At 52.3% G+C, this 70775-nt stretch overlaps 2 protein-coding genes across 2 annotated transcripts in view; both read right to left on the reverse strand.

The window, feature by feature from the left end:
• The window catches only part of KCNA2 (potassium voltage-gated channel subfamily A member 2), a 4522-nt gene extending 566 nt beyond the window's left edge, over positions 1-3956 (reverse strand). Inside the window, exon 1 of the mRNA XM_054181589.1 lies at positions 1-3956. This exon is cut by the window's left edge and continues 566 nt beyond it. Coding sequence (XP_054037564.1) covers positions 2012-3511 — 1500 coding nt within the window. The 5' untranslated portion in view covers positions 3512-3956 and the 3' untranslated portion in view covers positions 1-2011.
• A 19397-nt stretch (positions 3957-23353) lies between these two features.
• On the reverse strand, positions 23354-36260 carry KCNA3 (potassium voltage-gated channel subfamily A member 3). The gene is made up of 2 exons (XM_054181431.1): positions 32758-36260; positions 23354-23757 (listed from the first exon to the last, which is right to left on the reverse strand). Exon 1 carries the CDS (start codon positions 36166-36168, stop codon positions 34417-34419), a length of 1752 nt encoding a protein of 583 aa, XP_054037406.1. The 5' UTR covers positions 36169-36260; the 3' UTR covers positions 23354-23757; positions 32758-34416.
• Positions 36261-70775: the final 34515 nt, after the last annotated feature.

Consider the following 70775-nt stretch of genomic DNA (forward strand, 5'->3'; position numbering starts at 1 on the left):
CCTCCTTGTGCCCACACTTCACCGCAGCGGTACAGCACTGCCCATGCCCCGATTCAGCCCAAATTCACCCCAACTCAACAGGCTGCTAAACCCCAACCCACAGCCCGGGGAGGTTTTGCTCGACTGCGACCTCAGAAGAGGTTTGCATCCCTCTATTCCCCGGCTGGGCGGAGGAACGGGGCGCCCATCCCCGGGGACTGGCAGCAATGGGGGGAAAACGCAAGGAAACCCTGACGGGGATGGGGAAAGCAGGTGAGATCCCCCCTGGCCCGACAGCTCCCGCCTATCCCCAGATAACGCCGGGGATGAAGAAGAAGAAGAAGAAGAGACCACCCCAGGGTCTCTGCGCCTCGACTCACCCCTCCTAAAACCCTGGGAGGGGGCAAAGCCAAGGCTCAGAGGTGCCAGCTCGGGTCCAGCCCGCCCTCCGCACGCGCCGTCTCCACCTCAAAGGAACAAACCACCAGCCCTGAGGCTCTGCATGGTTGAAAAGGTGTTTTCCAGCCCAAAACGCACCCTGCCCTGGTGATCCCACGGGCGCCCCGGGGCAGGGCATCCTGCTCCAGCCCATGTCCCACCATCCCGGCACCCCTGAGCCGGGAAGTCCCTGATGCTCCAAGTGCTCACGTTTGCTGAGGATTCGGCCCTATAGTCGCTCTCTAAATATCTATATACACACACACACGATAATTGTACAGGAAAGAGCTGAAAATTGCTGAACAAACAAGTCAGGAGAGCTGGTACCTGCTCTTCCACCTGCTCCTCGCGCCCTCTCCGATCCGCCATGGGTTCTGCTCCTGACACCAAGATTAATGACTAATTACTCGCCCTATAATGAGTGCAGGTGTTTAACTTTCAGCTCACCTTCCCTCGCTCGCGTTAGTCGGCTCTCGCGTCTGGATGCTCGGACACTCAGGCTTTGCCTTGTTATCTATCAAACTGTTGTCAGCACATGCCTTCCCCATCCAGTTTTTAAAGATAATGGTGATTTTTTTAACTTCCATGAATCTCCTTCGAGCCACCGGAGAATCTATAAACACTATAAACATGAATACTGTATAGTCTACTAAGAAAATATATATTTGTGTGTGTATTAAATATTCAGATTCATGCAACAAATACCCATGCAGCTGTACTGTATTACTGGTTAAATTTCACTGCAGTATAAATATATTGTAGGCCACAGCATAGTTGCTCCAGTTTTATATATAGATATAAAAAAAGATGCTTTTTCCAACTCATTTTCAATGTGTCTTTGTGGAGGTGTCTTTGGTGATCCTGGAAATATTGGTGATGGAAGTGTCATCTAAATAAATAAATCAAATCCAAGCGCTTGATTTATTTACTCGTCCCTCCCGATGCCTAGCATAGAAAATTTAAGACTTAATAAATAATGTGCCGTCATACTAATTATCCCTCCCCTGGGCCTCACACTGGCATACTGCAGTGGCTGAAACTATTGCAGCATGCAGCATTTTCAGTTATGAAACACGAGCCTGGGCGATGCGTTCGCACTTGGCATTCCCGGGGCGGAAACCTGAGCCTTCAAGCAATTCGGCCACACGACTGCATCTTCCCTTCGTTAAGCTCTGCCTGACCTTTCCCAGCCTGGAAACTGGCCGTCACCCAGCTCCGCGGGACAAGGGACCGGCCTTCCTGGTACCCCGGGATGGTCCGGAGCTGCCCCCCAACATCCCCATCCCATCGCTCGAAACGCCCGACCGCTTCAGATCTTTGGAAACCCACAAGCCTGGGATGGGAGAAGGGAAACGAAATGGTTTGGGTTTGTTTTGTGGTTGTTGTTTTTTGTTTTTTTGTGTTTTTTTTTTCTCGCACGAACGCTTAGTCGGTGTGGAAATCAAAGGTTAAAAGTCACTTACACAGCTATTGCTTCCCATGCAGAACCAAATATACACCGTAGAAAATACTGTTATTAACTACAATGCAGAGCAGCACTCAATATCTGCAATTGTTCCACTTCAGCTTTAAATACGTTACTAGATTTTAGCGACTAGACATCGGTTAGCATTTTGGTGATATTCACATAGTTTGTGTTAGCTAGGGTGCAATTGGCTGTCTTCAAGTTCTCCTCCCTAAAATCCTCATTGCTATTGTTTACGCCTTCCTGAATCTCCATATAATCAGACTTACTAATAGTAGAGGCACTTCTGCTTTTCTTTAGGTCAGGGGAAGAGGGGATCTTTGGGCAGCTGGTTACTTGCAAATATTGAGCCTGCTCCTCTCCCTCCGTCTCCCGGTGGTAGAAGTAATTGAAGTTAGACACTATGACGGGCACTGGTAAGGCAATCGTTAATACGCCAGCGATGGCACACAAGGAACCCACTATTTTCCCCCCGATGGTCGTGGGGACCATGTCTCCGTAGCCAACAGTCGTCATGGAAACCACGGCCCACCAGAAGGCATCGGGGATGCTCGGGAACTGGGATTCACTCTCGTCGGCCTCGGCAAAGTAGACGGCGCTGGAGAAGAGGATGACGCCGATGAAGAGGAAAAATATCAAGAGGCCCAGCTCCCGCATGCTGGCCTTGAGAGTCTGGCCCAGGATCTGCAGCCCCTTGGAGTGCCGGGAGAGTTTGAAGATCCTGAAGACCCGCACCAAGCGGATGACTCGAAGGATGGCCAAGGACATGGCTTGCTGGCCTTGTTGACCATCCTCCGGCTTCTCGGCCAGCTCCGTCCCTAAGGTGATGAAATAGGGAATGATGGCTACGATGTCTATAATGTTCATGATGTTGGTAAAAAACCCAGCCTTGCTGGGGCAGGCGAAAAACCTCACCAAGAACTCGAAGGAGAACCAGATGATGCAAAGTGTCTCCACGATGAAGAAGGGGTCTGTGAAAGAGGTGGACTGCTGGTACCCCATGCTGCTGTTGGAGTAGGGGGGATGGCTCAGCCCGCTGCCGTGCATGTCTTCGTTCTCATCCCGAAAAATGGGCAACGTTTCCAGGCAAAAGCTGACGATGGAGATTAAAATCACCATGACGGAGACAATAGCTATAATCCTGGCAGGTCCCGAGCTCTCGGGGTACTCGAAGAGCAACCACACTTGTCTCTGAAACTCGTTCTCAGGCAACGGCCTTTCCTCTTCTTTGATGTAGCCTTCATCCTCCCGAAACATCTCCATCGCTTCTTCCCCCAGTTCATAGAAACGAATCTCTTCCGAGAAGATATCTAAGGGCACGTTAACCGGCCTCCGCAACCTCCCACCAGACTGGTAATAGTACAAAATCGCATCGAAGCTGGGTCTGTTCCGGTCAAAGAAATACTCGTTCCGGAGTGGGTCGAAATATCTCATTCTCTTTTTAGGATCCCCCAGTAAGGTCTCTGGAAACTGGGCGAGCGTCTTGAGCTGCGTCTCAAAGCGCAGCCCCGAAATATTAATGACCACCCTCTCGCAGCATTCATGGTCGGTCTCAGGGTTATACGTGTCCTGCGGGTGACCGGGAAGAGCTGCAGCTTCATCTGCAGGATCTCCGGTAGCAACTGTCATATTGGGGTTTAAAAGAAATCCTTATGCTAAACTCTTCCCAGGGCCCGGTGGTGGGATCGGATTCAGGGCAGGGCTACTATCCTGCAGAAGGACAGGTACGTAGGTTTGGAAGTGTCTCATGAAAAGGCGAAGGGATGATTAAAAGAAAAAGAAAGAGAAAATAAATGAAATTAAACTAAAAACAAACAAACAAAAAAAAAAAAAAAAAAAACAAAAAAAAAAAAAAAAGGAAAGAAAATTGCCCCTGCTGAGAAAGAGAGAGATGAAGTAAAGTTGGGGGGAGGAGAGCAGCTCCCTTCGCTACCGTGCCTATGCCCTTCCTCGGGGGGGGTTAATTTGCCTTCTTTGGGACAGAGTTCAGAAACTCCCGCCTAAACCCGTTAGGTGGAAGAGAGAAAACACCTGAGGAACCGTCACCTATTCCAAAACCAGGCTGGCAAAACTGACGTTGGCCAACCACAACTTTTTTTTTTTTTGGCTAAAAATTAAAAATTCCAATTAAAAAAGAAAAAAAAAAAAAAAAAAAAGGCGGGGGGCAGGGGGCGGGGGGTGGGGGGGAGGAGAGGGGAAGGGAGGAGAAAGGAAAGAAGAAAAATAACCCCCTCCGGCCCTAAGGTGGGGAGGGGACCCCGCGGGGTGCCGGGGGGAGGCAGGCCGGGCTGAGCTCACTCCCCCGCATGCAGCTAAGGGTTAAGGTTTAACCGTGCAATGGCAGGCGATCTACCCTCCTCTCCTCGCCGGGTTTTTAAGTCGGACACCTTCCCCATCCTCTTGCCCTGGCCATCGAGCGGGGAAGGCGACATGCTGCCCTCCCTGCCTTGCCCCCAACCGGGCGAGCGCTGCGGCTAGCCGCCGATGGAAGCTGCCCCGCGGACCACTGCAGTTCCCCCTCCTCGACCGCTGGTGTCCCGGCTCCTGTCATTCTCTGCAAACCACCATGGCACACAGAAAACAAATCACATTACCTGGAGAAGCCAAATCTTAGTGTCCCTTAGTAACACCGATTATCTGACCCTGGGGAAATCCTAGAGAGAAATACAGGCTTCCAAGATCCCCATAATTTCCTCTCTCTTCAAAGTTAAAAATAATGGTGAGTCATCGTAGAAAAAGGAGAAGGGACATAAAAGGGGTTAGATTCCCAGATGGTGGAAGTCAGGTCTTGTAATGGTTTGGACTGGAGAGAGAGAGAAAGAGAGACAGAGAGACAGAGAGACAGAGTCTTCTCGGTAGCTGTTGCAGATCCGCACTTCAGGGCAGACGAGCGTCTGTCTGATGCCTTCGGTCCGACGCTGAAAAGATGCTAAGCTCAGCAAACCCCGATGTCCCCAGTGTCCTCGGGAGGTGTGGCATCGCCTGGAAAAAAACACCCAGAAGGTAGCAAGCTGCTGGGGGGGGGGGGCTTCAAAGGAGCATCTGCAAAGCCCTGGCTCCTCCAGGCACCCCCTTTTTTTTTTTTTTATTATTTTTTTTTCTCCCCCCCCCCCCCCGCCCCCGGCTCCCCACCAGCCGTGTGCCCGCTGCCCGGCCAACCTGCACTGCAACACGAGAGGAGGGCGAGAGCGCGCTAGCGAAAGGCGGAAAAAACCAGAGCCCCATCTCCCTCCGCTCTCGCCCAACGCCCCGGCGTGCAGCAGGGCCCGGCTGCCCGTGGGAGACGGTGCCAGGCGAAAGGAATTGGGGGGTTTTGGGGGGGGGGGGGGAGAAACGACGCAGCCCCCCCCCCTTCCCCAGCCCTGAGAGCGGCTGAGGCTCTGCAAAGCCACGATGGGTTCCCACCACCGCCGAGGAGACGGGGGTCCGTGGTACCCACCGGGCGCAGCGCCCACGCCATCGCGTCGCGTTCCCAGGTGGTTCAGGATGCTCCGGCTTCATCCGCGATACAGAACCCACCCCACACCGGGCCCTCTCTATCCTCCCCGCTCCAAGGCCACCTTCCCCCCCCCGATGGCTCCGAGAAGCCCCGAGCATCGTGGTCCCGACTGTGGGACCCAGGCGACCTGCATCCATCCTCCGAAAAGCCAAACCCCGCCGGCCGACCTCCCCCCCACCCCCCCCCCCGTGGGAATTCGACTCCCGTGGGGCGGAATTTCTCACGGGGATGTTGAGGGTCTGGTCCCCGGTCGGTGCGGGGTCATCAGCATCCCTTCTCCTAAGGAGCGCTCCTTTAGATCATCCTGCACTGCCTCCCTCCATGGAGATGCTCAGCCCAGAGAGGTCCAACCGACCTCTCATTTTTTCTTTCTTTTTTTTTTTTTTTCCCCTCCCAAAAGAGAAAAAAAAAAAAAACCCACCCCAAACCCCTCTAACCTCCCTTCTTCAGCTCCAACTCGACTTGTCTACTTTGAGCCAGGATTACAGAACCGGGTAGGGGAGGCAGGTGGAAAATAACCCCGCGGTCCCGATCTCCTCGGCAAAGATTTCAGCCGTCTCCGGGCCATTTATGCCTGTTGGTTCCTCTCCTCATCACCCCAGGTGCAGATATTGCCGCAGATCCCTCTTTTCTTGGAAATTTCCCTTTTCCGTGCGACCCTCCTCTCCCTTCTCCTTATGCACTAGAAAAAATAGTACAACCCTGACAAGGCTTGCAGCATTCAACCGCTTCGCTTAACCCTTTTCTGCCAGGCCCGGAGGAGAGGAGGCTGCATCTGTCCCAGTTTTTCTCCTTTTCCTGCATTTTCTCCCCACCGCTTGCTCCCCAGCGACTCGCTCAGGAGTTCGGCTGGATTTGACCTTCCCTGGCTCCTCCGAGCATCGTGCAAAAACACCGCAAACACCATCTTTCTGCCGCTGCAAAAAAAAAATAAAATAAAATATCCGGCAGCCGCAGACCCCCATTTCACCAAAAATCAACCAACCTTGAGTATTATTTTTTTTTTTCTAAATACAGTTTTTCTCCTGCCTGTAAACTCCCTCCTCCCCTTTCTGCCTTCCCAAAACACCCCCGGTCTGTTTAACAGCACAAAGATTTACTTATTAATGTTTTTTTAACGTGTTGATTTTTATTTGGCACGAGGTCTAGGCTTCTTCCTCCGAGTCCAAACCCAAGCCGTGATGCCTGGTGCTTATCGGAGACGGTTACGGCATCATCTGAGTTGCCATCACACATCCCAACACTCAGTTTCTCCGACTTTCTCCCCATCGCACGCTTTCCTAGCAAACACACACACCACCACCACCCCCCCCACCACCTTCCCCCTTTCAAGCATCTTTGGGGTTAATTCATGCAAATCTGGTGGTTGGGACCACGGAGGAGGCGAAGATTTGCCCAAAGACCCTCAGTTTTCTCCCCGCTTGCGGAGATGACTGCGGGCAGGAGCCATGCCGGTATTTCGGCGGGGTGAGATGTCGAGGACAAGGTCGCCTTTGCGCCTGAAACACAAATCCCTCCATTTGCAGAGTTTATGGGCAGGCTGTATTTAAGCAGGGCAGGGCGGGAGGGGGGGTGGTGGTGGGGGGGAAGGATGCAAAGGGATGGGGAGCGGGGTGGGGGTGGGGGGGGAAGAGAAAAAGGCACCAACTTACAATTGGCTCTGCAGTCAGGCATGCGGCGAATGCACAAGCAGCCGCCGGGCTCCGCGCCGCCGCCGGCACCTCTCACCTACGGCCCCCCAAACTCCTACCCTGGGAGTCAACCTCCCAAGGCAGCAGAGCTTCTCCATGAATATTCATAAGATTAATATGAGCATCTTTCCCCCCACCCCCCTTCCCCCTTCCCGCCTCCCTCCTCCCAAGCAAGAGACCTAGATTTCAACCACTGGGAAATAATCATATCCCTGGATACGTGATGCTGCTTCGCCGCGCGGCTCCGATCCATACCATATTCTTGGTAATAGCCTGGATCTGCCTGGGGAGATCTGGGCGGGGGGGTGGGGGGAACCATTGGAGAACCAACCACCAGCTCCGCACAGGTTTGGGGAAGGAGATGAGGCAGGATCGGACTCGTAGGGACCACGCTGTCCTGCTCGTGGCTGGGGTGAGGGTGTAAAACCCGATAATTTGATATCACTTTGACTTACAAGCTCCCAAGGAGGCATCTCCCATCCCCAAAGGAAGGAGATGGCCAAGCTCCTGCAAACTTGGCTTTAAGACCTATGGATGAAACCCTGCCACAGGGCACGAGGGAGATGCTGCTGCTTGGACCACTCTGCCATCACCCCACGGCCCCAAGGAGAGCATCGGGGCAGCAACAAGTCCCACGAGGCGCCTGCCACCCGGCAAACGTGGGCACTGGAGGAGGCGATGGAAATATTTCTGTTCCCATGTGCAGCGGTCAAATTGGCAAGGGGCCACCCGGGCCGGCGGCGATCGCCCCAGGGACAACAGCCCGCGGTGGGAAGGGATGGCATGGACCACCCTCACTACCCAAGGAAACCAGTGCTCAGTGTGATGCCCAGCCAGGGGATGTTGGGGACACGGTAGGGCTAAACCATATTATTTTAGGTCCCCGAGGTGCCATGGGCAGCGGGTGGCGCAGAGCCAGGGACTGGGGGCAGCACCGGGGAGGGCGAGGGGGACCCCGTCGCCCACCGCTCCTCCCAACACCCTGCTCCACCTTGAAACAAAAGCGTGTTTCCCCACCCCCCGCCGGATTCCGACATTGAAAATTAATTTCTAACCCTACGGCAAAGTTGGGATTCGCTCCCTGCCGCAAACAGCCCTTGGGCGTACGGGCTTTCCTACTGCACGTATCCAAGTGGACAGGAGGCTACTCTGGATGAGGGGTTTTTTTAATGTTTTCTACATCATTTTAGCCTTTTCCGAAGGCAGATCTGCCGTAGCAGGGTAGGCTGAATCCAGAAACTGATTTGCCCGAGGCTAATCCTTATGCAATATGCAGAAACTGAGGCCGGGCAGGGAACAATTCCAGCGATGCTGAATTTCTAACTTGTTATTCCTGCTGCCGCCTTGCGAAGGTTTTGTGAAACCAGGGTGGGTTTTGTTTTGTTTTTTTTTTTATATAAACAGCACCCAGCTCTGTACGAAGAGCCAAAATCCCGTCTCTAGCAAATCGGGGGAATTTCTCTGAATTGAGTGACGCTCTCCTGATTTACTATCCTAATTGTGGAGCTATTATTACAGCCTGTGTGTCTGCGCCCGCCTCCCTCCGCCACGCTGACAGCTCCCGGCGTAACCCAGCCGTTCAGAGAACTCGACGAGCTGATGCGCGGCACCCACTTGTCTGTTTTACAGGGATTTAACCAGCCGATGCCTTCACATCGATATTATCATTAAAAAATAAGCCCCTTCTGGAATGTTTCTCTTATCCAAATGGATTTTATAGTCATCCAAACCAGAAACCTTACCCCATCGGTGTGTTTGGCCCTGGGAAAATCACTTGGCGTGAGAATGTCCTGGGGACCAGGAGATCTGGCGCCCAGGCCCCACCAGGAAGCGGATGAGCTCCCCTTTCCTTCCTGCATTTGTTCCCCGGGAAGCCCCCAAAGGCTGCTCAGACCTTGTATTCATGGGCTTGCTGCCAGCCCACACCTTATAAACAAAAAGCAAAAATGTGCTTTTTCCCTTTTTCCCCCGCCCCCGGCCCCGGTATCCTGCTGGCGGTGGGTCTGGAGGATGCTCCGTGACGTGGTGCTGTGGGGGCATGGATGAAACCCCCAGGGCAGGGTGTCCCCAGGACTGGCCTCATCCAGAACAGCAAAACTCAAGTCCCAGTGTCACACTGCAAAGCACCACCCACCCCCAGCCCCATGCCACGTCGCCGTCCCGGGCAGCCAAGTCTCCCTCTGCGGCCCTGAGCCCAGCTGCTCCCTCGCTCCCTCCCAGGGAGGGGTGGAAGAAGCTCTCCAGAGAGGACAGACCCTGTCCCACCACCTTCATGCGTCCTGCACAGCCTCCGATGGTGGCATCTCCCCGTGGTGTCCCTCCTGGGGACCCCATGCCACCTCCTGCAAAGCCAGGGGGACTTTGAGGGTTGGAGTGGACACCAGCAGCCATGCCAGGAGGAAGAGCCGAGCTGGACCGAAGCTTGACCATGGTGCTGAGCAGAGCGGGCATGGCCGAGGCAGGGTGCCGAGTCCCCATCTCCACCCAAGCCCCGGCATTCCAGGCGAAGGGGTTGACATAACTGGGCCCCGTGTCGTTTTAGGAGCTGTGAAAGCTGTAAGCGAGTTTCCCGGGGCTGTGAGTCACCCTCCGGGGAAAGCATCCGACCTCCCACCACTGCCTACGTCAGAGGACTGAGCTCCCGGCACCCAGCACCCCAGCACCCGCACCTCGGTGGGTGGTGGCAAGAGGAGGAGACACCGAGAGACGTCGGTGGCCCCGATGCGGTGGCACGGCATCTAAAAATGAAGGCAGACAGGGAACAAGGTGACACGGACCCGCGGAGCCGACTTTGCTCCGCCATAGGAGGTGCTGCTGGTGGATCCCAAAATATCGTGGTGAGATGGGTCAGGGCGGCTCCTCCTGTCTGGGGAGACGGGGGAGGTTCAGGGGTTTGCCCAAGGTTGCGCAGGAAAGGAGCAGCAGGGCGAGAAGCGATGCTGGGCTCTGCAGGACCTGGGAGGATCTCCTGGTCCCTGGGAGAATCTCCTGGTCCCTGGGAGGATCTCCTGGACCCTTGGAGAATCTCCTGGTCCATGGGAAAATCTCCTGGTCCCTGGGAGGGTCTCCTGGTCCATGGGAGAATCTCCTGGTCCCTGGGAGGATCTCCTGGTCCTGTGGAGAATCTCCTGGTCCATGGGAGGATCTCCTGGTCCCTGGGAGGGTCTCCTGGTCCATGGGAAGGCACACCACAACCCAAAGGAAACCAGCAAATATCACCCATCTGCAAAGTTAATGTTAAACACAATCTCCCTCTGTATTTCTCCAAGGTGGTTTTCATAATAAAACATCTGATTGTTTTAAAAATAACTCCTTTGGGTACAGCTCTGAATTCTCGTTTGGTCAAGATCGCCGAGTTGCAACATCTTTGCCTCCAAAGATGCTCCAACAGCCTGAACGGCCGGTCTGGAGAGGAGCCGGGCACCGTTCATTGAAAATAAAAGTCATTTAGCTCAACTGAAACACGGTAAAGAACTTTAGTTCTTGAGGGCTTTGGAGCTCGCCGAGATGATTGTGAATATTTCATGCCAGGCTGCCGCTCGCTCCAGGAGAGCTAATGGACCCGCTGCCGGGCTGGCGCAGGGTGAGCATCGGTCCTGGGTGGGTGCCTCCCGCTCGGGCTGCTCCAGCCACTCCGGTTAAAAGGCTCTCAAAGCCGCTTTATTTCACTTGCACAAACAAAAAGGCCAGGACAAGCCAAATTAGCGAACGGAAAAGAAATCAATCGCCTCCTTCCAGCCAGGGGCGAGTGCTTTCAGCTCTGGGAAGAAAGCTTGCTGGCTCACGAGCCTGCGCGTCGCCCGTGGATAAAGTTCCCCCATCCCTCCCTGGGGCTGGGGGTTTATTTATGGTGTCAGCTGAGCCCTGGTGTCCCCTCAGGCTGGCTGTGGGCCACCGCCTCCGCGCTGAGAGGACCCAGCCATGCGCCTCCGTCCTTCCAGTCCCACTCCAAAGGCACCAAGGAAATGGAGTCACTTCAGGGTTCCAAAAGCGCCTTTATCCGAGACACCAAACGCCCGCTCTGCCCAGCCAGGGCGGCTCGTGTGACCCCGAGACAGAGGACGGATGATAAACATCTCGTTGTCTCTCCGATGATTCTTTTTCCCCAGGTCTGAGCCAGCCCATGCCCATCTGCCGGACGGAGCATCCCTCCTCTTCCAGCTCCGGGGGGGTGATGCTCACCAAGAAGCAGGGAAATAGGGCCAAACGTTGAAGCTTTCTGGTTGTTGAGCTTAGGGAGGAGAAGGCTAAGGGGAGATGGGAGAAACCTCCAATGGAGATGGCCAGCAGCTGTCGGCAGACTGCCTTTGCCTTGAGGGAGCGGTTAGGTGACCTCAAGGTCCTCTCTGCACTGCCATGATGGGGCACAACCCCTTTCAGCCATCAGTTCCGGGACTGGTTCCCCATGCTGGTGACCAGGGTGACAGCATCTCCCATCGCAGCACAAATGGGACAAGCAGCCCCACAGAGGCTATTTTTGGACCCCTGGGGTCTCAGCCCAAGTCTCTGCTGGTGCAGGGTGGGGGCCAAGAGCTGCTGAAGCAGCTGACCGGAGCCATGGAGTGGGGTGAGATGTTCCCCCGGACATTCATCCCTCCCCGGGGAGCAGCGGGACAGCAAACTGGGAGGAAAAGTGGCTTGAGAGGATGATTTGCCTCTTCTCTTCCTCCCCCATGGAGATGCTTCAGGGAGGAGACACAGGCGATGGGGATGTTTAGGCTGGGGAGCGTCTTCCCCACAGTTTGGTGGCATAGGCACGATGGCAACCTGGGCACGATGACACCGTGGACACGACACTGTGGTAGCTTCAGCCAGGAGATGGCACTGCGTGGCACAGCTCAAAGCACCCAGCCCACCGGGCCAAATCCTGGGCTGGGCCAAATGATGGGCCATGCCAGCCCCATGGCCGTGCCAGATGGTGAGCCGTGCCAAACCATGGGCCATGCCAAACTGTGGGCCACACCAGGTCATGAGCTTTGCCAAATTGTGGATCGTGCCAGACTGGGAGCCAAACCAAGTCATGCGCCCCGCCATCCCCCTCCAGCTCGGCCCCCAACCTCACCATAACCCCCCGCTGCCCTCACCCTTCAGGCAAGACCCCATGTCTCTGGTGCCCAATGCAGCTCCCTTCCCCTGCAGGTCCCTCCTTGAAATGGCCGTGCCATGGTGGAAATTTCCTAGTAGAAAAAAACCCATGATTTTGTCCATTTTCTGAAAGGGTTTGGAGGAAATTCATTATTTTATCGCCGCTGCCCAGCTGCTGGGAGTGGCTGGAGATGCCCCATCGCAGTGACCCTGACCTGGCCCTGCAAGGATCTCCCCAGGAGCTCTGGACTCGCTGTTCTTACCGGTGACTCAGGCAAGCGACAGCCACCGGGCCGCAGGTGACACGGGGAGGACATGAAGTGACATGCCCAGGGCTACACAGACAGGCAGTGTCACAGCCCCCTCTGCCCCCCCAGGATCCGGGTGTGCTTGGACCCCGCAGTCCCTCCCCTCCATCCTTGGGGAATGCCACCGACTCGCAGCATCCTCTTCCCTGTCATTTCTCTGCCGTATTTACTATTTCTTCATCTCCCACCCCCTCTTTTGGGAAGAGACAGACTTCCCCGTTGCCATGGAAACCCTCCCCCTCTCCCCTCACTTCTTCAAAGAGGTTTTCATCCGTTTCTTTCAAAAATAGCTATTTTTAGCCCCGGCTTCCCCTTCTCCCCCTCCCCACCTTTCACTCTCAGCTCACGCTTTCCCAGACGAGCAGCACCCACCGGGGCTGCCGTCGCGCCGAGCACCCATGGGAGTCGCAGAACCACCCGTGTGGCTGGTGACTCGGCTGGAGAAAGAGCAGCTCCTGTCCCTGCTCGGATGCGTGGTCCAGACCCTGCCAGTTCCCTTAGTTTGTGCGTAATTCCCCTGGGATGCAGAAATGCTGGGCTATAAAGAAAACGCTTCTGTTCTGCAGGAAGGTCCTGGGAGCATCCGAAATCCCCACCACTCTCGGGTCGGGTCCTTGGGAACAACCATCCTTGCAGCACCCTCTGTGATTCCATGACCCCATGAAGCCAGGGGAATATTTCCTTTCTTGCGGTCACAGAGGGGACAGAGCCCCAGGTAGCCCCAGGTAGCCCCAGGTAGCCCTGACCTGAAGCTCAGGAGCTCTGTGCACACCAGCTCCTGTTGGGCCCCACACTGGGATGAAGGCAGGTTGCCCAAAGCCGCACGTGGTGGAGGTCACCACCTGGAACAGAGAAGGAGAGCGCGGTCACCTCTGTCCTGCCCCCCTTTGCAAAGCCAAGCATCTGCCACCTCCGTAACAACGTTCGTTGGTTGGTGTCTTCATCCCATCTCTGCTCGTTGGCTCATGTCTCATTCATGCCGACGGATAAATCAAGAGGCGACTCGCATGCTAATGCCTGGAAGAGCAGGAGGCAGAGTCTGCTTCCACCCTTCACAAACCCTGGCAGGGCAAAACGCTGCCTAAACCCTCGGTATCGGTGCTGCCCGCGGTGGAGCACAGTCAGGTCCTAAAACTGAAGCTCTGGTAGAAGAAATTCAAGAGCATATCAATAAAATGAGTAGGAACAAATGGGCAGAACCAGGTGGTGTTAAGGAAAGGAGATTTCCATGAGGGAAATTATAATCTTAGTTTATAATATAATTTTATAAGCCCATGGGGATATACGACGGCAGAGGGATGGCCATCACATGCAGAAGGATGTCACTGGTTGGAATAGACAGGAAGATCTTTTCAAGTACCAAAATCTATTGGAAAGATAGGAAGCAAAGTGTCTAATATGAGCCCTCCTTAGCAGGGCACGGGCTGGGGAGAGAGGAAATATCCAGCAGGAGCCTGACTCCAACCTGGACCATCCTGGAAAAGTCACAGTTGGAAGACCTGGATGCTCTGGCTTGGAAAGAGGGATGCGACACAGGTCATTAAAACCCTGCGTGGCGGTGAGACGGTGAGCAGGGAATGACGAATCGATAATTCTTCATAACGCAAGAAGGAAATGGCACCCAGGGAAATTTCCAAGCAGCAAATTTCAAGGCAGCGAGTGAAGGATTTATGGCTCACGTCACGCTGGCGTGCGGAGCCGTGCTGCTGCAGAATGCCCGCAGCCACGCAGTCCCCACGGGGGGATGCTCGGGTACGGAGGTGAGCAAAACATCAGCCAAAAGGACAGCAGAAACCAGCCCTTCAGCAGCCCAGCTGCTCCAGACCCTTATTTTAAGATGAATTTCTAGATCACAAACTCAGGCAGCTCCAGTGCTTGCTCCGTGTGCGGCTCCAAACCCTCTCCGCTGCGCTACTGCCACGGTGGCATTTACCCGCTGACGTTTATAACCTCTGGAGATGAAGCATGAGACATCCCGCCTGTTGTCACCCTGTGCCACCCCCGGCCTGACCCACATCCCACAGCCTCTGCGCTCCTCTCGGCTTCTCCCTCCAAAAGCCAACAAGTTGGTAAATAAAATGCGACTCGGGGGAGATGAGCTGTCGGCACCGACCACGTCCAGTCCCTCTGCAGCCCTTCGGTGCAGTGTCTTCTCCATGCATTTATCACCCTGGCTATGAGCTGGAAACCCTGCAAAACCCACGGGTGTGTGCCTCAAATCAAGGTTCCCCCTGGGTCCCAGTGATGGGTTGGGTATGGGAACATCACCCTCCACTCCTCAGTGGTGCCGTGGAAGGTGTCTCCTGCCGCTCTTCAAGCAAACCCAGGTGACATGTGCCAGACACAGCCCCTGCGCCCGCCCTTCCTCCAGGGCTGGTTTTGGCTGATGGTATTCATGCCACCGTCTGCCTCTCAGACTTTGCAACATCCTGTTTTTCACGGATGCTTACGCACCCCCGCGTTAACCACACGTCAACCGAAACTTACAGCTGGAGGCACCACAACCCTGGGGGAAGCTGATACGGAGATCAAGGACACGGCAAAGAGAGAAGCACCAAGAGCTGCTAAAATCCACAGCTCCGGGTCTGAGCACCCTTGAACCAGAGGCTCCTTCCTCCCAACCTTGAACCTGCCCCTGCCACCAACACTGGATAGGATCGAATTTGGTCCCATCCAGTCCAGCCACTCCGAGATAATTTGGAAATAACTGCTGAGGCTGATCATCCACCACCCAGCTCATCACGGGTCGTCCACCACCCAGCTCATCCTCCCCAGGAGACCCGATGCTCCCAGCAAACCTAGAGAGCAAAGAGAGACGAAACCACACAAACCAGCCCCAGCACCCAACGCTGATTTTCTAGGAACTTGTTTGACCCTATCAGACTTCTTGAGGCCAACAGGGTCAAACAAGATGCTTTGTGGCATTCAAGAATTTGAGATTCTCCATCACTGCGGAATTCCGCTGGTTTGATCCTGCTCAGAGTGGCTACAGGCACGCTTGGCTACTGCTCTGGATCATAGGATAGTTTGGGTTGGAAGGGACCTTTAAAGGTCATCTAGCCCAATGTCCCCTGCAGTGAGAAGGGACATCTTCAACTAGATCAGGTTGCTCAGAGCCCCGTCCAACCTGGCCTTGAACCCCTCCAGGGATGGGGCAGCCACAGCTTCTCTGGGCAACCTGGGCCAGGGGCTCACCACCCTCACAGCAAAGAATTTCTTCCCCAGATCTCATCTCAATCTCCCCTCTTTCAGTGTAAAACCCTTCCCCCTTGTCCTATGGCTCCCCTCCCTGCTCCAGAGTCCCTCCCCAGCTTTCCTGGAGCCCCTTTAGGGACTGGAAGGGGCTGGAAGGTCTCCCCGGAGCCTTCTCTTCTCCAGGCTGAACCCCCCCAGCTCTCTCAGCCTGTCCCCACAGCAGAGGGGCTCCAGCCCTCCCAGCAGCTCCGGGGCCTCCTCTGGCCCCGCTCCAACAGCTCCGTGTCCTTCTGCTGTTGGTGCCCCAGCGCTGCAGGGGGGTCTCACAGAGCGCAGCAGAGGGGCAGAATCCCCCCCTCGCCCTGCTGCCCACGCTGCTGGGGATGCAGCCCAGGCTGCGGGGGGTTTCTGGGCTGCCAGCGCATGTTGCCGTGGCGTGTGGAGCTTCTCACCCACCAGCACCCCCAAGTCCTTCTCCTCAGGGCTGCTCTCCATCCCTTCATCCCGCAGCCTGGGGTTTTGCTTGGGATTGCCCCGACCCACGTGCAGGACCCTGCGCTTGGCCTGGTTGAACCTCATGAAGTTCACACAAACCCCCTCCTCCAGCCCGTCCTCTGCTCCCAGCCCTGACCCCCCAGCTCAGCAGCAGGAGCCTCCTATGGGATTTCTCCCTGGATTTCAGTCCTAGGAATGAGATTTGCAAAAACACCCGCTCGCTTCACCATCTTCAGCTGCTTTCCCCAAGCCAGGAACATGCATCTTGCTTTTTAAAGGAAATCTGCGAATACCAAAAACAGGTGATTTAGAAGCAAAAGGAACAAGCAAAAGCCTCCAGTTTTCAGCCGCTCTTGGAAATCCTCTCGTCAGGGGCTGTGGGAGTGCAGGGGTCAGACCGCCCACAGCTGCTGCCCATCAAACGTGGCTTGTAAAATCCTAACTTTTTTTTCCATTCTCGCTATTCAATATTTTTTAAGACAACCAGTAACCTAAAAAAAACGCTCTGACATGATTTGGCCACGTTCGCTCCTTCAGCTCCGGAGCCGGCGCCTCCGCTTTGCCAAAGCATTGCCAGTGACATCCCTTCTTGTGACACTTATAATTAAAATTTCAAGGGTTTGCCTCGAGCATCTTCAGTCTATAAAGAGCGCACAGCTCTCCAGGCGGCTGGTTGGGACGCTGGAAATGTGCAGATTTTACCCCAAGATTTTATTTCTCTAATGGAGTAAATTTTCCTCCTGAGAATGGCGTTAAATTGCAGCTTATTTCATCCCGAAAAACGAGTTCACCCAGGGGCTGCACCTCAACCCTCAGCCTTGCACCGTCCTTCCCATCCCCAGCATCTCCCCTCCGTCCCATTTCGGTTCCAAACGCCACCTGCTGCGTGTTTCAGCCATTTTATTGAACTTTGCGTATGAAATAACAGTTTTGAGTTCTAATGAAAAAAAAAAAACCCAAAAAAAAACAAATTAAAAAAATAAATTCAACATCAGGTAAAAAAATCACGCAACCAAAAAAACCCCCCCAAAAATCACTTTTTTTTACTGGTAAGTGAACACAAGGCCCACACCGCGGTGGAGGTCACCAGGACGACGGGATGCGGCAGCTTGTTTTAGCATCAGACTGGTATCAAAAGAACAAGTTTAAACAATTGCAACACAGCTCACCGGCAAAAACCAGAGTTTAAAACGAACTCCGAGTAACAAGACTGCGCTTTACATCTCCAGGCCAAAACTGCATCGTTTCTGCGGCACCGAATTAGTCCGGATTCATTTCAGCCTTCGTGTAGGGAAGGCTTTAGTTTTTCAGTCTGATACGCTGAATGTCGCAAGGCAATATTTCGCTGTTCGAACGTACCCGACGCCCATTCCAGGTGAGACAGTCATGGGAACATCTCAGCGTTACCCGGTACCCGGCTGCGCAGGCGGAGGAGGGAAAGCAAAGTCAAAATTATATCCAGCCATCTCCGTCCCAGGAAGATACCGTGAAAATCAGTTGCATAGTAAAGGATGGGAAATTGAGAAACACGAGCTGTTCCCGTGCCTGGAGGGTGATGGTCGATGCAACATCCCCCATTTGCAATGTTTTGGGACATCAGGCGATGAATTAAGAGCCCGTTCTCCTTGAAAGATGCTAAATTCAGCCGTGGGAATATCTGACCTTCAGCAATGAAGGTGATTTTCCTGCAAGACCTGAGCCTACAAGAAAGCTGGGGAGGGACTTCTTACAAGGGCATGTGGTGACAGGATAAGGGGGAATGGCTTCAAACTGCAAGAGGGGAGATTGAGATGAGATCTGAGGAAGAAATTGTTTGCTGTGAGGGCGGTGAGCCCCTGGCCCAGGTTGCCCAGAGAAGCTGTGGCTGCCCCATCCCTGGAGGGGTTCAAGGCCAGGTTGGACGGGGCTTGGAGCAACCTGGGCTGGTGGGAGGTGTCCCTGCCCAGGGCAGGGGGTGGCACTGGCTGGGCTTTAAAGGACCCTTCCAACCCAAACCGTTCCATGATTCTATGATAATTTGAATAACCAAGTCCCATATCCAATATACTTGTCCTGGCTTGAGGCCACTGGCCAATCCGGCCCAAACCATGACAATACTAATGGCGGCACAAGGGACATGGCAGCAAACACATCATTTTGCATTAAAACTGCCCTATTTCAGGCACTGGCTTACACTTTCCTGGCTACGTTTCCCCTTAACACCATTCCAGATGCAAGTCCAGCTCTATCAATGACTTGTGTATTGCCAGATAAATTGTCCTGCTCCAAAATCATCCTTAGGAACAGGAGAGACGCCTTTAAAATGCATCGGTGGCCTGGCCTTGCAACAGTCAGAGAGCTGATGTGTTACGGGAAACACCCGTCGGTGACAGCGGTATCTCAGAGCATCCGTTTTAAAGATGCACGGATGATGTTATCTTGGAGAAGGCAGAAAAACTGTGAAAAAGAAACATAATTGACCTGTACGAGGGGCTGGGGGACGAAAATAGGGGGATTACAGAGCTGGGTGATTTAATTCACCCAGGGCTGCTCCTTGGCTTTAGCCTCAGCTCAAGGGAGAACATTCCAGCTGACTCCGCAATGGAAAGAAAAGCCAGAGAGCGGGGAGCGCACCGGCCCCCAAAGCTTTTTAGGGGAGAAAAATGCTATCCCACACATTCCTTAATTTTAAAAGGATTCAGGAGCAATAAGAGCATTTGAACATCTGTCTCAGAAAGCTTCCAAGTGTGTGCGTAATTAAAGCCTCCGGGGAGCTGGAAGGCTGGTTTCTGAGATGTTCATATTGCAGGGCTTTCGCCAGCACCTGTGGAAAGAGGCTGGAGGCCAGGACGGGACCGCAGGAATCCTGATTTTTTTTTCCCCAAATCTAGCAGGGCAAGCCGAGCAGCCTGCTGTACGCCGTCTCTGAAAGCTTCCTCCAGCCACGCCGCGAAGCCCCGTCCCATCTGCTCTCCCCACCGAGCCTTCCTTAGTGCCCTTAACCCCTTTTCGAGGTATTTTGCTTTCAAATTTTGCTGCCTTCTTAAAACATCTTAAAACTCTTTCTTAAAACAGGTGGTTTTACGCGACCCTATACCAGCCCAGCTCCCCACATCTGATTTTCCTCCTTATCCACCAGGACAGACCCAACGGCAGACCTCTCATCCCTTTAATTGCAGCCTAAAATTAAAAAGGGGAAGGGATGGGGCACAGCGTTTGCCGGGGACGGCAGCTGGGCCGGGCGCAGAGGAGCAACGTCTACGTGTTCAGCGTCTAAAGAGCACGTCTAACGCACGGCATCTCCGAGATGCTCTCGGCATCTCCGAGCACGGCTTTGAAGGGCTATGAATAAAGATGAGCAGCCTGCGTTCGCGTGATTACGGGAATCAATGCACGCTATTTTTTGGATCTTCTCTTGATGTCAGCCGTCATTAAATCGCTGCCTTTTTTGTTTTTTTAATCGACTGGATACATTTTTAATTTGTCTTCCCTTGCCAAATCCAGTCCTCCGCTCCACATGACATCTTGACACGGCTGTCCCGATACGATGGTTATCTTTAAAATGCACGAGGCTAGAGTCAGAGTCGTGGCAACACAGATTAATATACCGGACCGACAGTTAAAGACTATCAAACTGTCAATTATTTTGAAAAAGCACATTAACAATTAGCTGGCTCAGCGACCAAGCGAAAGAAACCCAACAGCACGGAGCAACGTCGTCAACGCCGGTTATGTACAATACCGAGAAGAGGTTGAAATTTGGCAAGATTGTCATCGGTGCGAGATGTCCGTGGGGTGGGTTCGGTGCTGGCCGGGGGGAGCGGAGCGGCCACAGGCTGAGCACTGCTCCGGGAACCGGCATTTCTGCTGCCGGAGGCGGCACCGTTGGGACCCACCAGCCCCGACGGGCGAAGGGATCTGGTTTTTCCCATCCCTTTGCTTGTCAAAATACACCTTTTGAACCGTAACAGAGAGACGCTTTAACAAAGTGGCTATTGAAAACAGACGAGGTATAATTATGTTACATACACACGTGCCATAAAAAAGCTCTCCTGTAACACTGGTGAAAAATAAAAATAACTTTAGTGCTGATACATTCTATCCCCCATTTTAAGGGCTACTAGATCATGTTCCAAAAGAAACTAAATTTAACACCTTTGGGACCAGGGCTTCCCAAGATCCAGGTCTGTGGCAATCCAGAAAATTGATTCTCCTCCTGTTAATGTGCCGCTAGCCCCGCGGGCAACCCGGGGCTGTCTGCGGGGCTGCGGGGGGATGCTGGATCTGACCTTCAGCAGGTGCTTTGGCCGTTTGCACCCCAAAACCACCAGCACGGTAGAAAAATGCTTTCTGGGTCAGTCCCTCCCAATTTCAGAGTTGCTAAAGCTTTTGTTCAATCTCTTTCGCAGCCTCAAGAGCACGCTACGAACCCGTCACACTGCAGGGAAGGCTGAAAACAAATGTATTTTGCAGCTCCTTAGTGGTTTTGGAGGCGAAATCTCCCCAAAAAAGCCCAGCCCCATCTCCCCCAGCCTGCTGGTATCTCCATCCATGGCAATGGGGAAGGACCCATGGCTTGGTTATTTGGGGTTTCCAGTGGTGACAACAGGCTCAGCCTTCACTTCCCAAACAGTGGGGACTTTTAATTGTCTTTTTTAAGGGGTCTTTTTAAGGTCTCAGGCTTTTTATGGTCTGAGCATTAATTAATTTTGGCACTGGGGAGCTGCAGGATGAGACAGCCCCGGGGGATAGAGGCGGGGGGGGCACAGCTCCCCTCAGCAGGAGATGGGATGGATGCCTGGGAGGTGGGTTTTGGCTGTGCCACGTTAAGACCCAGCTGGCCATGACTCAAAAAAGCTCTGCCAGCCCATCCTCAGACCGCTCCAGCTGGGGCGGTGCCACAATTACTGCCAGATCCCCAGGGATTTGCCGGCAGAGCAATTTGCTGGAGGATCCCACACAGGAGCAACCTCTCCCTACCCCACCACGGGCTGGCCTTGGGGCAGGGCATGGCCAAAGGAGAAGTTAATGAGAGCCACCACTCCAATTAGCTTTAATTTATGCAGATGGCTTTCACAGCGGATTGATTTCACACCATGGGGTGCTTCACCTCCGCGATTCCCCAGCATCCCTCTGTCCAGCCCTGGGCACCCTCAGCTCATCCCCATGGGCTTGGGGACCTGCTCCTCGAGCTCTTCCAGCAGTCCTAGTCCCCATCTCACCTCCCTCTGCGCCTCGTCCTGCAAAAACCGTGATAAACTCACTCATTTCTCAGCAGCTCCATGGCCACAGGGTTTCTACCATGCTGGGAATAAATGCAAACAAGCCCAAGGAGCAATGTCCTACTAAGGGTCATATCCACGCTTGCTCTTCATTCCCCAAGGCGAGCAATAAAGCTTTGACTAAAACTGCTGGTTTTTTCACTTGTGTTTCTTTTCTCGCCGTCTCAGCCCATTCTCCCCAGCCCACACCTATGCAGAGCCCCAGAGACTTCTCTCTTTGGGAGCCCAAAGTCCTACTCCCATGAACAAGGTGTCCATCACCAATGATGCCACGACAGGAGGAGGAATTCAAGCTAAGAAATTATCAGTATTTAAAAACCAAACAAAATAAGTGCAACCTCACCAAAGTCGATGCATTCCTTTAAGAACCACATCGTTGCCCCGCAGTTAAGGGAATTTCTCAATCCTAATTTCAGCTGAAGTTTGCATGTGGGGCTTAGGCTTCTTCTGCTGACCTCCAGACAGGTCCGGAGTGATCCCAGCCCTGAACGATGGCTCAGAAATCCACTTGGGTTTCACCCGTCTTCAAAGCTCTTCGGCAAGGAGAGATGCGTGGTACAGGCAGCCAGTTGCTTTGCCACCGATATTCCCCTGAGCTTTCCCATTTCAGAGCCTTTCTTCCAGGTCGGGTGTTTATTTTTAAATGCATCCTCACTTGGGTCGTACCTCAAAGCATCCCACACCTGTCTCCTCTGGATATTCCCCATGTCCTGCCCGGGATCTTGTTTGAAATGCAGGTAAATAGCTCTGCTCGGTGAAGGATCCCGGTTTTGGTGCTGCCCTCCAGGCTGAGTGGTCCTGGCTCCCCTTTCCAGGTACCAGGGGACTTCCAGACTTGTTCTTGGACACGGACACAAAGCAATCGGCAGCATGAATTCAAGAGTCTGCTTCACACGCCTAATGATTTTGTCTCCCGTTACCTCCCCTTGAGCATCCTCCGCTTCGGATCGAGCTCCAGCTCTCTTCGCTTGGACCAGTCCAAATTACCATTCTCCAAACCATCCCCGGTGAATTATTGCAATGCGGACGCAGAGGTTCCCGCGCTCACCGAGTCCCGCTGACTTTATTTTCGCTCGTTGCAAGTATCACCTTGGTCTCCCAACGGAGTACGTGCCGGGCGGGTTTTAGTCTCAAAGCTGGGACGGAGCGAGCGTGCCGAGGTGGATGAGGCTGGGGCAAGACGGGGAAGCCAGAAGCAAGAGAGACCATCCACCCCTTTGCCGTTTGCTTTTGTGCTTTTGCAGACCATTTGTACCTTTGCAGACCATTTATCCCTTCACGGACGATTTATCCCATTGCACTGGGCTGGTATTTACCCATTCGGTCCCAGGAAATGCAGGGAGGTTATAGATTCACAGCTCCACAGCCCATTGCGGGCAGCCCACAGCTCTTAACCTGCCAAAAAAAAATCGAAAGCAGCCTGCAAAACGCAACAGCGACAGGCAAAGGAGCGATGGACTCCCCGTTTATTACAGTATCAGCAACGCAACACTATAATATCCCCTCGGGGTTCAAGTGCTGTGGAACAGCAGAGAAGGGCGCGCGGGCTCTCGTGAAATGAAGCAGGGGCACGACCCACCAGGACCGGGTTTTATACCTTTTCCACCCCTGGAAATTCCATTTTTCCTTAGTTTTTCACGGCGTGATCCTGAAAGCAAGGCACAACATGTTGAGTGTTTGACACTGTGTTCCTCAGCATCGGCGGCGACGTTACTTTCTTAATAAGAGCTTAAAATAAATCACAGCCTTTGGTGCAGCACATACCTACTCATAAAGAGCATTTACAGGAAAATCAGAAAAATGGAACAGAAATTATTTGTATCCCAGCGCCAAAAACAGCCCATGGTTCGACAGGGAACCATGAGAGCAACCGAATTTCCCCCATCTCCCTCCCACCCCAAGCAAAACACTTGGACTGCTTATTAGCAGCTCTGGTTAACATTTCCTTTCTGGTTGCTTAATCTTTCAAGAGATATTTAAAAAAAAAAAAAAAAGAAAACATATCGGAATAATGTCCAAATGATTTCCACCTCCCCTCCTCCTTTTTCCTGGCTTTGTTCAGCCTGGTTATATTGCACATGATTCGGAGATAAACTTCCAGTTGCAAAGATGTTGCCTCCTACATAATGCACTTGTTAGAAAACACAGATAACGTGGCAAATATTTCATCGATATATATATGAAATATGAAATGGGTTTAACTGGGGAGGACAGAGCCTCCGTGGGGTCGGGTCCACAGCAGCATCAGTCACCCGGGTCCGTGATGTTTGCCATTTCCTTGGAGACGTTTTATTTCTCAACACAGTCCTGAAGGTCTTAATTTTGAAACTTCTTCTGTTATCTGTTGGGCAGAGCAAAGAACGGCTTTTATGCACAGCCTGGTTTGGAAAACAAGCAACAGGTTATTATTATTTTTTTAACGAGGCACAGTAGAATAAATGCTGCACGTTGGTCCCCTCAGACAACTTCACATCCCCCTTCCCCACCAACAAAAAAAGTGAAAATTTGCTCATTAAGATTGTTTAATGGATTAAATGCAACGCAGTCTAAAGCGAGCTAAAGATAGAAAAAAGATTCATTAAATATATTCCGGTTATTAACTATTACCTCACATTAATGGCAAGTTCCAAATCCAGAATAATTAGCGCAAAGTTGGTTTTCCTCATCATGTTTTTATCTTAATCAAGCCGGGTTTGTTCCGACCCGATATAATTCACATGATATTAAGCAATTGCTTGATCTTATAAATCCAAGACAGGGGACGGCAGGAGCCGGGGCTGATCCCACATCCAGCGCTTGGACCACGGAGTCGCTCCGGAGAGCTCAAACCCGAGACCCCGTTTTGATGCAGGGATGGAGGTGTCTAGAAAAGGCAAAAAGAAATCCCCCAACCTCTGGGGTGCCGGAGCTGCCGAGCCTCTGGAGGGCACGAACCCGGTATTGCAACAAGTCGGCTTGAAGCACGGACTCATCCTGACTCCTATTTTAATACAGTGAGATGCTCTGCTCTGTCTTTAAGACACCGAAATTCTTAGAAACTTCACGCATCTGCTTACATCCCTCTCGTTTTCAGAGATGACACACTCTGCCTTTAGTTCGGAGCATCCCACCTCCCACCGCGCCGCGTCCCAGGCTCTGCACCCGCCTGCGGATGGGGCACGGCCAAATTTCCCCAAGGGTTTAAGCCTCGCGCAAATCAGCGGGATTTCCCCCCCTCCCCCAAATTCTGGCCCTTTTCGCGGTGATTTTTCAAGTGGGAATTAGTAAAGCTTCCTATAGCGAGGTTCATTAACTATATTAAAACCAGTGTGTGGTGCACACTAATAAGATGAGCACTACCACCAAATCAGATTACGTGAGCCGGATGCTTCATTAGCAGCCGGTGATGAGACAAGGGTAGGAAGGATCTGTATTCACGGTTCAGAGCCCAGCCTAATGCACCAGGACCTGCTGGGTCCCAGCTCACCCCCCCACATGAGCCTGTTTTCCCCAGAGGGAGAGTCAGGATGGAGATAAGTAAGACGGGATAGGATCCATGCAGCCAGGAAGGGAAGGGCTCTTGTTTTTTTTGCAAAGTAATGGTCAAACTGCCGGCATCCTCGAGCATCGCTGGAGTATTACGCAAATAAAACCCAAATAGCAGGGTAAGACCTGCTCTCTGGATGTTGCAGGGAGGTTGTGGAAGGGCGGATGTTGCAGGGTTGCTGTGGCAGGGATGCTGTTGCAGGGAGGCTGTTGCAGGGAGATTGTGGCAGGGCTGACGTTGCAGGGATGCTGTTGGAGGGATGCTGTGGCAGGGAGGCTGTTGCAGGGAGGCTGTTGCAGGGATGTTGCAGGGATGCTGTGGCAGGGATGCTGTGGCGGGGCTGATGTTGCAAGGAGGCTGTTGCAGGGAGGCTGTTACAGGGCTGATGTTGCAGGGATGCTGTTGCAGGGAGGCTGTTGCAGGGAGGCTGTTGAAGGGAGGCTGTGGTAGGGCTGATGTTGCAGGGATGCTGTTGGAGGGATGCAGTGGCAGGGAGGCTGTTGCAGGGAGGCTGTTGCAGTGATGTTGCAGGGATGCTGTGGCAGGGATGCTGTGGCAGGGCTGATGTTGCAGGGATGCTGTTATAGGGCTGATGTTGCAGGGAGGCTGTTACAAGGCTGATGTTGCAGGGATGCTGCTGCAGGGCTGATGCTGTAGGTCTGATGTTGCAGGGAGGCTGTTGCAGGGAGGCTGTTGCAGGGGTGTTGCAGGGATGCTGTGGCAGGGAGGCTGTGGCAGGGAGGCTGTTGTTGTTGCAGGGAGGCTGTCACAGGCATGCCAAAGCAGGCAGAGAAAGGAGCGAGGGGAGGATTTCCCACAAGAAGCAAAGATCCCCTTGCAAGGCAGCGCGACACTCAGAGGAAAATAAGCTACCAGAGGGGCTTAGTGCTCCTTGCAAGGGTCTCAGACCAGCTGGTTATTCAAGCGCCAGTTTATCTTGAAGTGCCAGGAGGACTAGTCATGGGCTTAAAGCTAACTGGGGTTTATGCTTTATTGGACTGGGCTTGCTGGGGGGGATTACACCCCCCTCCCACCTGCCAGCAGGGAAGGGCTCCTGCTTTTTTTGCAAAGCAATGGTCAAACTGCCGGCATCCTCAAGCATCGCTGGAGTATTACACAAATAAAACCCAAATAGCACCTTCAGCCCGGCACGGCCCAGGAAATACCGTTGGTTTGGCTGAGAAGGGGACGGCAGAGTTGGGGTTCTGCAGATTAAGTGGTAAATAGTAATTTTCTCAAACCTGGCAAATAATCCAGTGCTTTGGGGTACCCTGGGGCCTTTTCAGGCTGTATCTTTGCCCTTGCAGAAAGAAACCCCAAATCCTCAGCCTAACGATGACGTTATTTCACCGAATTCAGCAAGAACAGCAGTGGGAGTGAGGATCAGGAGCATTCAGGAGATATCGCTGCTCCGGCTCCTGAAGGGATCCAGATGTATTCCCATCATATGGGGGTGATGAAATCCTCTCCACTCCAAGAGAAACAGAGGATATTACACAGCAGCCACAAAAATTAGATGTTTTTAAATCCGCCGAGCCAAATAACTTGAATCCAGGCATTCGGAGCTGGCGAGGCAGCTCGTGAGACTGCAAGTCTTGACTATCTCTTGAGCCTGGTGGAAATCCAGAGGACTGGAAAATAGCTCCTGTTGGGCCAATTTTTTAAGGGATAAACAAAGCGACCTGCAAAATGATGGGTCTGGCCATCTGTCGCTGATCCCAAACAATATGCTGGAATGGCTGAGAGTCTTAATACAGAATTAAAGAGGAAGATATAATTGATGCCAATCAACGCAGGGTTAGGGAAAACAGATCTTACCACGTTAACTTGATATCTCTTCTTACCTAGTTCCACATTTGGCTGATAAAGGTAAATGCTTGTGTAATTCTCTCCTCTAAGGGAGCTGCGTGACGGCTTGGTTAAGAAAATGGAGCAATAAAGCCAATTCCCAGGAGATATCACAAGCCAGAAAACCAGCTGAACCCAGGTCCCGTTCACTGGTTCGCGTCTCCTTGCGCATTGCTTTGCTTTCTCAGAGCGTTTTGCAACAAGGATGGGAGAGATCTGGCTGAAAGGTTTCCAGCCCCGGGAGAGAACAGCCCAGGCTTGTTTCAGATGCAGCAGAAAGATTTCCACCTTTAATTTGGAGATTTCTGAACCGCCAAACACGATTCAGGCACCCGAAGGGTAAAGCACGAGCGCTGGTTGCCAGCATCCACCGATGCCCATGCAGAGATGTAGGAAACCCCTCTGCCCTGCAATGCTACACCCGGCTCACAGCAAACTCCCTTCCATCCCTCCTGCGAGCTCAAATTTGCAGCAGGCAGGTTCAGTTTAAGCCCGAACTTCTTACATCTCATTTTTGACCTGCTGCGACAGCCTGAGGTTCGAATCCGTACCGAGCTGCGGTGGCAGCTCCAAGCAGAGACCGGCGAGGAGGGAGGAGAGGGATTTCGACTATAAATGCACGGAGATTTCAGGAGAAAGGATGGAAAAGCAACGGTAAAGCTGCAGAGTGAAGAAACCGGAGGGGAGGAGGATGGTTATGGGAAGGGGAGCCGTAGGGCAGAGCTGGCATCCCTGGGAAAGCGGGTGAAACCCTGGGCTTCCCCCCGGCTGGGGGAAATAACTGCAAGTAATGGGGTATCAGGGGCAGGGTCTGCAGGTCTGCAAGCTTCAAGAAAGCTGAACTCCATAAAGCCTTTGGAGGATTCTTTCCTTCCTGCTCTGTGTTTCAAAACTGCCTCTTCCTCCCGCAGCGTGTTTCATCGCTGCATTTCCAAGCACTTACTGAAGCTGCTCAGCGTCATTTACAGATGGGGAAACTGAGGCCCGGAGGAGGTGACCTGCCCAAAGCCGCCCAGCAGGGCAACAGCGAGCACCCAGCACACACCATCGTGCTCCCATCCTCCTGGCCAGGGATGCAGGGATGCGCATTGTCATGGACCAACTCCATGCCAAAATCCCCCCTGGGCCGCCCAGCATCCCCCCCGCCCCGACCCCGCATGGCACTCAGCTAATTCATCACAACCGAGTTCAACAGCAAACACATCTCTCCGCAAATGCCAAGAGCCCTTTGCAAAGCATGTGTTCATCCTGTCCATGCTCCGTTGCAATTTTAGCTTCCCGGGACAGCAAGACCCCGAGCACGGACCCCGCTGCCCCCGCAGAGGCGGAGCCTCCGGCGCTTCCACCATGACACAACCCCAAAGGATTTTCCGTTATCTATCCATGACGGTGCTTCGGAGGAAGCGAAGCAAAGCAGCTGGTGCTGGTCAGCATCAAAATAAAACCGCCTGCACTCGGCATCCTTGCCAGCGAGAGCAGAGATAGCCACTCGCTAATCCAGTCGTGCGAGCCACGCATCCGAACCAAGTCTTCCCACCCAGCGTGTGTTAAAGATGCTAAAAATGAAGCGCGACGACGGTAGAAAAGCAACAGACACGACAGAGCTCAACCACGCTCAGAAAAACATCTGAATTACAAGTCTTAAGGAAATGAATCATTCCTAAACCAACCCAGCAGTGCGTGCTGCCGTCGGAATCGCTGAGCCAGGGGTCTTAATATTAGTGTGCAGCGCGGTCAGGTAACGACTATTCCCGTTATGACTAAGGGAAAACCAGGGATCATAAGTATTTTAGCTACTCCTAACTCGAATGACAAGCTGAATGAGATAGGAGACAGGTTTTAATTTACTTGAGCGTGTCCTGGTTCATAAGAAGGAGAAAACTGACGGTGCCCTGCGGGGAGGTTCATGCGTGAAGGTTTCCCTGCCCTGCTGCAGAGCATCCTCAGCGCCGAAAACTCAGGCTCGGGGTGGTGATGAGCCCCAGATGGACCCGGAAACTTGGGGGTCTCATAAAGCAGCGTCTTGTTCGTGGAAGTAAAAGCGCACGGGGGCTCGCGGGGGATTTTCTCAGAGCGTTTGTGGCTGTTTTGCCGGCAGCGGGGATAAAAGGGCTCCAGCTACAAGGGCAGCGTGGGACCCCGCGCACATCCATCTTCCACAAGGAGTACGGTCCTCATGAGCTAAAATTGGGATTCGCCGGGTGAGAAAGAGCAGGAGCCCTGATGCCTTCCCAGCCCAGAGCAGCAAACACGTGTCCCACCAGGTGGGATGAATATTGCTTTGACGAAGACACCATTACTCATTTTCCTGTTTGGGAAGCCAAGTACAGGAGTAAAAAGGTCTCGACTGTGTCCAGGGCTCGACCACAGCGGAGCCAGGAGAGCTTCGGCCGGGGCAAGAGCCAGATGCTGTGGAGACAGGGCTGGGGCTGCTCTGTGGGGGTCCCCCCAGCAGTGAAGGTGCCCCCCACCGTGGGAAGGCTCTGCCCCCTCCTCATCCCATTCCTGTATGTGCCCTAAGAAAACCCTCTATCACCCTCCCCCCAAAATGAAGCCAAAACCCTCCCACTGCCGGAGAAACGATTCCTGGCAGGGATGAGGCATCTCGGGACCCCCGCCCCGAAACATCCCCAAAATGTCCCTGTCAGAGCAGTGACATTTCCCGGAGAAGCGCATCGCTCCAGGCCTCCATGTTCAAACCCTGAAACCCACGCCTGGCACGGGAACCCGGCACCCGCAGCACAGCGTTAGTGCAGCCTCTGCCACGAAAACAGCACCCAGGGAAACAGGGAAAGGCAGCAGCATCCCGTCCTTAACACACCCCCCAAAAGTCAAGCCAGGCACCCCATTCACACTATGGGTGCAGAAGCACAGTTCCAGCTCCGTAGCAGCAAAGGAGACAATTTATAGGACATTGCCCTGCCCACGGCATCCTATAATGTCCAGAAAGTCCCTATTGCCCCGCGCCCATCGCCCATACGACTGCCTTTGCACGAGGATGCCAGTGCTCTGAGCTCTCCTTCCCGGTACACGCAGCGATTGAGGCCGAAGGGCAAAATGAGTCGCATTTAAATCTTATTTGTCTTGTTTGCGCTCGCAGGTTTGCAGCCTGCCCAGAGATCTCTTGTTCAAGCATTTAAAAATGGGGAAAAAAAGGCCCTGCCTTCCATCAGGCTGCGACGGGAGCCTCCATGTGCTCTCACCAAGATATGCATATTTTAAAAGCTTGGCAGGAAGAGGGCTCCAAACTACACAATTAAACAGATTTCATGCAGAATGCTCTACCAACCCCTGCAGGAGACCCTCTCCCTGCACTACGGCTCGGCCAGGAGACCCCTCCGCAGCCCACGGGCTCTGGGTGGCTCCTTCCCTTCTGCTGGGGAAGCCGCTTGCCTGCCCTTTGCCTCCTCTTAACTGTCCATAAACTGGGGCTTAAAAACAAAAACCCGGCTTCTTTTGTCAAGTAAGGGAGCAGGAACAATTGCTCGGAAAGAAATTTAACCCTCCTGGAGGAAAGAGATATCCCCAGCCCTTGTTTGTGTCCACACATGGGGTGGGATGGATACTGCTCTGCTCCTCTGGCCACCCCAAGCACCCGAAGGGCATCTATTGTGCTGGAGAACAACAGAACCTTTTTAGAAGAGTTCAGGCCTGAAAACACACACAAAACAGGGCAAATAAGCAGGAGAAAAAGGTGACGGTGTCAAAGTACCGAGCACAGGAGCCAGGGCTGGGGTGGCTGCCTGGCCCCTGCATCCCCCTGTACCACGGATGTGTTTCGAGGTGGCATCCAGGGATGAAACGGAAAAGGAACAGGTCCTAAAAGCAGAGGGAAAGCGAAAGGACCCTAGGAAAGAGGCAGGAGGCCATACAGGGCTCCATATCACTCAGTGCCCCCACATAAACCGAATACATGAAGCATCTGGGGAGACAGCTATGGCCTCTCAGGTCTGCGTCCCCTGGGCAGGAGCTGCCTGCTCCCGTCCTTGCTCCCGTCCTTGGATGTCAGCAATGTCACTTTGTCTCCCAGATGACAGGTAGGAAGGAGAGGGGAGGAGGAGGGCATTTCAGAGAGCATCACTGCCACGCCACACATGCAGGCGACAAGCCGGAGAGTCCATGCCGGGGACTACCTGGGGACGCAGCCTTTCTTTCCCCTCCTTGCTTTCTGTGGGATCTTAAATGTCAGCCGGCAGCTTTCGGTAATGCACTTTTCCTCCATTTAATGCAATAAGCTGAGTCTAGGCAAGCCTTTCGCCTTGCCTTGGGAAGGCTTCGCAGCAGGCTGCCAGACAGCAGCCGCTAACGCTAATCTCCTAATGCTGCCCGCTCTAAGCACATTAGAAACAGTCGAGTCCAACACACTGCAAAGGCTGAGGCTCATCTTTAACTCCCCAGTGACTGCTAAAACAGCCCTAAGTCCTAATAGGAGGCACACTGCAAGAGAGCAAAGTAAGTTAAATAAGCAGCTGGCTGCAAAGAGAGCAATCTTTCAGCGATTTGTCTCTCCAGTTCCTGGCACAAGGCACGCGGCAGCCAGTTTAAGAGAAGCCGTCAGACCGTGCAGTAACAGAAAGTATTTATCTTGCTGAACGGTACCCAACGAGACAGCGCAGAGGGAAGAGGCAGACAGAAACGGGGCAGAGCATCGGAAGGATATCCCCCATTTTCCCACGTTCTCTTAAAGGCAGAGCTGAAAAGCGATACCATTCAGTTCTGGAGCAAAACTCCAGCGGACGAAGTGGTTTCCTCGCCACCTCTCCCATACAGCGTCTTTTACCATCAGTAAAATCCATTCGAAATTATGCTGCCGCTACAAAAATAAAGCAGGGAGTAGTCAGGAAAGCAAACTAACAACCTGCAAGGTTTCTGCTTATTTTAGACGACAGAGAAACCGAAAATTATAACTGCGCCGTTTCCAGGAGAACATGTGGTTTCCGTACGCCGCGCAGCTGCCACGGAGAAAATGCGGAGACAAAACTCATCTGCAAAGTCTCCCGAGCAGGGCCAGTTCCCCTGCTTTTAAACTCAAATCCTCCTTTTAGGAATAGGTGTGCGGCAAAGCGTTAATAACAATTAAAAAAGTGAGAGCTCGTAGCAAAAATGACATTTCAGCCCAGGGAAAAGGCACACTGGGGTGTTCCGAGTTCTCCCAGACAAGGGATCTCAGTTATCCCGGACAAGGGATCCCAGGTTTGTTACCTCCCGCGATGCTCCGGAGCATGTCCCTAATAAAGATTATTTGTTAGATCCTCCGCTGGTGAAAACTGGAGGAGCTCCAATAAAGCTGTCACATACCATTAGCTGAGAAGCCGCTCTGTTGGTTTTCCTGGTTATAAGGGTTTTATTAACCGGGGCTAAGGCTCGGCTCGGGGAGAGTGTTACAAACTGTCCTGATCTTTAAAGTCCGGGTAAAATCCTAGCTAAACTCCGATTTCGGCACCGCCAACATCTCTCGGGACAAATCCCCCTTTGCCCACGCTTGGGAAAGGTGTGACTCGCTCAGGTTGGGGTCAAATCTCTCTTTGCCGTAGGAGGTATTTAACAGCAGTACACTACTTTGAAGGAATCTGCATTTATTTAACCCAAAACCCAGTGAAATGGAGCAGAGCTGGAGCCAAGGCGCTCGAGCCTGAGCAGCCAGGCCCTGCCTTCAGCCCGCTTCGACAGCAGGGCTCGGACCGAAGCATTAAACCCCTCCAAATAACCTTTTTAGCACAGAATTGAAGAAATCCAGCTGCAAAAAAAGCAGCGGGGTTTTCCTCCCATGCACAGCACCAAAAAGCAAAGTGAAAAGCAAATATAAGCTATAGGATGTTATCCCACTTCACCTAACGTGCACAAAACCACCAGAGAGCGCAGGGTAAGCTGAAAAAGAAAATTAAGCAGTGGAAAACACGAGGTTTGTCCCCAAAAAAGCAACAATACTTTATGATGCCATCGAACCCTACCCTGTGCAGAGCTCACCTGATCCCATCAGATGTCCCGTGGCCCCTGGTGCGCACGTAAAGATGAAGCCGGTGTGTTTTCCCCCGGCGGGGTTTTTTTGGTTACTTTTCAATCCTGCTTTGTATAGATCTGTCCCCCTCCTTTCAAAAAGCTGCCGGGGTGTCTCAGCCCAGCTTTCCCGCTGGCTGGTCCGTGCCATTTCGCACGGGGTTTGGGGGGAAAAGGCCGGGTGGTTCTCGGCGGAGCAGGCGCTCGTGTTTGCCAGGATGAGAGACTCCATCCCCAAATTTCACTGCCAAGGTGTGAGCTCCTCTGCGAGGCAGAGCTGGATTCGGGGTGTGCTTATTGCCTAGGGCTGCTTTATTCAGCACAGGGGAAACCACGGGGGGGACGTGGCCGGGGAAGGGGGTGCCGGGATGGGGTCACATAGCGGGGGCAGAGCCGTGTCCTGCAGGATGACGGGGCTGGAACCATCTGGAAAGGTTTTTTTTTTTTTGCGGGAAGAGCGAGGACCAAGGGGGATGGGAGAAGGGATGCCATGACAACCTTTGGGGGTTTCCCAGGAAACCAGGGTCGCCATGGCAACTGCATCACTCCGGTCCGAATTAGTGACTTCCGCTGGAAGGCGTGTTCGCCACTTTAATCTTCTTGCGATAAGCGGCTGCATCTCTCCCAAAGGCATCGCAAAAAAAAAAAAAAAAAAAAAAAAGGAGGAAATATCCCTTTGTCTCCAGCTGGGTGGGTTGGAGGCTGCACAGCCACGGCGAGGAGCCCGTCGCGGATCCTGCATCATCCCCCGGTCCATGCCGGCATCGCTCCCCGTGCACTCTTGGCTCCTGAAACCCTTCCATTTTGCCTTTCGCCTCCCTCCTCCCCGCACACAGACACGCTGCATGGCCACAAATTTGACGGTGGATGAAATAATGCCATAGGGTTGCAGGGGAAGGAAATTCAGGATAGAAAACGAAGGCTTTCTTTTTTTTTTTTTTTTTCCTATTTAAATCAGCATTGATTGCACTCGGTCTCTGACCAGATTAGAATTTCATAAACGATCTAACGGGGGAGAAAAGGGAATCTGTGATGTGCCCGTAATGGCACACCACATGTTTCAATATTAAGCGTCATTTAACAATGTGGTAACAGAGACTCTCTGCAAAATTAAATGGTTATTTCCTCCCAACCCCCTTCCAGTGCGCTCTGCAACATGTTTTCCTCATCTCCCCACCCAATCCGGGGTTGTTAATCCAACAAGTGAGCTTATGTGATGGAAGGGGAAATCGGCTACACGCTGCCTTTAGGGAAGTGGGGGGGGGGGGGAAATTAAGGAGCAAAGCGAGAGGTCCCCAAAAACAAGAAAACAAAAGCAGCCCTGCAACACGTTGCAGAACAAACACCTGTTTCGACGGTGAGTCTTCATCTTCCTTCTCTTTACCCTTTAGCTGTCCTCTTCTTCGCAGAATTTTAAATCCTTTTTTGTTTGTTTGGTTGGTTTTTTTTGGATCTTTAGAAAGGCAGGATCTAAAAAAATAAACGTATAAAAACGAGGGCACACACAGACCGACGATGGTGCATGTTCCACACAACACCGAGTACACAGTCACTTTGCATTATTATTGTTATTGTTATTTTTTTTACCGCATCCTCAGTTTTTGTTGCTGTTTGTTTGGTTTTGCGTTTTTAAACATCCGTAAAGATCTTTTTGATGTTCACACAGTTGGGATTGTTTGTGGTTGTGCAGTTGCCTGTCTTAAAGGCAGCCTGTTTGAATGCACTGTGGTTGATTCCCCCTTCCTCGATCACCATGTACTCGGACTTGCTGAGGGTGGAATTGCTGCGAGCCTTCCTCATCTCCTCGCTGGACGAGAGGTGCTGGCAGCTCCCGACGTGCATGTATTGGGCTTGCTCCTCACCTTCCGTCTCCCGGTGGTAGAAATAGTTGAAATTGGAGACTATCACAGGCACGGGGAGAGCGATGGTCAGCACCCCCGCGATGGCACAGAGGGAGCCCACAATCTTGCCCCCAATGGTGATGGGGTGCATGTCCCCGTAGCCCACTGTGGTCATGGTCACCACAGCCCACCAGAAGGCATCAGGGATGCTACTGAAACCTGAACTGGGGTCATCGGCTTCTGCAAAGTAGACGGCGCTGGAGAAGAGGATGACGCCAATGAAGAGGAAGAAGATGAGCAAGCCCAGCTCCCGCATGCTGGCCTTGAGGGTCTGCCCCAGGATCTGCAGCCCCTTGGAGTGCCGGGAGAGCTTGAAGATGCGGAAGACCCTGACCAGTCGGATGACTCTGAGGATGGCTAAGGACATGGCTTGCTGGCCGTTGCCTTGCCTCTCAGCCAGCTCGGTGCCCAGTGTGATGAAGTAGGGAATGATGGCCACAATGTCAATGATGTTCATGATGTTCTTGGAGAAGGTGGCCTTGCTGGGGCAGGCAAAGAAGCGGACCAGCAGCTCAAAGGAGAACCAGATGATGCACAAAGTCTCCACTACAAAGAAAGGGTCGGTGAAGGATGACACCATGGAAGCAGCCGAGGACGAGGAGTTGGTGAAGACATCAGGTGGGAGAGGGCCACCACCCGTCCCAAAGGTCCCCCCAGTTCCCTCATAGTCATGGTCATCCCTGAATTCAGGCAGGGTCTCCAGACAGAAGATGACAATAGAGATTAGGATGACCAGCACAGAGACGATGGCGATGCCTCGGGCCGGCCCAGAGCTCTCAGGGTACTCGAAGAGGAGCCACACTTGGCGCTGAAACTCCTTGTCGGGAAGCGGCCGCTGCTCCTCCCGAATGAAACCCTCGTCCTCCCGAAACTTCTCCATGGCCTCCTCCCCTAGCTGGTAGAAGCGGATCTCCTCGGAGAAAATATCGATGGGGACATTGACGGGTCGCCGAATGCGCCCACCCGACTGGTAGTAGTAGAGGATGGCGTCGAAGCTGGGACGGTTACGGTCGAAAAAATACTCGTTGCGGAGGGGGTCAAAGTAACGCATCCTCTTGCGTGGGTCCCCCAGCAGCGTCTCGGGGAACTGAGCCAGCGTCTTCAGCTGGGTCTCAAACCGCAACCCCGAGATGTTGATCACCACCCGCTCGCAGCACTCGTGCTCCCCACCGCCCGCGGGCTGGCCGGCGGGGACGGCGGCCGGAGTCGTGGGGTGATCGTAGCGGTCCCCCCCGAGCAAAGGATGAGGATGCTGTGGTTCTTCCAGCAAAGGGTCTCCGCCGCCCCCCACCACAGTCATGTTGCCTTCCTCCCCTTCTTCACCCTCTTCCTCCTCTTGGTCGGGGACCGGCTGGGTGGCGGCGGGGGGCAGCTGCTCGGTGTAGCCCAGGTTGTGGTGGCTGCTGGTCGAGCCACCCCGCGGATGCCGGCTGGTGGAGGAGGCAGCCGGAGAGTAGAGCAAGCTCCGGCGCTCGTCCATAAAGGTATGGGGCGGAAGGGGAAAGGGGGAGGGGGGAGGATCGGAGAGGCGGCAGCCGAAGCCTCTTCTTCCTCTTCTTCCTCCTCCTCCGAGCGGAGAGGGAGAAACAGCCGCCCAACTCCTCCAGCGGCTGCCGCTGCTCTGAAGAGCTGAGGCTCTTCTCAAAAAATCCGCCCCCAGCCCTGGCACCGCCTCGCTCAGTCACCGCTCCCGGAGACACCCACCAGCACCCCCGGCCCTGCCCCGCACCCCCGGCACCCTGCGGGCACCCCCTTCCCATCCCCAGCCCAAAGAGGGGGGACCCGATCCGTTCCCCCCACCCAGCAACACGCCGAGGGGCTTCGGTCCCCTCCCGGGGAGCATCCTTTGATGCTCAGCATGTCGCAAGTGGGGAGAGTTGTTTGGTTTTTTTTTCTTTCCTGGCAGCACCGCTGCCTTAGAAAGAGGGGGGTTTTTTTCTGCCCTTCCCCCGGGAAGGCGAAATGTAATTTTTATTATTAATTTTGGGGTTTGCCTGTCTGTTTCAAGTCACCGTTTTCAAGCCGCGGCGGGGCTGTGGGTAATGGAAAGCAGACAGCGGCCGCCGGAGCCGCCAACAGTTGTTTTGAATCAGCGTTTCAGCTGAAGTGCTGGGGATTTTTTTTTTTTTTCTGTATAAAAGAGAGAGCGTGTGTCTCTATAGAAGAGAGTGTGCATGTGCCTGTGCGTGTGTCTGTGTGTGCACACGTGTGTGTTTGCACACGTGTGTCCCTGTGCATCCCCCCGGCAAAATAAATGGAGCACCGAAGCCGAGCCAGCCCTCCACCGAGGCAGTTTCAGTCCGAACCCAAATTTGCATTTCAGACTTTCCTGCAAGAAAGCCAAAATTTGGCTTTGAATTTTTTGTTTTTCTCCCTTCAATTGATCTTCTTATGCAAATAGTTCAATTTTGGTCAAATGGGATTTTTTTTTAAGGCAAAAGCCTCCTCTGCAGGTCCCAGCACTGGGAAACGCTCCGTCCCCAGGAGATGTGCACCAGGGACAACATGCGATCTCTGCACCCGGCTGTGCCCATCTTCTCCCCAGCCCCTCTACAGGTCCCTGTTTTCCCAAACCCCCCCAACGGCAGAAGAGCTTTAATCCCCAGCCACGTGCCAAGCGGGGCTTAGGCAATTCAGGGAGTTCCCGGTTTGGGAAAAAGCCTGACCACAGTGGTCGGGGAGAGGCGAGAAGGGCGACCACGCTGCCGTTCCCACACCGGCCGGGTGGTCCTGCCGCGACGGAGGTTAAAACCCCTCCACCAGCCCCGCTGTAGCTCATCACCGTGGTTATTTTTAACCATCACAGCCTCCAGAAGGTAGAGGGGAAAAAAAAAACAGAAGAAAAGATCAAACTTATTTATGCTTTAAATTAGAAACAAGCTGTACAAAATATACAAACCTGGGAGGGGAACAACAACAAATAGTGGTGTAAGAGCTGTAAATGGCAGATTGACCCAGTGGACGGGGTCTGAGCGAGCCAAGCCCATCGTCCTCTTTGCCGACAGAGGGGGAAAACCCTCTGCCCCTAGAAATCAGGGAGGTTTCCTGGGGGAATGAGCCTTGGCAAGATCCTGCAGATGAAAAGGTGGACCTGGCTGTGGGACCTCCCAACCCAACACAGCCTTGACCTGCCTGCTCTGCCTCCATCTCCACCAACCTCCCGGTGCCGCATGGCCACCGACGCGTTTGTCACACCAGCAGTAAGGCAGCAGCTCGGTGTGGACACTGGAAGACGTTCACCCGTGATCACAGGCAGGGACACTCCTTTCCAGGCCATGTCACCTTGCCCCAGACTTGGACACATGTCCCTTGTTGCCATCTCCACCCTTGGCTCTAAGCCCCACTTTTGAGTCCCGTTTTGCTTGAGGCTGCAGATCTCCTGGGATGAGGGAGTTGGGGCAACGGGTCCCCAGTCTTGCTCCCCCATCATTCCTACAGTGCTAGTTCCTAATAGTGCTAATCAGCAACGTGCTCCCAGCAAGAGCATCCACTCCTCCTTTCCAACACAGGCATCTCCCAGCCATCCCAAACCCCAGATAAAGCGGAAGCAAAGCCCTGGAGCATCATTAACCCTTGAGCTGCCCATGTTTCTTGTAGGTTGAGCAAAATTCCTGGAAAAAACAGTTCACATCCAATTTTGAGGCTCTATTTTCCGCAGGTTTCATGATCATGAAATAACCATCGTCTCCTCACTACGTACATGTGTGTAGCAGTTAAAAACTTGTCTGGCTCATCTCTTTCCTCTGCTCGGATTTCTGCCAATAAATCGCTGTCATCTGGTCTAAGGCAAACAAACAAGGCTGCTTTAAGCCATAAACATTTATTGATGACAAAAGGCTCGAGGCAACAAGGCTTAACTTCCATAATTGCAACAGTTTCCTCTGGATCTCAGTCAGGGGCAAACTCTTCGGAAATTATTGAGAGAGCCGCAGACCTTTGGGATGCTGCTAGGAAAAGCCCTTCCCTTAAAACCCAGAGGAGGATTAAGCCTTTAGCCCCCATCAGCTGCAACACAGCAGCAGACATTAACCCCTGAGCTCCGGGCAGCTTCGGTCCAGCATCACGCTGGCTCAAAGGATTTCTCCGGGGGCTACAGCCTGGTGGCCCCAGGCACCGCGTGGCGTCCTGGCCCTGTTTACTCCTCCGCTGCTTCCCCGTAATCCTATCAAAGCCAATTAAGCTGTGCCAGACGAGCAGGCAGAGTGCGGCCGGAGGGACAGATCACCTCCTCCCTGGTGAAGTCCCCTCAGCTCCTTCCTTCTCCTGAGGTCCCCGGCCAAGGTTTGGCTCAGCATCGGGGATACAGCAATAGCATCACCTCCTGCTTGGCATCAGCCAGCGCCAGCCCCACGCGTGTTCCCTGGAGGGGTTTGCACTGCACCGAGCCCCACATTTGTCAAGCAGCAACAGAGGTGGCCAAGGTCACATCTCAAAACCAGGAGGCTTGAGCACAAGGGCAGAGGCAGGGAAATAAAACCCCAGCGGAAGGGACATCTCCGCGATGTCCGACCCGGCCGGCACTTTCCTGCGAGCTGGGAGCTCACTCTGCGAGGTGCAGCATCAAACCTGCTCCTCAAGGCTGTGGCTTTTCTGTGAAATGCAAGATGTCCCAGTCCTCCCTCTGCAAGTTTCTCTCCACTTTTTCACCCAGCTCTTCTGCTGCATCGGGTCTCAACAAATTTAATTTAATTCCTAATGGCCATTTAAGAAATCCCCCTGGGCAATGATCTACAAGCTGACCTACAACATCAGATGCGGTTTCTACAAAGAAGCAGAGCAACCATCACTCTTTAATGGCCTTCTCAGGGCAGATTTCCAAGCAGAGGGGACACACAGCTTCCCTCTTCCCACAGTCAGATCCAGACCACGAGGGGACACCTCACCCCACCCCCCCCAGCATCCCTCCCCAGGGGCACATGGGCTGTAGAAAACATCTCAGGACCTTCACCATGACCCTCAGCTATTCCCAGCCATGGGAATACCAGACAGGCACACCCAGAGAGGGTGCCTTAGCACCCTGCCTCCACCTTGAAACCTTGCCTCCTTCTTGCTGAACCCCATCACCTCTCGAACAGCCTTTTGGGGGTGTCCTTCTCCCCCCAGCCCCCGCCTTGTCCCCCCTTAGCACCAGGCAGCTGGGCAGAGCCATAGGGCATCCAGGCCGGCCGCTGCAACGAGCGGGCTCTCACCCGCTCTCCCCTCCCTCCCGTCTGAATGGGAACCCTGCCTCCATTGATAAATCTGGGACAAATCTGCTATTCTTTATTTCGGAGGATCAGAAACCTTTCAGCGCAAACGCTGTTACAATAATACCTTAATGCACTGTAAATGTATCGTCTCTCCTCCCACAGTGGGGAACGTGCAAAGCCCCGACTGCTGCGTCAAGGCAGCGCAGAATTAACTCACTGGCGAGGTTTCTCCTCTCATCTCGGAAACACGAGCTCTACCTCTGCCGCTCAGAGACGTAACGCGGACAAACGTTACAGACAAAGGCTCGAGGTTGTCACTCGGGTCACTAATCACTGCCTGGAACCTCTGCAGAGAGGGCTGCGGAGGACTGTTGGCATCAGATAGACAGTTCAGCATCAACCCAACTTTTCAAGCTTAACTTGGAGCAATCCATGTGTTATACAGCCAAAACAGACGAACGGATGCTCTAACCCTGCTCTGTTTCAGCCAGGTTCAGCTTCTTGCCCTCCCTGGAGCCTTCAACTGGTCCTTCCCTGCTTTAATTACGATTATTTGCTCAGCCATGGAGGAATAAGTTGAACAAGGCGACCTCCAACTCCAGGCTGACCAGTCCTGCCATCCTCACCTTCTCCCTTGCAGAGACAGGAGGTGGGAGCGTCCCCGCAGTCCCCGAGGCTCACACCCTTCCAGGAGAGCCGTGCTGTTACCCCAACGTACACTGAGATGGGGTCACCGACCCCATTCCCAGAAATCAGGCATCCCATCTCATCTCCTCGTCAAGCCACAAAAGCAACCGATGACGGTTACGGCTCTGGGGTAACCTCAAGGGTAATTTCCACCGATGCCACCCAGGGAAGCGGCAGGAGGGATGGGAACTGAATCTCGATTTCCCAGGATGAATTCAGCGCTCTAACACAGTCCCGATTCCTGTCCTCGTCTTAGTCAGGCTCCGGGTGTAACTAACTCAGTCGTGGAGTGAATCCTTCAATCTCTCTGTGCCTCAGTTTCTCATCTGTACATTAAGAGAATATTTCTCGCCTCCCACCTAGAGTCTATTTAAATCCTACACCAGAAGCCTTTCGCTGCGCTCATCATTGCAGAAAATGAGAAAGATACTGAAATTTGGAAGAGGGAAGAAAATTCAAGGCTGGCTGAGTACTGCGGCTTGCTGAGCCCTCAGCTCAGGTGAAGAGCATCGCTGCGAGCTCCGCAGGGATAACTGATGCCTCTCTTGAAGAGGGTGTTAGCACCAAGCCCAAGAGCACCCCAGATACCCCGGGATCCTCTCCGACTGCTGCAGTCCAGCTACCGAAGGCAGCACGTCTTTAGAGAACAGTCATTACAGTTAATAGATGGGGGGAAATGAAAATTGAACCGCTAACCCAAAATAACTGAGCGTGGACAGGAGCTATTTTTCATATTTTTTTCCACGACGCTGTGGATTTAGCAAGAGTATTACTGGGCCAGCAAAGAACAAGATTTGGTGGTTAAAAAAGATCAGCCAAGTTACTCTGCATCGCTCCGTTGTTTCGCTCGGTGACTCCGTCGGCTTTAACAGAGCTGCCTGAGCTAAATCCCATCCAACCGTTTTTGGATCTAGGGGTTACAACTCAGGATATACTTAGACCTATTTTAATATCCTAAAAATGTGATTAACTGGGTGGGATTATGGTGGCCAAACAATGTTAATGCAAATTCCACTGTAATGGGGATCATGTTCCAAGGCCTTCACAATGACAGCAAAATGATACCCAGCGACTTCTTACGCAGCTCCAGTTGCACGCCATTATTTGGTCATTAAGATATAAGATTACATTGACAACGCAATTTAACCACAAATCCAGGGAGACAACGGGGCAACGTTACTGTGTTTTCATTACGAAGGCAAAAATGTCCGCGGGAGGGGAAGACGACCTGGATTTCAGTGACGGGGAGGAGGAAAAGCCAGGGGACTCCTTGGGGACTCCAGGCGATGCTGGGAGAACGTTGGTGCCAAGTCAGACCCGGCCTCGGCGTAAAGATGCGAAACCCCCAATTTCTGGCAGGAAAAAGCGTGGCGCGGGTGAGGAGTGACTGCTCGCCCCCTGAATAATTTATCCCATGGATGTCACTTCTGGTTGGGGTTGGTGACAGCCACCCAGCGAGGCGGCACGAGGCCAGGGACAGCCTTCGCAGCCTCCTTAAGCCGAGCGAACCGCAACGTCACCCCACGGCAGCGAAAACTCTCGATATCAGCCCCTACAACCAAACCCAGCCACTGCTCTCCCTCTAAAGGAATGGGGCTGGAGCAGTTTGCCCCAAAATACGGGATCGGTCTCTTCACAATAGCATTTTAAGTTGAGTTTTCAGATGATGCTCAAGATACTCAGGATGAATTGCTGTCTAACTCCCTTCAGCTGCACAAAGAACTCTTTTTAATACGATTTTGCTTTGCATAGAAAATACTGGAGAATCTCTAAGTCACCGCTGTGCCACAAAGCACCCCTTGTACAGATTAAAATGTTTATTTTTAGAACATGTGCTCTTCACCTTTTTCCCCACTCTTTAGCCTGTTATATTCAGAAAAATAAATTGCACCACAGAAAGAAAGTGATTTTTCCTGTGTTGGGTAGCTGGGATGGAGCCTGCCTCAACCCTCCTCCACCCTGGCACCAGGCACCGTGGCCTCCCAGCAATTAGATCAGTGGGAGCTGAGCGCGGAGGAGATTTATCGAGGGCACGGAGCTGCCTCCCCCGAGCACAGGATCCCCGTGACAGCCGCAACGCCGTCTGGAAAGGAGGCGAGGACTTTCACGCTGTGTTTTGTCTCTTGGATTTCTCCGCCTTTCCCCAATCCTCCCAATTTTTTCCGTGGCTTTTCATTTGCTGGTCAAGCGAACATCGTGTCAGAGAGGAGAGAGATGAAATCTGAGCTTGCAGGAGTCTGATCGACACAGCCCGGGAGCAAAGAACGAGGGATGAGGCATCGGCATCACATTGTATTCAAGTGGGATGCGACTTAGGAAAAACTAGGAAAAATTTTTACACTGAAAGGGTTATTAAGCATCGGAACAGGCTGCCCAGGGAAGTGGCTGAGGCACCATCCCTGGAGGTATTTAAAAGACGGGTAGACAGAGTGATTAGAGATACGGGTTAGTGATGGTTTTTGTCAGAGTTGGGCTGATGGCTGGACTCGATGATCTGAAAGGTCCCTTCCAACCTGGGCGGTTCTGTGATTCTACGATTCTATGACTTCCATCAGCCTCATGTCACTGGCACCTGTTGGGGAAGAGCCACCATCTAGCAAATCTGGGGCCAGCAAGGAGCTAGCACCAGGAACGCAAGCATCAATACGTTCAGCCTGGGGACAAGCCACCTCTTGGAGAACTAGGTTTGTCCCCCAGAGCACCCCAGTCCCCTAAGGGCTGGCGGGACTGGGGCGGCCTGACCCAGCTGGGTGGCCACAGCCCCCGTGCGACTCTGTGAAACCGAAAAGCCAAAGCGAGGAAGTGCTCTGGTGTGCACCAAAATCACACAACAGATTTTGCCGGAGGTGAAACTGTTGGTGGTTAAAATGGGGAACCAGAGGGGTAGGGGAGAGCTGAGAGGGGACAGGAGAGCCCTTCAGCAGCTCATCGCTTTACGCCTTCTAACAAACACAGGAGCAAACTCACTGTGGTATCATTTTTCTGAAGCCAACAAACTTCCATCAAGAGTTGGATAAAGCGATGGAAAGAAACAGGGTGTCTACAGCCCGGCTGCGATGGGAGAGCCGCGTTGCAAAGACAAGGATGCTCCAGTGAGCTGCGTCCCCCAGCGACACGGTCCTAGGTCCTCAAGCTCAAAGGAAACGGCTAAATAGAAAATTAAAACTTGCACAGGTCACCGGGCAAAACACATTACTGCAGCCCCGGCTTCCTGGCTTAAGTGAATTAGTTAATGTTTGTATAGTGCTTTGAAACACACACAAAAAAAAACCCCACCCCGCATTAAGTGCTAATATGGTCATCATTCACTTTCTAGCTGGCAATCCAGGGGAAATTCTCTCCTGCCTGAGGGCCTTTCTGTCTGCCCTCCCCAACCTCACGGCCAGTTTAACCCTTGACCACCAGCGCTGCGAACTGGTTTGTTATAAAAAGCCCTCCCCCAGCTGTAACGTTATTATATGGGGGTTACTTTCTGCAGGGGAGAGGCATTTGCGCAGGGCCTGCAGTTTTCCAGCCCAGGCAGTGAGTTTGTTTGGGTTTAGCTGTAACATCTGGATGCTGAGAGATCTGCGTTTAGCTGTAACGTCTGGATGCTGGGAGATCTGCAGAGCCTGCAGGTAAAGCTGGAGCTCCTTAGCGCTTCCCAGCTGTTAGGCAAAGGCTTCATTTCTAGCTGGGAAACCCAAATCGGCAAAAATTTGGAGCAAAGGAATCTGTGCAGCGTCACGGGGAGTCTGCAGGAGAGCTCAAAGACCTGAGCCCTGCAGCTCAACCCTGTGATTTATTTTTAAGCACATTTCCTGCTTTTTAGCTACAGCAATTCTTCTCCGGGATCCCCCTTCTCACACAGCCCGTGTCCGAGAAACCCTGAAAACCTGCTCAGGAATCCCCTGGTATCACAGGGCGTTTGCAAGGAGGAGAAACACACTGAAAACGGGGTAGCAGACGAGTCAGTTTTTGTCTTCTTAACCCCTCTCGTTGGGACCAGGCAGTGCCATGCTGGGTGGTGGGTGACACAGTCCTGCCCGCACATCACCCATGGGTGCCCCAGGGGCCGCGTTCGTTTTGCTGACCAACAGTCTTTTTTGGCAAAAGCTGATAATAAGGAACAAGATCTGCCAACGACGCAAGATTCTCTCAAATGACTTTTCTTACACAACCTCTAAAGCAAAAGTAAAAGCCGTCATGTTCCTCTTTTCCATTTCTCTAAGCCCGAAATGACAATATAACCAATTTAGTTTTCTTTGGAGGGGGGAGCTTCCCAGTGCTTGGCTTTTTTTTTTTTTTTCTTTCTTTGATATATTAGGAAAAACAGGTCCTCGCTCAGCCTGGGGACACCAGGAAGGCTGATCCGCTCTGTCACCTGTGACAGTAACCCCAGCAACAGCTCGGCTGCCGGCAGAGGCAGGAGAGGATGGAGGATGCTGACTCACTGCCTGCTTCGCTTTCGCAGCTCACCCTTCATAAAAAGCCTTGCTGGAAGAGCCTTGCTATTCTCTTCCTCTAACCTTCCCCTTAAAAAAAAAAAAAAAAAACAAACAAAAAAAACCAAACCCCAAAGCTAAGAAACCTCAATTATAAACGACGACATGAAAAAGAAAGTATCAGTGAGCATCAAGGAAAAGTTTAATTCCACGAAGGAACTCATTTCGGTTCAAAAGGCACTGCCCGCCGTTCCTTCGCTGAAGTCATTACAAACAGAAACGACTCCCGAGACGGAAGGTTTAGCTGCAAATATAAATCACTATAATAATAAATTATTAACAGCCTGGAGATAGCAAGAAAGGGGAGGAAATTGAGAAGATCTTCTTAAAAAAAGAATTCTCCCCCAAATGGCTGAAAGTCTCTTTTCTCCTTTCCTTCGACCTTATTTCTTTGCCTGCTGCTTGCTTTCTTTTTTAATGCAAATCTTGTGCTTTCTCTGCTGCTTTGTTCCCCTTCTTGTCTTGGGGAAGCACAGAATGAGATCCAGAACAGCCAAGAGAGAGGAAATCAGTTGACTTCGCCTTTTTCTCACAGCTTTTCCTCCTGGTAAAGTCATTTTGGCTGGAGAGCGATGGGAACACGGTGCAGGCAGAGCACGGAGATGCTGGTGGGAGCGGGACCCAAGGGCGGCTTCCAGCATCCCGGGGAGGGAGCCCAGACATCACCGGGGTCCCCACCAGGACACAATTCTGCCACTGCCCCCTTGGGAGCACAGCTATGCGACACCCCTCCTCGTCTATTTACAGCACTTGAATTTGGCGATGAGTTTTTAATTGCCAGGATTTATTTCTGCTTTTGATTAATCCGTTGGGTCCATCACAAGGAGTGTGTTTAGGAACTCCTGAGAAACCCCTGCACCAAAAGTAGCATGGGCAGCAGGTCGAGGGAGGAGATTCTGCCCCTCTGCTCCGCTCTGGGGAGACCCCACCTGGAGTACTGCATCCAGCTCTGGAGTCCCCAATGTCAGAAGGACACGGAGCTGTTGGAGCGGGGCCGGAGGAGGCCCCGGAGATGCTGGGAGGGCTGGAGCCCCTCTGCTGTGGGGACAGGCTGAGAGAGCTGGGGGGGTTCAGCCTGGAGAAGAGAAGGCTCCGGGGAGACCTTCCAGCCCCTGCCAGTCCCTAAAGGGGCTCCAGGAAAGCTGGGGAGGGACTCTGGAACAGGGAGGGGAGCCATGGGACGAGGGGGAAGGGTTTTAAACTGGAAGAGGGGAGATTTAGATTGGATATCAGGAAGAAATTCTTGGCTGTGAGGGCGGTGAGCCCCTGGCCCAGGTTGCCCAGAGAAGCTGTGGCTGCCCCATCCCTGGAGGGGTTCAAGGCCAGGTTGGACGGGGCTTGGAGCAACCTGGGCTGGTGGGAGGTGTCCCTGCCCAGGGCAGGGGGTGGCACTGGATGATCTTTAAGATCCCTTCCAACCCAAACCATTCTGTGATTCTATGAAAGCTGCCTGGATGGTGTTGCCAGATGTGGTGATGTCTGGGCTGGGCTCCCTCTCCTGCTGACCCCAACTCCTGTCACCCAGGAGCAGATGAAAGGCCCTTGCCCTTCACTTGAAGGGTGTTTCCAGCCCTCAGGCAGAGCAGAGCCAGCAAAAACCCAGCACAAGACATTATTATTGTTATTATCTTCCAAAAAACCTCATGAGGTGCCTGATGATTTCGGGGAGGGGGAAGAGCAGAGGGTGAGATCTGACTCACGGCTGGGAAACGCACGCGGGTGGCAGAGCCTGTTAAGAGAAAAATCAACTCAAAAGATGCCTCCTTGCTCCACAGTTATCGTCAGCCAGAATTTAACAGGGAAATCCTGCGAAATCCTCCAATTTCTGCAACACATACAACCATGTTCGGCACTGCAGGAACCCGACAATTCCAGAACCCAGGGGATGTGGATAACATGGGTCTGGGGATATGGTGGGATATTGAAGAAGCTCTGCCGGCCACATAGACCCTATATAAACCCTATATAGACCCTACACACACCCTTCTTCCCAGCTCACCCACGCTCAGGTGACAACCACCACCTAGAGATGAGCCTCCCTGGAGCCCCTGTGCCATAAAACCAGGTCTCTCGGTGCCCACCAAGCAGCATCTGTGCCATGGAGATGCTGCCGGCAGGTCCAGCCTCCTCCTCCTCCACGGAAAATGGGTGAGAAAACGTGTTTTTCACCCCATGCCCTCTGCGAAGGGGTTTCAGGCTGTACCTGCCTGTGTCTATTGTCTGCCGCCTGCCTTACGCGGGAGCTTTTAATAGCTCCATTATGGCAGCAAAGACGGTGCGAGGCATCTCTGCAAAGCCGAATTGGAAATGCTTTTTAATGAGGATGATTCACGGTAGCTCCCAGCCCCGGTGTCAGCCGCGGCTCTGCGGACGGGGTGCTGCCTTGCACTGACATTTCATCATGAGGGAGCTGGGAAGAAAAGCTGACGGCTACCGGCAACTCCCGGCTTTTTGCAGCATGGAGGAGAGACTGAGGTTTGGACTTGAGGCTGTTCTCTGCTCATTTGAATCTTCAAAGCAAAGAGGTAAAAGGGGTTTTGAGCTCCAAAGTTTGCAGAAATGCCCCAAAACATGATGTGAACAGCGCTGCAACCACCTCCTCCGCCAGCCTGACTCAAGAAGAGGGATAAAGCCACAGAGCAGGGACAGGAGAAGGTCCTGGACCTGTGTTTTGGAGGCTGCTTCCCCATTTAAAGATACCTGAACTGCAAATCAGGGTCAGGGAAAAGCCTGGAGGCTCAATAGAGTGCCCACATCTGGGTCTGGTTTAGCCCATCATTCATTAGTCCATTAAACAGATGACTTTGGGACTATTTCCCAAGGTGATGCACAAAATTTTGGGGGAAAAGGACTAAACCAAACATCCCCTTATCCCTGTCACCAAGGCTCTGCAATGCCCACGGGGAATGGTTCCTCAGTCTCCCCGTCTGTAAAATGGGCTGCAGGTATTGACCTTCCTTCGTGGAGTGCCCTGAAATCTAGGGAAGACGTGATTAGGGTGGCGATTATCATTCTTTACACCACCCTAATGGCATTTTAGAGCCCATCCTGGTTGTGGCTGGATTTCGACATTTGTTAGAAAGAGATAAAAGCTTTTTTTGCCGGTTGGTCTGAAGGCTTTCAGGCTCTCTTTGATGTGCTGTGGCTAATAGCCCCTTCATTTGATTAATTTTCATTTCTGCCACATTTCTGGTCTTTAAGAGCTGCCACACAGACTTTGTGAATGGATAGGAAGAGACGGAGCAGCGATTCCCCCCCGAAAGCTGCTCCAATTCTCATTAATACAAATCCCCACAGGGTGAACTCCCAGCCCCGCACTTGTGTGCGAGGAAGCCCAAAATAGTAACGTTTATAATAATAATAAATAAGGGGGCGGGTGCTAGAAACGATGAAGTGCCTCCGATGGATTTTGCGTGTGTGTGTGTGTGTGTGTATGTGTGCGGGAAGGTCCCAAAACGCAAGTGACAGCAATAATCGAGGCTTTTGTCAGAGCGTGAGTGTTAGGAATAATTGAATCGCTGCCTTGTTACATACGGACCGATTTAGACCCTCATTATGCATTTGGCAAGCACTTAGCATAACGAATCAATTTAAAACGGCACATGAGACTCAAGTAATTCATAATGAAACTCCAAATCAAGATTACAAGGCAAGACTAAGCCTCCCCAGCTCAAATTAAGGGGATGGAGAGGCAGCCCATGATGAAGATGAGCTGGGGGTGAGGAAGAGGCTGGAGGAAGCCTCGAAGGCTCTGCCACCACCTCCCGCGTGGCCTCGGGTCAGGAATTTAAGTCTCCTGGGGCTCTGGACCCTTGTACCAAAATTGCACATGTGGTATTCCAGTTTCAGAGGGTGTTTTCTGTCTGGCTCCTTTCACAAATGAGAGAGGCAAGGTCTGGTCTGAGGTCGCTGTTGGGTGTCCTGTCTCACGGCTTCTCCTCTCTTGCTAGTCAAGAAACAGCCCCAAATCTAACTAGTTTCTCCTCCAGAATTTACCCCGCCAAAGCCCCTTTCCACCATGGCATACTGCAGCTCTGCCATCCCTCTCTGCTGAGCCGCTATAATTCCCTGCCTCCCAAATACCACACAGTTTAACGGGCTTAAAACCGTGAGGTGGGGGAAGAGGCAGGAGAGGAGCCGCGTGGGCGAGACGGGGTACCCACGACAGGATTGAGGTGGAAACCAAGCACGTACATGCAGAAAGGCTTCACGAACACCCCTACGCAGGTGTATGCAACAAAGCCAGCGCTTGGTGGCAAAACTTAAGAGGAGAAAGGACCCGGCTGCAGCCCACGAGGCGCGGAGCAAGGCAGAACCTGGCATAAGCCGAGCTCGAGTCCGGCTTTAGACACCCAAGGCATCAGGGAAATGTAACAGCACGCTCTCAGAGCAGCTGTCTGCTGAGGCTTTACCTCTGTGCATTTTAGGAATTATCCAGCTGGGATTAAAAATGCCTCCCACCCCTTCATATTTAAATATAGGTTTTCAGGCTAACCAAAAAAAAAAAAAAAAAAAAAAAAGACAGAGACAAGGCTTTGCTCAACTAGAGCTGAATAATTAGGGATGACTAATACGACGTGCTGTGGGAAAGCGCAGAAGAGGCTCTTGCCAGGATGCAGACCCTGGCTGACAAAGCCTACGATATCCACCGGACAGGTCATCCGGGGCTTCTGGGGTACTGCTGTTGCAAGTTTACGGCCTCTCTTTCTCCCGAGCCCTCAAACCGGCTGCTTTGCTCTACCATAGAATCACAGAATCCTAGAATCGCCTGGGTTGGAAGGGACCTTTCAGATCATCGAGTCCAACCATCAGCCCAACTCTGACAAAAACCATCACTAACCCGTATCTCTAATCACTCTGTCTACCCGTCTTTTAAATACCTCCAGGGATGGTGCCTCAACCACTCCCCTGGGCAGCCTGTTCCGATGCTTAATAACCCTTTCAGTGTAAAAATTTTTCCTAGTTTTTCCTAAGTCGCATCCCACTTGAATACAATGTGATGCCGATGCCTCATCCCTCGTTCTTTGCTCCCGGGCTGTGTCGATCAGACTCCTGCAAGCTCAGATTTCATCTCTCTCCTCTCTGACACAATGTTCACTCGACCACCCGTCTCCTCCTGTCCCTTTGTTCCTGGTCCCATATACACACCAGAGCCAAGCGGGTGCCCTGCGGGACACAGGCACAGCCGGGAAAGCTGGAAACTCAAACTTGGCTGGGACACTTTGGTTACTTGGGGAAAAGAAAAAAAGCCCATCCCAGTAAATTTACACCCAAGCGACAGCCAGGGAGCCTCCAGCGCAGGGGCAGCGGGAGGAAGATGCTCCTGCGGAATCCCTTTGCTCCAGGCGGTCCCCAGTTAATCCCATTTCTCCCCCTGGGAAGATTAGGAGGGAAATTTTTCATAGGTAATTCCAAATCTCTGCTCCTTGTGTTCAGCCCGACATCGCATCCCAGCTCCCGGCTTAACAGCATCGGTCACCTCAAAGGTATTTTCCAACCTTGCTGCTCCATGCAGTAATTCCCAGTTATGTAGCATGATGAAAGGAAGTTACTAGGCTCCCGAAAGGCAGATGCAATCCTTAATGTCTGTATTATAATGTAAACATTGCTACGAAAAATATTTCGGATCCTTCGACATTCCCAGCGCTGCTGAAGTTGCTACCCATACAGACATTAGGTATGTGCAGCAGCAGCTCCAAGGCTATTTTCGAAGATCTCGGGGGAAAAAAAATGGAGATCTGTGTGTGCACGCACATTTGGTGAAAGAGATTTCAAAGAACAGCATCGTATCCAGTATCACGGTAGAATTATTTTGCCTGAAAGGCATCTCTGGAGGGATGCTGTGCAGGTGCAGAGGAACTCTTAAAGCAGCCAAGCTTTGCGCAAAAAATATTCACGGAGACTTGGTATAAATTGTGACAAATCAAGCTGCTACTTTTGTGTTAAGTTTCCCTAGACATTTTTTCTGTTTAAATTAATGCTTAAGTTCTTAGAGGTTCAGGATTTATCCCGCGAAGTGTAGAGATGAAGCTACAAGATCCTTTACAAGGCTATTTTGTCTATTTTTCAACATATAGCACCTAAATATTCTCTTCTTAGTATTACATTGATGATGCAATAGCTTATACTGTCTTGTTTTGTACAATATTCTGCTAAAACGCTACACGTTATAGTTAAGGCAGAACAGCAAATGTTTGATGAGGAACATAAAGGTTTGGTGGGATGGGCCCTGCCGTCTCCAAAGAGCTGTCCCTGAAATCACAGCAGCTTTCCCAAGTTTTAGCAAAATTAAGGTTCCTACTGCCCAGGTGCTTGCTTCTATCTCCCATTACAGTAGCTGGATCCACGAGGATCTTTACATAAAATGCCCCAAAGCAAGTCTTTCTCATCTTCTCATTTTTCTCAAAATGATCCTTTTTTGCCGAAAACTCTTAGGTGCTAAACGCAGTTGTTTTCTGCTGCTTCTGATACAACTCAATAGAAGATGGGAGAAGTTCGTTTCCCAAAACGTGTTCGTAATGCTGCTACCTAAAATACATCATAGGAGTCAAAACCAGAATGAAACATTCCGATCTCATTCAAGTTTGCCCATCCTTATAAATTTATTGAGAAAATCCCAGAAAAGGTGAGGAGGGAAAAAAATCAAAGGGGGAAATCATGGGAAATGGAAAACTTGGTTCACCTCCAGCTCTAAGGGATGTACTGCAAACAGAGTGTCCCTTTCAGTGAAAATACAGGATTTAGGGCATCTCTAGCGAGACGAGAGAGTTCGGATAGAAAATGGTGAACTTGAAACCGGGCGGGAGCGTGCGTGTGCATGCACACGCGTGTTCACAACGGGTAACTGGGACACGGGGGAGTGCGGATGGTGCGTTTTATTAGAAATTCATGTGCTCCCGTGACGGTTCTTCGTTAGTATTCTGCGAGCTGCATCCAGGGGGGGACTTTTTCCCCAGGACGTGAGGAGCCAGCTCCTCCACGGAGGTGCACAACCAGTTTCAGGGTCATGATGTTGAAGTTGGTTGAAAACCAAGGCCGGACGGTGCAGGATTGGTGCATCTTCTGTGGTCCCAGCGAGTTGCCGTGAGTCACCCAGAACAAGAGCAGGTTTATAGGTTGTCACGTAACCTCCTCCTGCCATTTTGTGGCTATGTAGGACACGCAGCCTCCAGGGAGGCTCCAATGCTGATCTAGCATTCTTCATTTACCGCCGTTTTGTGCTGCAACATGTCGGTTGGCAGATGGGTTATCTGGGCCAAATCCTGCACTCGGGGATACCCAACGCATCTCTCGATGACTTCATTAAGCCGCCTCATCTTGCCGAGCAACACAGGCGACGTGACCCTGGGGTCTGTGTGCAGCTACTGGAACAGCCTCCCATGTGTCCCACGTGTCCCCGGCAAGCTGTCCCGGCACACGGCCACAGGGCATGGTGCGGGGACGGCGTGGCAAGGGGGGACACAGCCACCCACGGCGGGGATGTCCCTCTCAGCATGACAAGGAGCGTGTGCCCACCCCAGGCACTGGGAAGGGCGGAAGGAAAAGGATGGACGGTGGGGGCGTTTGTCAGCTCCCCTGCGTGTCGGTTTGGGTTTTTTTAAGTTAAAGGACAGGCTGGGCAAGACAGATTTCAGCTCCTGCTTGTTGTACTGAGCATTTACCCTGAAACCTCCCCAAATGCCAGATCTTGAGAGAAGCCAGGTTGCAGCTGCATGTGTTCAGCCTGTAAGTGCAAATGATTATAAACCCTTTCCTAAGGAGAACCTACCCTTCCATCCCCCACCATCCGCACAAATCGATCTCCTCTCTCTTGCTGGGGAGAGGAGTTGACCTTATTTCCAGCTCTCCCACCTCCGGAGCGATGAGGGAAGGTGACACGGTTCGGAGACCCAGCTGTGGCGTGCGGTGTTGGGAGCCGGTGCTTTGGGCTTCATTAGAGCATCCTGCAAGAGCCACACTAAACTACAAGGGGTGAAATTTTTGGCACCCATTGCCTTCTGCAATGGGCTCTTCTAAAAAGCTGACTTGCTATGAAAGCACCCAAAAAGAGCTTCACGCTAGTAAAAAATCTTTTTCCTGGTAAAAGACTGTTCCAGAATACCAATAGCCTAAGTTTAGCCACTTCTTGGGAAACATCCCCCAAACTACGTCCCCAAAGCACAGACTAAATCCATTCTGGTTTGACAAAGAGTTTAAGAAAATGATCTGGGCTTCCCCACATCTGGTTCGGCGTTAGTACAAAACACAGATTTAAAGGCCAGCAGGAAGGCTTTTCATTGTGTCTTTTTCCCTGTTTGAAATAAAACAACTTCTTGCCCGGTAATTCCCACATCAAGCCTGGTTTGCAGCAGGGCTGGAGATCTTTAATGTCACACCTCATCTCAGTGCAAAATTTCCACTACTTTTTTCCATTCCCCCTTTATTCCACGGCTGAGTTTATTTAGCTACATCCTACAGACACTCCCATAAAGAGCCCCTTAAGTGCTGCGGCAGATGATAGTCTTTGAACTGCAAATCTTCGGGCCTCAGCTCAAAAGATGATGGAAAAGGAGCCACCATTTAAAAGAAGGAGAGAAGAGGAGGAGCATCTCCCTGCCAAGTATTTTAGCACTTGAGCCTACCGGATACAGACAGGCAGCTTAGCCCAGCTTTGTATGAATTCTTTTTGAGATGCAGAGTTTGAACGAAAAATGCAATTTTGCTCAGGAAGAAAACTTTTATCTCCATGAGGCAGCCGAGGAAAAGGCTGCACCACGGCCTCGGCACCACCCTGGAGCAAACACAACAATCAGCCGTGGCCATCTGAAGTCGAGGAGTTTGTTTCTTATCCTATTTTAACACCAGCTGGGTCCAGGTGGCAGAAAGACGGAACAAATGCCGTTGGCCCAAGCTGTTGATTTAATTTCTATTTGTCTCCTTCAATTTTGTTCAACGCTGAACCTATGGCTTTTGATACATCCCACGAAGATGCTGCACTGCTCTTCTTGGGAAACGCTTCTCTGCATTATCCAAGCAGAGCAAGCTCAGCAGTGACCAAATCCTTTCTGCTCCTTGCATTAATCCCCACTCTCTCCATTTTACCTAATAATCTCTGCGTTGCTCTATTTATACTGCTCTGCTGACCTCCAGCTATACAGGCTCTCCTGCACTCCCCGTCTAGGAAAGGCAGGGATTAGGCTTGTGAATTTCTCAGTCGTGCAGGCGTATACCCAGGTGATGTGTTCAAAATCCTGGCTTCACATTCGCAATCATCTCATCTGTTCCTTCTTCCCCCCCCCCCCCCCCAGTTTTCTGAGACAGTGAAAAATCGTGTGACCTGTGGGGTTTGGGGGACAAACTGCCACAGCAGCTCCCAGCCCCATCTGCAAAGGTGGGTGCCCAGGAGCGATGCTGGGGACAAAAGCTGAGGATCCCCCGGGTGGCCTTTTTGCCCCTCATCTCAGACCGACCCGACTATAAATAGAAGCAGAGAAAATAAAAGGAAAAAAAGACTATTTTTAGCCAGCATTGGGTGGATGGGAAGGTTCACTTCTGAGGCTCGAAGACCAACCTTTGCAGGTCCAGGAACTGGGGCTCAGCCGAGCGTAATGAGTTCCTCCAGAAAACCTGCTGCCCTTGGTTATGAGCTCTGCTTTCACACAGATGCTACAGGACTCGGCTCTCTGCCTCGCTAGTCGGGAAGTCTGTCCTCAGGGAGGCTGTGAAGACACACAGACACCCAGCCTGGTCCCCTTTAGACACCTCCCTACACGCACACACGATCCCCGTCTCCTTCTCCGAGGCAACACGCAGAGCCCCGATGCCTCCCGACTTCTGTTCGTGTGCCTGGGGGGTGTGCGCGTGTGACAGGCACAGAGATGTTTTCCAGAAAGCAGAAAACCTCACAGATTTCCCTGAGTCTTCCCCCAGACGCCTTCAGCTCCCAACCAGACTCTCTTACAGAGCCACATGCATTAAAATCAGATGCAAATCTCCCCGCTGCAGAAACACCCGACTGATACGAGCCTTTGTTCCTTCCCAGGCATAATTGCAATGTGAGGAATGCTCTCCTCTAAGAGAAATGTCTATTTAACCTCCGCATTATCTAGAGGTGGTTAAACTCCATATGTCCATCTGCAGCAGCTGATAGGGAAACACTGAAGGAAGCTGATAGCATCTTTCATTTCTCATCAGTAACCCCACGGCTAGCCTGCTGCCAGCCGCCTTATTTTCCATTGTACAAGGCACCAGCTGCATCATTCCGGGTCCTAACAGCCCACTTTTATATCTATTCAGAGCCTGTCATTTCTACCAACATCATTAACGACAAGATTTGGGACAAAATGTTTTGCACCTTGGTTTTTTGTTCGTTTTATAGTCACAGCTGGGAGAAGGAGGTTTGTTTTTTGCTTTGCAGAGGAAGCTGCTAGGAGAATGACAAGCCTTTGTTCTTCCTAGGGTGCTCAGAGAATTGGCACTTCCAGAATTCAAGTCCTTGGGAGGCCATTCAGACCCAAGGCTGTTAAGAAAATTGATTATAAATTCCATTAAGCAAGTCGAGGCGAACCGAAGCTGGCAGCACTGACTGCCAGCCCTGCTTGCCTCGAACCGACACTCCCAAAAGCCTGAGAAATCCAGGCATCAGCTTTGAGAAAAACCCTTTCTGCAAAGTTCAGCCACGCAGCAGAATAGTCCTGACCCAGAAACCCCGGGGCCAAGCCTTAGATTTGGCCCCCACATCTGTGATACGTCCATGATAGTCATGCAGCATGAGGCAGCCCAGCTGGGGCAGAGCCTCCACCCAAACCCATTTATCCCTTCCCAGATTAACAAAACATCTTGCAAACTCTCTAGCAAGAGCTGGGAAATGAAGGGCAGCAAACAAGCAAAGTCACCACCCATGTCCTCAGTAGCAAGCCTGGCACTGGGATGAAGATGGGGCACTGAAATAGCACTGAAATCCACTGCATCGGATGCTCCACGCTCCTGCAAGGACCCCGTACCAAGGAGAAACTGTCCCTCCTTGCCACAGGTCCTGGCTCACCACGAGATGTGCCCATAACTCCTGGAGAGCTTTTCTGGAGAGCCTGAGAAGCACTGCGTCACCACCAGCAGCCAACGTGCATCCCTAGCATGGTAAGGAGACATCTCTGGGCCTTTCATCAGTCCTGCACGCCATGGGACAATCTCTTCCTCTTTGGGCTGATGCTGGTAACCCCCACCACAGTAAGTGCAGAGTGTATCCATCCTCACTCAATACTCAAAAGCCCTCCACCAGGCTCTGCTGCCCACTCTGTCAGGTCTTGCCTGCACACCTACCAAAAGACCACTTTTGTTCCAAAAAGCTACAGTTGAAAGTGCTAACCTTGCTCCAGAGACAGGACACTGAGGCACAAGGTTTCCTGCAGTAGCCTCATCTCAGGAACTATGAGCAGATCTCTCACATCTGACCTCAACGTCCTTGCCACTAAACCACAGCCACCTCTCAGCCCAGCAAGGCACACGCTTACAGCTGCCAGGGGGAACCAAACAGCAGCACGTTTTGGTTACCTTTGCACAAAGGCGGCTGAATTCTCCCCATTTCCATTGCTTATGCTGCAGCAGGATCTATTCCCAACCCAAGCGCCTGGCCAACATCATCTCACCAGGTGAGATGTGATGGGGGATGTGTGACGCACCAGTACGCCTCTATTTTAAGGTGCTGCTGTGCGACTGCTGGAGAGGTGTTTTTCTTTTTCCAAATCTTCAGCGGTGTGAACATAGCATCAGGGAGAAGGTGGAGACGGCCACTCCATCAGAGTGCAGTCACGCGTTTTGCTGTGCAATGGGAATAACACTCACATTTGCAACCCTGAGTCATCACAGACACACAGAATCATAGAATCACAGAATGGTCTGGATTGGAAGGGACCTTAAAGCCCAGCCAGTGCCACCCCCTGCCCTGGGCAGGGACACCTCCCACCAGCCCAGGTTGCTCCAAGCCCCGTCCAACCTGGCCTTGAACCCCTCCAGGGATGGGGCAGCCACAGCTTCTCTGGGCAACCTGGGCCAGGGGCTCACATGGAGAAAGCAGCCATCCCATCCCATCCCATCCCTTCCCAGCCAGCCCGGGGCATGGAGGAGAGCTTGGGATGGGAGAGCTGATGATTTCTCAGGGATGAGAGAATCGAGTGCCCAGTAACATGCAAAACTCTATCACCCCTTGGTGTCACTGGTGCCTGACGACAGCATCTTCAACCACTTCCATCTGGCCACCTAGAGACCACCACCCAAACCCACTGGCTAGGCAAGAGCAGATCTCAGTTCCCAGCTCAGAGCTGACTGTTCTGTTCCCATCCCTATTCCAGCAGCTCCAGTTTTCTTTCTACCCATTCCGCCAACTTACACACCCGGGCACGCAGCTGAACTCCCGGAGGGGAAAGGTATGTGCCCCACCAGCCCTGCCATGAGAAGACACATTGTGCTCAGGTCCCTTCCTGGCCCACAGTTATTTGTCTTCTGGCGTTTGGGAGGGTTATTAATACAGAAGCAAAACTAAGCAGACAATAAACGCACAGTGTTAGAGCAGCAGCACATGTTGTTTCAGGAAACTTAAAAATCCTGTCAACAGGGACTTCAGCCCAGAGGTGGCTAACCCCGGTCTGTTCAGCAGGGTTGTATTTATTTTTAATAATAGTTCTTCTATTAAATCTGCCGTCATTGGAGGTTGCAGAGACAGGAAAGTAAAAAAAGGGGATATTGAACCTGCAAGCCCAGGCAAGTAAAAAAAGGGGATATTGAACCTGGAAGCCCAGGCAGGGACCTCCACTGTTTTCCTTATCCTCATCAAAATAATCCTAAAAACAAGAAAAAGCTTGTCTCCCCAGCCTCCCGTCCTTCCATTTGCAGGGGGGGTCCACAAACCCTTTGGCAGACCCGGTACAGCAAAGGAGAGAGCCCTATACACTGACCTGCCTCTAATAACCGAGTAAAACCACGTTTATGGGATTAGCTCAGATAATCCCCGGTAAATGCAGTTTTGTTGCACCGTGTTTGGATTCAGAAAACAACCGAGCACAAAAACGAGGACAAAAAGCAGAGGTTTATATATTTGGAACTCAACAGGGAGAGGCTGGGAGGGCAGGTGATGGTAAATGCTAAAATCCAGCAAGCAACTAAAAATTGAGCCTAGGGGAGAATTTACGGCAGAGGAAGGTAGTTGAGGGAAGGTTTCAGGGTTGCTGCCTTTACACCTGGCTGTACATTTCATGCTCAACCCTGTGACACCCTCACACAGCAAGAGAAATGGGTCTGAAGGTGTCATTTTAGCTCAGATTGGACCCAAAGCCCACCTGAAATAGGCTCAGATGGGGCTGTTATACACAACAAGATGCTTCCCCACCTCTCCATGGCAAACTTCAATGGGGAGACCAGCAATGCCCAGTACCCCAGTGCAGCACTGCTGCTAGTGAGAATGGATTTAATAACTCGGCTGATGGACCAGACCCCCTGGGGATGCCTCCACTCCCCCTCTACATGCTCCAACATACCCTGCTCCCTGCTGTGCCCCAAGCTGCACTTCCCCCGTCAGGAAACCCGCAGCAAGGGATGCTCCTTCCCATCCTGACGCTGAGGACCTCACAATGGAAAGAGCATGACGCCATCCAGCGCGTCTGCAGCCCCATGAAGAATGCAAATCCCTTCTGCAGGCACGGCTGGACGTGTTTCAAACCCCACGAGACCTCGCCCCAGACAGTGCTTTCCTTTCAGGCCTGCAGCAACCGATTCTCTTGCTCTAATGCGACTTGACATTATTTTTATTTTTTATTTTTTTTTTGCCAGGTACACTGATTGTCTTTTCCTCTCTCTTTCTGATTTCTTGATCGCTGCAAAGCTGTCAGCCTCATCCCGCTCTGCAGCAGGGGCGGCCCAGCTGTTTGGAGAGGGCAGAGCTCTGCAATACCAGGGCATATGGGGGATTTTCAGAGGAGGGAGAGCTCGAGATGCTCGTTTCTTCCCTTTAATCGCAAGAGGAGAGTCAGCCCCTGCTCCCTTCTTTCCCACAGGGCCAGCTCTTCATGGGGACTATGCATTTCCATAGCACCTTGCACAAGGACACCATGAATCACAGCTAGACCCAAAAAAAATCCAGACCCTACATATTTTAATGCAAAATAGGGTGCTGAATAGCTGGAGACCTGCGGTGCACCGCTGTTGCAACTGCTGAGGTGTGGGGTTACACACAGCAGTTCAAGACTCATGACTTGTATGGCTGGAGATTTGCTTTGAAGAAGACAAACGCCTCTCCCAGGTCCCATCCCCTTTGCCTCGTCCCTTCTCAGCAGCAACAGCCTGGCGAGCTCAGACTTGGCGTGGCAGATGGAGGACCTTCAGGCGTGCAAGCATGGTTGGATTTAATGTGCTGAACAATCCCGCAGAAATCCCGGGCCCAGATCCTGCATCTGCTCTGGTAGCCCAACAGCACCTGCAGCCAGCCTCTGCAGGGTTCCCTGCGTGTAGGGAATCCCGGCACGACACTGATACCCAGGGTGGTGAGAGAAAACAAGGCTCAGGCAGGGAAATCAAGCTATTCCCATAAAAGCACCTTGGGGACGTACTATGGTAATCTTAGAGCTGATTTAAGAGGCACGTGGGGCCACCAGCCAACGTCAAGGCCATAAAACAGGGCTGGGTTGACCACTCTGCGACGCAGGTGACGCAGGCGGGCTCAGATAAGGCTGAAAAAGCCCCATTCTCTGCACCCAGCTTTATGGCAACGTGCTGCAGACCCCCCCAAACCACACCTGGGGGGCCAGCGGCCAGCGAGCACCCGAGCCACCACCATCGCCTGCGTTTTCAGGCTCTATGTATGTGTTTTCTAGTCCACTGCAGCAGGGCAGAAAAGTCCCGGGAACTCCAGGTCTGGCATCCTTCCAGCACGCCGGGAGACCCGTCGCGAAGGGAGGGCAATGGAGTTGTTGTGGATGCCGAGTGAGGCAGGATCCTTGATGCAGGCTACAGCGTGCTATCTTTAGAAGGAACACATGCTATGCTCAATTCCTTCTGCTCTATTTCCTACATGAAACCCTTCGCCGTGCACGCTCGCAGGGGCACGGAGGGAGGAGGGGGTTCTCCATGTCCCACAGCTAGTGCTAACAAGACCAGTCAACAAGCACCGAGCAGGTTGGTATTTCAGCTACGATACCGTAATGCATCTCCTCCCACTGAGGACTTTGTTGTCACTTTATCAAGAGCCACAGCAGCACGTCACTCCAGTGGGGCACGGAACGGAGCCGCCTTCTGCACAGCCACCCTTACCACCCATGCCCAGCTCCGGGGGCAGGAAGGCTGGTGTAAGCCCTGGCGCAAAGAGTATATAGGTTCCATCCTCAAACTCCTAGTCCAGCATCCAGACTCACCCAAGGCTAGGAGCTGGTGACTTCCATCCTTTTTTATACTCATAAATGTCAACCCTTTAAGTAACAGCTATACGAGCGTGCCCTATGGAAGTCTATAGGGCCAGTAGGTCTCTGCATGAAAGAACTACCCAGAAAATCATATAATCTGCTTGGAGTGGGTGCTGTTAAGTGAAGTCCTGCCAGTAAGTTTCTCCATCCTTGGTAGAGATGAATTTCACCACCCTCGGGCTGGGGTCCAACCTCTGCTTCCTGGTGGAGTGTTTTCACTGTTAGACGTTGCTATAAATGGGACAAGATTGTATCGCCTGCCTTGCAGTCTGCAGGAAATGTGCTGATGGTTTTTGTGGGATCTGGGCGTGATTTCGGTCTTCTACCTCATGGTCCTCCTGAGACTGAGTCATACAGTGCCCCAGTCTGCAAACCCCAAAGAGGTCAACGCAATGGAGAAGCTCTCAGCTCAGGCCAGTGTTCTGGTTTGAGAAAACCCATAACAATTTATTGTCATTTAGACAATTATTCTATCACGTGGTGACCCCTCCCCACCCGGAAAGGGGAATCGGGGAAAGCAAGGACACATGAGCGTTGAAATATAAATAGATTTAATAGGATAAGACTAAATAATTAACAATAACACTATAGAACCAGTATTAATCCCGATGCTAACATAAAATACGCAAGGGCTGTACTCAGCCCATTCCATCAGCAGGAGCCATGCACTCCCAGCAGGGACAGCCAATGTGGGACACTGCGAGCACTGCGGTTTTGGGAGGAAGGGAAGGGCTCAGGGATCCAGCACTGGGGCAACAAGTTCTCTGGACTGCTGCCATCAAGGGAGAGAGAAACTACACAGCAAACTTTCTAATTTATATCCAATGTGGCGTTCATGGTACAAAATAATCCTGTTGGCAAGCCTGGGTCAAACGCCCCGGTCTTGCTTCTCCTCATCCCTGCACCTGGCAAGACCCTGAATCCCACATAGCCTAGCTGGCTATAAAGCAAATATTTTCACAAATTCAGACACTAGAGTATTCTAAAAGTGCAGTTTTCCCCAGCGTTAGAAGAGAAAGTAGTCCTGTGTTGCTCAACCCAGGAAAACTATCCAAGACAGCTTCACCATTTCCTCTGGATTTCTGGGGCTTCTACGCTTTATGGGAGTCTGTCCCCAAAACTTGTGTCAGGAATAAATGGCAAGCATTTGCACCACCTGGGAAGGGGGACAGGAGAAAGAAATTCCCCTCTGGGGGACACATTAAACCCTAGTGCAGCCCCAAAGGAGAAACAGGAGAGAAGAGACACCCAGACTGTCCCTGCCCGCACGCTCCCGTCTCTAAAAGTCTCCTCAGTTTGCCCCCAGCTCCGGGGGTTACAATCTAGCCAAACCACGTGAAGTTGAAAGAAAAATGTTTGGCAAGGAGTCGGAGACTGCTCTTCTGGGCTGCCAAACCTCATCAGAGCTGCCTGCGGGCAAAGCGGGGGCTCTGCCACCTCTGTGCAGCGTTGCACACAGACACCCACCAGCCCCACCGCAGCCCCAGGGCAGGAGAAAAATATGCTGCCAGTCGAGGTGAGCACAAACTGCCCAATACACTTGGCTCCCGACAGACCCAAGGCAGGATTTTTAACAGCGAGACTATTCTCTCTATTTAAAAAACCCTAAATAGTGAGACGGGTCATTTATTGTCTTCAGTGAATTTAAGCACAATCGATACCGCACTGCTGCGTGATTTATCAGAGGGGTGACAAGGCTGTCACCCGTAATAACCTTGCCCGTTGTGTGCTGACAGTCACCCAAGGCGGGAGCTCAGGCAGGGCTGGCTGACCGGAGAGACAGCTCCGATGACTTCTGGGCCATTGCATCAGCAGAGGGGATGCAATCACAGGAGCTTATTGCGGTGAGAGCTACTCGGCAGAGTTTAAATTCCTCTTTTGCAAGACGTTGCTCATTGCGAGGTGCCAGCTCCTGTTTACTTTGCAGGGGTTAAGACAGAAGGAATGCGGGAATCTTGCAAATGATTCCAAACTGCCCCAGTCTGGGGAGGGAGCAGCGTCTACCCTCCATCCTGGCAAAGAGGGAATCTGCCTCATCCGCTGCCCAAAGCTGTCCATGTAGGAGTTCAGGGGGTTTAGTGGTTCCCCTGCTCTCTGGGCATCTGAAGCACAAGTCCAGTACACCTCATTTCTCACTGAGCCCAGGAGGGATGGGGAAAAGCACAAGGCTCCTTGCAGGTATTTATTTCTCCTTTCTAAGAGGAACAAGAACAATAAAGCCCCCGCGGTCTCCTGCAGCAAGCAGCCCAGCAGATCCGCTGGCCAGGCAAGCAATTAACACATTGTCAAGGAAGCAGGAGAACAGCTCTAATGACTGCAAGTGCAGAGCAGCCTCTGGCTTCTTCCCTTTTATTCTAGAGCCAAGAGGAAAACAGAGGAAGGAGTCGCTCACCCTGTTGGCCAAAGGTCCAGTTTGACTTGATCACATCGACACAAAGCAGCCTGATGCACCCTGATCACCAAGCCGAAATGGGTGTAAGATGGCTGTGGCCAGGCAGCCAGGGCACCAAGAGGAGCTCTCCTCTGCCTCTGCCCTGCCAGGGGACCTTAGAAAAGGCCACTTAGTCATCCCAAAATGCTCAGCGATGCCTCCAGCCAAGCGGGGTTGCCCTGACATTTCTTGCGGCTTTCCTCCACCCACCACTAGAACTCCAAAGGGATAAAAACAAAGTCTGGAGGTAAGAGGAGAGGAATCATTTCTCGAGACACTTCTACTGAAAATGCCTTTGGGAGTTCTGGTTTCAAATCTCTCTGGCATGAGGAAAGCAGACAGCAGACCTGTTCTCCTGGAGGACACCCAGTGCTGGCTGAACCTCTTCTTGTGGAAGGCATCTTGACCCACTCTGTTGCTAGCTTTAATGCCACGATCCTGCTCCATCTGACACAGAAACCCAGGCTGCGAATAGCGCTTCAAACTGTGATTTTCAATCTCTGCAAGCATAAAGAGCTTTTGGATTCGCAGACAACACCAGGAGCAAGGAGAGGGCCGGGCTCACACCAGACCGGGTGCTCTGACCCTTTGCACATTGGCAATAATAAAGGCAAAAGAATTACAGAGGCACAAAGGGATGTGTTAAGCCCCTGAGATAAGGGAGGTCACAACCCTGGGATGGCTTTTTAGATGGCACAACAGTGAGTTTGGCTCCTCCTGCTCAGGAACACACTTGAACTCAGCCGAAAACAAGGAGGAAAAATTAAACAGGGGAAGGGGTGTGCTTGATTAAATATTCATATGAAAAAGCATTACCCTCCTTCATAAATAACAGAAATGCGTTCCTCCTCGATTAATATGCATCACTACTAACTTCCCTAACGAAGCCAAGCTCTGTCCCAGGAACCGAACACTAATGCTTTCTGTCAGCAACATGCAGCAGCACTCGGAGATTATTTTTTCGTTGTTTTTTGCCCTGATTCTCCTCCCAAGGTTCTCAGCTTGTGTCTGCCCTGAACATCACAACCTAAGGACTCGTAGCCACAATACGTAAGAAAGCATCACGCTAGAAACACAGCAATGGTCACGCTGCACCAGGCAGTGCTACCCGTCCCTGGTGGGTGGGGGTTTTTTTTCTTAACTAGGAGTAGAAGCAATCCCTCTTGCTAGCCTATATTTGGACTAGGATATTTAAACACATGAAAAGAGGAAGACACGGAAATCCCCCTGCGGGAAGAGGCTGATATCAGAAAAGATGAAGGCTGGGGAGGGGGCAATATGTACCCTGTATTTCCCATTTTGCCTGCCCCCCAGGTGGATGATTAGGGGATGATGATGCTGCGGTCTTTACCCACACACAGCGTAAACCACCTCCAGGCAGCGCTGAGCTCCACCTCGCACCACTCAAGACCCTCACAGAGGATATTCTGGGACATGCCAGGGCAGCTGTGGGCCCAAACCTGAATGCAGACAGATTATGGTTCAGCTGAAACTCTGCTTCACGTCTCACTACAGGTCCTTCAGAAAGGTCCTCGACCAGCTGCTTGCTTGAATCCTTGCCCTGCATCTTCCACATTAGCTACACTGCTTCTCCCAGAGTCCTTTCTGATTGCCTGGGTCTGTCCTTTCACAAAAGGACAGTACGCTGTACTTGTGGCTCCAGCAGCTCTCTGCCCCCACCACACAATGCAGCCAGCCCACACCACCGTCTCTCACCTCCCTCGCTGCCGTATGTCACTGCCTGACTTCAATCACTGTCATTTGCAGCTTGTGCTAACGGGGCAGGCTGTGAACCGTGGCAGCAGGACGCAGACACGTGTGAGCACTAAGCTATCCCTCCTGCAGGGACAGTCACCTCCAGGCAGCCGGAAAGGTAGCTCCTTCCAGAGCACCAGCAAGATTCAGCAGAGCTGGGCTGTCAAAGCCTTTAAGCCCTGGAGATCACACCTGCTCCACATAGGTTCACTGATGTCTCCTTAAACCACCCTGAAACCTCCGTGAGTGCAACTCACAGGGAAAACTCCAGCATCTGTCCTGCTGGTCACAAATTCTCATTTTTTTGGCCGCAGCGAGTTGACTTTGACAGACATCAAGCCGGTAAGCCACGCCCAAGAGCACATCACCATGGGTCCCTGCTCTCCACTTCCATAGCTGCTCTGTCCTTCCTCTCTAGAACCCCCAAAACCAATTGAGAGATGTGATTTTAATCCTGGCCCCTCTCTGTGTCCAACTGCAGGCAGGAGGCACGGCACCAAACGCCAGCAATCGCAATCCATCCTAAGGAGAAATTTGGGGGTATTGTAGTCAAAGAGCAGCTGAAGGACCCCATGCAGCCTCAAGTCCATGAGCAACTTCTGAAACTGCCATGCTGGTACCATCCTCCTCTTCTCCCAACTCCTGCCCCAGGGAGGAGAGCCACAAAGAGGGAGCGAAGAGGAGTGCCGCAGCCAGACGAGCTCACAGCAGCTTTGGAGATGAGTATTTGAGTGAGTTTCCCCATTTAACCCCTTAAAATCAGGCTTGCATAGCCAACGAGTGAGGCATAAGTCTAATTCCTACTGACAGTTCACACTACACGGCATTTACGCCACCACAGTGCCAGAGATGGTACAAATAAACAAGAAATAGCCCCCGGTTTAAAACCTCCTTACACAGATCCCATTCAGGAGGACCTGGAATTGATGGATCCCAAATTTTCTTTCACCAGGCTGGCCAAAACCTTGTATCTGCTTGAGAGAGCACGCGATGTTACACAGTAGGAGAGCCAAGAGCAATACTTCTAATCCTGCATTAACAAACATGACTCACCCATTTATTTTCACTGGTATGTTCATGGTTATTTTAAGCTTTGTCTAAAGAATGCCAGCTACTGTATAATAACTGGAATGAAAGATGGCAGTGTTTTTATTTTGCTTTACAACTAAAGATTTATTTTTAGTACCTTAAAAAAAAAAACATAACTGAAAAGTGAAACTGGCCTGTAAATTATTTTAAACGCTTCGGCACTGATTTCCTAAAGCAGATCTACGTGAGCAAGTCCCACCTCCAGGCCAGAGTCGCCACTGGGGAAAACTCGTGGTCCAGGTGCCACCAGCCCTGGATCTGGCTCTGCGCGTCCCTGGGAGTCAGCCTGGCTGCCAGGACATCCCAGGCAAATCCCACCTCACAGATGAGGGTTGAAGACATAAGACTTTGCTTTGCAGGATGTTTAGTTCATGTCTAGGTCCAAACAGCCCTGCTGTGTTTCCCCAGCCTCCTCCCAGCACTTAAGCAGGCTAAGATTAATTCTTGGTGAGGTGGATCCGTCCTTGCTCTGCTCCCCATTGTGCCGGTTTGCAACCCAGAGCGCTCCCCACCCAGGGACTGCCATGTGGGGTTACACCATAAGCTCATTTTGGGCAACTGTCTGCTCCGCACAGCTCACCATCTGCTCCCGCGGCGAGTGGGTGGCAGCTGTCTAGGGGTTATGGGCAGCAGGGAGGACACCAGTCAGGGCTCCTGGGCTCTGCTCCTATTGACAAATCAATGGAGGGGAGCGAGAATATCCAGAGCCCAAGGCGGTCTCCTCTGCTTCAAAAACAGGGAAAAAAGGAACACAACGCAGAACATCCCAGCCCCAGAGAAACCCATTAGCAACTAGTTAGAGCACAAAGTGCAACGAACTTGTTAGAAAAAGAGGAGTGAAAAATCAGCACTCCCAGCTTCCTTCTTGTCACAGTTCAAAGACAATCATTTGACCCTGGCGCTGGAAGAAGGGCTCCCTGAGGCTCAGTCACAGCCTGGAGGAAAGGACAAGCTGGGACTGCTGGCTGCTCCTCCCTGTGGCACCAGACTAAGGCCACAGCATCCCTCTGTGCCTCAGCTTCACCAGCAAGGCTTGCTGGATGGACGCCTCAAAACACCACGTAACCCCTGTCCGACAGGTGCTGGAGAAATGGGGGTTAGGGGCTTGCTCGCACGGGTGATGACTTTAGTTTCGCACATACAAATTCCTCTTACAGCTTCCTCAAGGCTTGCAAACGTGGAGCTCCCCAGGGCCAAGGCTGGTTGCTTTGACCTGTCCAGGGCAGGGTTTTCCCTCGGCCAGACCGAAGCAAAGCAAAGAGCAGCCGCCCTGAGGGCCCTGTGCACGCTCCAGGCAATGGGTGTCCCCGGACACTCCACCGTGCACATCTGGCAGTGGCTGGAGGGCTGCATGCACCAAGAAGAACGTACATCTTCTCCCTCCATCACACCAATTACCAGGCCAGTGCCTAGCTGTAAACCATGATTCCTGTTTGGGAACTACTGGAAACAGGAGAAACAGTGTGTTTCGGGCAACAGGGGCTGAACTTTAAGCTGAGCAAGGGAACAGTTTGCCACACGGCCACATCCAGCCATCCCTTCTCCAACCTCCCACAACCTTGAGTGAACACCCTCCCAGAGCTTCATTCCTCCTCCCTGTTTTCCCCATACTGGTATCTGGAATAAATCCCCTTTGCCCTCTCCAGGAGACAGAGGGACGAGGGTAGCTGTGACTCTGCTCATACGAAATGCACAACTGTTCACACAGGGTGCTCACGGCAGGAATGCTTCTCTTGTTTTTGCTCTCTGCTACGTGTTTACGCCAGCTCTCCTGGCAAATCTGCAACACTCTCCTGCCTCCGAGCAGACCAGAGCATCCCTCAGAATTTTCCATCAGAAAGTCACTGTCAGGCTTCCACATGCGTTTCCGCAGCCGTTTTCTGCCCTCTTGTGAAGCTCTGCAGAAATCCATGATTACAGCTCTGCAAACCCACACTCCGGTGCCAGGCTTGTTTCCCATGCAGAGACATGAAGATATGATGACTGTCCCCAACTCACATCACTAGAGATTTCCTGTGGGTGAATGAAGGGCTTTAAGGACCACCACCTCTCCCAGAAAAAGAGCATTGCTACCAGTTCTGCAACAACCTGCACTGGACTCAACCCTATTTTATCCTAGAATCAATCACTTTTTAAAGCCCTGAGCCAGGAGAGTCGCCCTTGCACTGCTCAGGCAAAGCTCTCGCTCTCTCCATCCAGCCAAGCCCAGGCCTTCACCAGGATCCCATGGGATTAAGGGTGATCAATCTATTGATTATAAAGAGTCTGAGCATGTCTGTGTGTTCTTTCTACGAACAACTCCCCAGGTACGTCAGGCAGTTTGTTGCAGGGTTTGTCCCTTGCTCTCCTTTTTATGACCTTATTTTGGGTATTGCCTCCATGGGACACCAGGATTTTGTGGTTTATCCCATGGGATATGGCCAGGAAAGGGCAGCGATGCAGTAAGCAGCCTGGGGCTCAGCGTGTTCCTGCCTGCTAAAGACGAAAGTTATTTGTCCGGAAGGAGCAGGAACCTTTGGCTCTAGTCCACCTTTGGTGCCAGTGTGGGCTGTACCAGCATGGCCCAAATTTCCACGTCAATCCCATGTCTCTCATATTGGCTGCATGTAGGGACAGAAGGGATGTGACTCATTCAGAAACGGAGACAGACCAGGGACAGACGGGGAGGTCTGCTGCCTTGCTGTGCTCGCTACCCTCCAAGCACACCCCCTCCCCTCCACCTGAAACCCCGCCGCCCCGCCATCTGATCAACAAGTCATTTTCTCGTTCACACAAAACAGTACATCTCGCACCAACCCGGCCAGATGGGTCCCTCCGTAAATCCATAGCCGCAACTCCCCCTGTGCCTACAGACCTGCAGTGTCCCCTCCTTTACAACAGGGAAACTGAGGCACAAAAAGGGCTGTGACTTGACAATAGTTAGAGACCAGAGGATTCACTCACATGCCCTGGCTACGAAAGCCACTCCAGGTTAATCTCTGCCCAGCAATCGGCATTTTCCTCCTTCATGGAAGTGTCAGTGACAGATGCCAAGGGCTCCCTGGGGTCTTCTTCATCTTCCCGAGGCATTTAATGCTCTCGTATAGATAGTTACTGGTCCCATCAATTACTTGACTTTGGCACGATGACGCAATACTAAATACATGCTGCACAGCCTGCTGGCTTTTAAATGCCATGGACATAAGGACAACAAACTCCATTTGGTCTCCTCTAGTCATTTGTCACAGCCATTGCAGGACTGTTCCTTAAAATGTAGGGTTTTATTCTGGATTGTGTGATTGCATCTGACGGCACAACACCACCACGCCGATTCTTTTCCCTTCCAAGAGCCGCTTTTCATCGCTTGGGCTCTGAACCAGGCAGGTGCTGCCAGGGAGCTGCTTGTATTGACGCCGGATCCATCCCAAAAGCCGATGATCAGCATGATCCAGCACGTCCGGAGCCACGCGCCAGATGGCACGGCCACCCCGCTCCGCTCCCAGACAAACACTCAGCGACTCACAGCCCAACCTGCTCTGACAAGTGACACAGGAGAAAGGTCAAACCATCTGTTTGCTGAGAGCTCAGTGCCATATTTAAGTACAAAGTGTTTAAAGACTGGAAAGCTGATCTTAGACTTCCCTATAATTGCTTTAGTGTTACTTCTTCCAAGTCTCCTGGAGCTTACAATCGCTTTGGGTGCTGAAGCTGAACAGCCAAAACAGGAATAGGAAAGAACCCAACACCTATAAGGAGCATCAGGACCGTTGTCCTCATCAAACTGATGCTCCCTCAGTGAAACACTGTGCCACAAGACAGAGCCAGACCTGACTGTACGCCCAGAACAGGAAAAAGACTCAGTTTTGGGTTGGTTGGTTGTTTTCTTTTTACTATTTAAGTTCCTAAAACCTTTATTGCTAAAATATTTTGAATTCTCCCTACAGTTTCCATCCCTTCCCAGTGCAAAGCAGCTGGTGCCTTTCATGGCAAGCAGCTGCATTTCATGAGACTGTGACTATTGCCAAGTGTTTGAGGGAGCCCTCAGACACACGGGCCCACCTACTGAGGCTTATTAATTCCTCCTGCAAACAAGGAGACCTTTCTTTTTGAAGCCTAGCACTCCTGCATACCTAAATCAGATCTTGGTTTGATCCTCCGGCTCACATTGCTTTGACCAGGAGAGCTGGACAACACAACCCTCCTCTGAGAACTCTCAGCCTTAATTTTCCTGTTATTTCAAACTTTAAATAGGAAAAACCCTAAGAAGCTACTTGAGGCCTACAAGTCTGTTTGTTCTTTTGCTTTCAAGGAAAGCAGCTACATACAGAGAAGTGTGAGGCAAAGCTCCCTTTGCTCCCCTAGGCCTCTTGATGACCCTGGGACCCTCCAAGACCTGGTGAACAGCCCTGGCCTTTATACCCAGGGTACCTTAGATTTTGATTTCAGCCCACCTACACTACGCACAGAGGAGCCTAAGAGTTGAGCTGAACATACAAGAGACACCATAGAAAGAAATGCGGCTCGGCCCACAACCACCACCGCTCACATCCCATCACCTCACCGAGTCCCAGCTGCCCCCGCCCGCCTTTTCTACCCGCGGCAGGGGGCGGGGCCTCCTGCCCTCACTCTTGCCCTTCTCCAACATGGCGGGCCCAGCAAGGGCCGGCCTTGCGCGCGCACGCGCACACCGGGAGCCTTTAAAAATGCGAGAGCCAGGCATCTTGAGATTTTTTTTTGCCGCGAGCGGATTCTTTTGGTGCCGTATTTAATTCTCTCTGTGGGGTGCTGTGGGGCTAGAAGAGGGAGGGAGAGGGGTGTAGTGGGATGGGATTGGTGTGACGTCAAGGCGGTGGGAGCGAGGCTGGGCGGGCGGTGTGTGAGGGAAAGGACAGCGTGGGGCCGCCCGGTTCCCTGTGGGGCTGGTCGGGGCCGGGCCTGGCCCCACACACCGGGGCCGTCCCCGTCAGTGGTGCTGAGGTGGGGCCTTCACCCCTCCGTCGGCTCGTGCCGCTTGGCCTCCCCTGAGGGCTCCCTCAGCCCTTCTGGGG

The sequence above is a fragment of the Rissa tridactyla genome, chromosome 21 (assembly GCF_028500815.1).
Source record: "Rissa tridactyla isolate bRisTri1 chromosome 21, bRisTri1.patW.cur.20221130, whole genome shotgun sequence".
NCBI classification, from domain to species: domain Eukaryota; kingdom Metazoa; phylum Chordata; class Aves; order Charadriiformes; family Laridae; genus Rissa; species Rissa tridactyla.

Coding starts and splice junctions, on each gene's coding strand:
- KCNA3 (XM_054181431.1), bottom strand. CDS start 36,168: ATGGACGAGCGCCGGAGCTTGCTCTACTCTCCGGCTGCCTCCTCCACC.